At 35.5% G+C, this 72089-nt stretch overlaps 1 protein-coding gene across 1 annotated transcript; it reads left to right on the top strand.

The window, feature by feature from the left end:
• Window positions 1–24748: 24748 nt before the first annotated feature.
• On the top strand, window positions 24749–56444 carry LOC149540945 (SNARE associated Golgi protein family). Its single transcript, XM_089802010.1, has 2 exons — window positions 24749–25431; window positions 55669–56444. The coding sequence occupies exons 1-2, from the start codon at window positions 25121–25123 to the stop codon at window positions 56195–56197; spliced, it is 840 nt and encodes a 279-aa protein (XP_089658136.1). The 5' UTR covers window positions 24749–25120; the 3' UTR covers window positions 56198–56444.
• The last annotated feature ends 15645 nt before the right edge of the window (window positions 56445–72089 follow it).

Here is a 72089-nt window from a genome sequence, read left to right as displayed (position 1 = left end):
AATATATACTTGATAATAATAAAATGGATAAATACAAATAAATGCTTGTGTACATATATTATCAAGGAGAGTCAACACAAGAACATGTACCTTGAATTAGTTGAGATCTCACATGTTGATTTATACTAGAAGGACCAATGAAACAATTAACGAAGCTTTATAGGAAATCAATGAAGAACCACAAACTTGGAGGGATTTCCCCTGAACTTAACTTCATGCTACAAGGTCATGAGAACATTATGATAATATGAAGAATGAAATAAGGTGAGTAACACATTTAAGAATTTATTGAGTTTTAGTCAACTTTGAGAACTCTATAGATTTCTTCTTAATGTCACATTACAAAAGCACATATATTCAAGTCATCCAAGGAATCAATAAATTGATCTAACAACTATTATCAATGAATGATCATCTTAAGATACAAAGACCAAGAATGAGAAGTGTAGATATTGATACCTTGACTCTTGTTAAATGAATAAATCATCCATATGTAACATATTTTATTTGGTCATTAATGAATTCAAATCCTTCTAGTTCCCTTTAATCAGTTAGACCCAGATCAATAAGTGTGTGAGGAATACACATTTTTGTTATAGGCCTTCCAAGATCTTGATGTTTGAATATTAAAACATTTTTAAAGAATAGATCTTGTAAGATATCATTTGTTATTACACACAACTTTTGAATGATTAAGGTATATAATGGAACCCCTTTTAGTGCAGGATTAATTCCAACATACATAGATATCTTTTCAATGATGAAATCATAATGGTTTGTTTCCTTAAGTGTGAAATATCTCAAAATTTTGTGATTTAAGGAGTATATAAGAAGAACTAAATTGATGGGTGATAATTTGATCAATATGTTCCTCTAGTTCTTTTAAACAAAAATCACATTCTTTATCCATATCACCAATTTCATGCACATTAATATAATGTAAAGGTGTCATCAAAATATCATCATTCTACACAGTTGGAACCACCTTTTTATATGATTTTTTATTAGGAATTATGAATTCCATTGGTGGATATGTTGGAGTGGATTGTGGATGAAATGAATGGAACAAAGATAATGGACAGGGTTGTATTGGATATAGAGTAGGTGAATATGAGTTAGATGGAAATAATGGAGATGGTAGAATATAAGATGGATAAATGGGTTTTTGTGAGCATGCATGATTACATTTGTTGTGCATGCTAGATGGAAAATTATGTTTTGAAGAAATATATTGTCTTTACAATGCAAAAGAGTGATGATTCACACCTCGATCTTCTTCATTTGCTCTTTGAAATTGTCCATTATTTAAACGATACCCTTTCACTTGCATCATTAGAATGGTGAGTTCAATAGAGATCTTGTCCTTCATTGCCTATGCACTCTTGGTTGATTAGGAATATACATTTATCATTTTTCCTGTTACAAATAAAACAAAAAAGTTTTAAATTTTCATTCTCAACATCATATTGTTCTAAAAATTCATCAATTATATGCTCTTGTTCAGACATTAAAATAACATTTGGACATACCTATGATAATAGAAGATAAAGATCATCTAAGTCACATTCATTAGGTAGAGAGTGTGTCAAAACATCAACTTTGGTTGACACAATTCCTCCACCAATTTTTGTTTTCAATTTTGATATGTTTGGACTACCTTGAAAATGCATCATATTTAACATTGTTTCTTCAATTTTCTTCCTTTTTTTAATTTCTAATTACTCACAACAACTAGTGATAACATAAAAGTGAATCAAACTTCCAAGACCTACTTGAAAACTCTTAAAAAATGCACCTAAATGATTTACTACATGCAAACCTAAGGTACCAGATTGGGCAAGGTCAACACTTGATCAAAAACTCCCAAAGGAACATTGTTCCTAACTTAACGTACTATGATTTCACGCCTTTAATACCTTTCCATGGAAATGATGCCAAAAATGTAGGGACAAACTATGATTCAAATATTAAGGTTAATTGATAAGATTATGAACTAGCTCATCTGGCATCTATATGTCAGTTTGGGGTCATAAACTCATGAAATGTATATTGGTTGTCTACTAAAGGGATAAAGATAGCATGCCAAGTAGGGATGGATACAAGTAGAACACATTGAAGCAAATTTACAACAAACCAAAATAAAATTGGCGACATGAACTATCACTTCCCACCAATAGGAGTTAAGATGAGACTATTAAAGAAAAACTATTCTAAGAATTTGAAAGCATAGAAATTTGATCTACAATTTAATATCGCAAAAATAAACCACACCAATCCAAATTTATAATTAAATATAAAGAAAGCATGAATCAATTAAAATAGTTAAACTAATATACTAATTTTATGTATGAAATCAAAATAGAAACACACGAAGAATAACAATACATATCTATAACAAATCACCAATAGATTACATAAATTAAAGTATATAAGCTATACACTAATTCAATATATAATATTAAATGAAAATAATAACATACATAAAATAAAGACACAAAAACAATCTAAACTAAATCACCAGTCATTCTAAGAAGTGGATCTTGCCTCCCCAGTATGTTTGGTGATGAAAATTAAATGTTCTTCAACACTCTATTGATCATAATGATATTTCTTTATCCATCCAATAATATAGAGTTTACATAAGTTGTTGCTACAGGAAAAATCTGCTTACAAAAATCTATGTTTTTAATCTCTCCTCTAAATTTGCTCTATGATGATGCATTTTATAATATGGTTTGTTTCAAACTGACTCCTATATTTGGTCCATAATAACAAAATAAAATTTCTTGCCATAAATAATATATGGCAAATGTTGCATATGAGTTTGATTACTCATTTTTATGCCAAGAAAAATTCATTTTGAGTCATATGTTAATATGGTTATATTAAGGTGACTAGTAGCTACAAATGTAAAACAATATTTTTTATGGTTATAGAAGAAAGACCAAATTAGGAGTAGATAAATCTGCAACATTAAATATATCCTCCAACAACTAGCAATAGGTTTGTTATAAAATTGACTAAAGATATATTGATTTCTGCCCCACCACAAGATCCATTTCATTTCAATATTCACAATGGAAATGAAGAGTCATGAGATAATAAGCATATGGTTGGATAATATGCAGTTGAATAAGGAATTTATGACGCCTAATCCTTGTATATTCTGATGTGGAAATGGATACAAATTTGATAGAACTAATCTTCCAAAAACCAATCATATACAACAATTTCTGTCCAAAATGCGAGATTCGAGATGTGACAAGAAGTTTTACATAATTCCAGACTGCGATAGGAAGTTCTTTAGAATAAATGACAAGAAGATTTGCACCCACAAATTAGAATGTTGCAAGCTATATATATACACCATGACATAAAGTAATTTTGATTAGTAAAAATAATCAATAAATAATCCCATAATTTAATCCCAAAACTGTATTAGATATTACTTATATATATTAAATCACACACAACATGCAACAGTAAAATAGATTAAAATGTAACATAAATAAATTATGGAAGTGAGTGTGAAGATACATGAAATAGATTAAAATATGGCATAAAAATGGGTCATAAATGGATCTTATCAAAGAGTGTCTTCCTTCAAAGGGGTCCCTTGTGCTGAGGTACCTTCAAAAATGTCCTCTTAGCATTATTTTCATCCTTCCATAACTAGTCCAACTTTTCCTATAGATGAGGTAACACTTTGGCTATTTTCTTCTTGGATCAATTGGGTTCTCCTTTCCCCAGCATAAAAGCTTGAAGCTCTCTCTGAACACCCACTCATAGTATGGCCCATTGATTACAATTATAGCATTTCTCATTAAAAATAGTAGGATTGCTTCCTTAATTCCCAAATATGCCTCTGTTATTGTGCCTTCCCCTAAAACCTACTTTGAATTGTCTTCCTCTGCCACTAGTCTCCTTATTTTGTTCTTGTGGGTATGCATCTATAGATTTGTTTGGATGATGTCCTCTGCTAAAGGTGCCTCTTTCCTTAAATCATCTACAACCTATATTCCTCTGGTTTGTTGCCATATCCTCTTAATTTTTTCTTCCACCCTAAGGGCTAGTTGGAAGCATTTATGGACTAATCCTAGTGCCAAGATACTTATCCCATCTTGTATGTTCTTCCTCATAACATTTAGATACATGGCCAATTTCTTCACTCGTCTTCTTTCTTTTTAGCTATCAGATGTTGTTTGTAGAATTATTATGTATAATTACTCACATCCATCTCCCTTTTTCTTAGATTGTGCAACCTTAATGCACTTGAACTTCATAGTCCATTGGTAAAATTGGGGCCTTGATCTTGATTTGCATTATATCCCATGAAGTAATCTTCTTCTTTCCAGCTTGCACCCTTTCTTGTTGCTTGATGTTCCACCGTATCAAAGCAAAACCTTTTAACTTTGCTTTGATAAAAATAGCCCTTTTTTCTTAAGTCACCTCCTTGTACTCAAAATTTTAATTAAGAGAACCAATCCAATCTAACAACTCTCCCCCATTTAGGCTTGCAGTGTACATTGGAAAACCTTCAAAACTATCTTTACTTAGCAACTTGAAAGCATCCAGGAACACCTTTTGGTCTTCTACTAGTTCTATCTTTTCAATAACCTCTCCTTCTCCCTCATCATCTTCTTCGTCAGTTACATCTCTTTATTCTTTGATCTTATCTTTATCCTTCTTAATTTCCTTCTCATGTGCATCTACTTCATTTCTTGTACCAACTTCCTAATGGTCTCTTTGCTCATTGCCTTTGAAGGCATTGTAATAGCCTTTCATTCCTCCATGTTTGACATACACCACATTATTCAAATTATACCAATATGATGCAAAGAGATTATGATTGTCTCAAACACAAAAGAGTGACTCACTCTCCAAGGTATCACTATAAAGAACCATCCAATAGTTCCCCTATTCAAGTGAACTTCCCAAAGATTCTTTGAAGCACTTATCCCCCTACTTTCCCAAGGTCTTCAATAGGAAAATCCTAACCAAGACAATGGAGTTCTAAACCAACATGTCTTGTTTGACCTTGCACCTTGACCTTACCCTAAGGTCTTTATTCTCCACAACCCCTCTACGAACTATAATGTGTACATAACCATGTCTCTTAGTGGGGATGAATAATTTTCAATGCTATTTTGACTCTAAATATGCAAATGGACCCTTTAAAACCAAGTAACAAAACCCACAATTTGATTTGGCTCAGTTAGGCCTAATTCTGTTATCCCTCCTAACTGATTATTTTTCTTATATCTCCTTATATTCTCAAACAAACCATTACTTAAAGGGAAGATTTGGATACCCTTTTGGGGCTTCTAAACAATATCACAAAACTAGATGTGGGTTTTATTCCCAACCCATTTAACCAAATTTTGGCTTAGTTAGGCCTATTGGAGAGTAATGAATCTAATGTACAAGAATGGTTGAAAAATATTCACTAGTATACCCACCTCTTGAAAATGGCATTCAATTAGGGTCTACTTAGGGAACTCTAATCCACCACTAGCTCTAACCCATTCATCTTTTTTCCTATAAATGTTTATTTCTTCCTTTCTTTCGTGGCTCACCATCACACTTTAATCAACCTAGGGTATCACCTAATAAATTGGTAGCCAACTTCTATAACCCCAAACCTAGAATGGACCCTTACTATACACCCTATCCTCACATCCTAAGAAAGTCTAAGAATTTTCGGTCGTGTAATGTAGGATATGACCATTTGGGATCCGAACCCTAGGTTTTTGAGGGTTTTCCAATGGTTTAACTTCAAAACCAAAAATATTTCTCCACAAATATCTTTAGGTCCCCAAACCACCTTTTTAATCAGGCAACTCACAATACTAGGCCACTATATAAGTTACGAGACTAAACAAGGTCGTACAGAACTGTACAGAGTCAAAGAAGCATATAAAAATAGTAAAAATAATGTACACAGTTAAGATTCTTTCTCAAAATGATATGTTAATGCATCCACAAATATGTAACCTTCTCCAATTGATCTCCCAAGGACTTTAGCATGCCTTGGATTAGTTAAAACCAACTGCAACTAATTTGTCCAAGAATTTGAAAAAGTTGCTCATGGAACTTTTTTACAACTTTTGAGAAAATTTTCTCATCCTATCTCTTGGTCACTTCTAAGTGACTCAACTCACCTCTAGATCCCTAATTACACCTAGTTGGACCAATTTTAACTAATTCTAAGATTTCTCAAACATTTGGCATGCTTGGAAGGCTTTAAGCCATAGTTGGCCATTATCACTTTGAAGGGTCCTCAGAACCCTAAAATGGCTCTCTTTGAGGCTTGAAAAGATAAGATTCAAATCCTTAGGACCTTATTATGAATCATGACACTAAAAAATCAATTATAAAGAAAATTATTAGTGCCACTACACCACTTTGGCTCTAGCTTGGTATTTTTTACTATGCTAATGGAAACATCAGTTACGTTTAACTTGGGAAGATACTAAGATACTTTAGGATCAACTACCATATGATCTCTATCTCCTAGTGACAGAGGAATATAAGGAAATTGAATAGGTTGTAGTGTTGGAATAGGAGTAGGTGATGGAGATGTTGTCAAAGGAGGAACAAACGTGTGTGAAGGAAACCCATTCTTAGGCAAACTAAGTTCACAAATCTTTTGGATCTTAAAAGCTTGATAAGAGAAAAAGAATTTATCAATATGCAATGGTGTTGAGCTATTGAAAAATAGCAAAACCATGATGTATAGAGAGATGAAAAAAGCCATGGTTAATTATTTTGATCTCTTATCATGAATAAATTTAAATATTTATGTATAGGAGAAGCTATAACTTGTATGGAAGAAAGCCAAGGAATACCAAGCTTAACTCAAAATTGATTAAATATAGGAAGAACAATAAATGTAGCATCCACAACTTTACCACTTATAAGCATAGCGAGAAGAGTTATATTATCATGAGGATGATAAAGAAACCCATCATAGGTTTGAAAATTTGTACATTAGATAGATCATAAACGTCCTTGTGTAATTATTTACTAAAAAGAAGATCCTCAATTATAGCATTTACCATAGAATGAGGGTCAACTGAAGCACCACAAGAAGGGATATGAGCTACTCTAGTACAAATTTTAAAATGACCATTAGGTGCATTAATCATTTCATCATGATCAAAGGTAATACATAGTTTTGTATGAGGTTGAGGTTGAGTTTTAGGTAGAGGATGAGGAATAGATTTGGATTAGATATGCTCAACATGGTTAATAGTATGATTAGTTTCTTCAACATTATCATCACAACTTATGTGTATGTCAGGTGAATAAGGTTGGGTATTGGTGTTGGTATAGTGAGATGGTAAAAGGTTGGTGTAAAGTTACAAATTCTAATTAGGAGGTTTTATAAATTTGTCCCCATGAGTAATAGTAGCATCAACAAATATATCTTTAAATTTCTATCATCTTAAATTGGAAGGAATTCAATTTAACGATGGTTTAACACACATTTACTAAGACTTCATCATAAATTTGCATTTTCCCATATCTTCTTATCTCTTTTTATTCATCCTAAATGGAATTGGGGTAGGATCTAATTGACCCTCCTTGGTATTCCAATTCAATGGTGCAAATATTGAGGTAGGACCTATCACTTTGGTGTCCTCTTTTTCCATCTTCCAATCAAAAAATCCCTTTTTCACATTGAAATGAGGTTTTTCTTGAGATCTTTACCTTAATACCCAAAATTAACACCTAGAAAAACCTTGAGGAAATCCTAGAGACTTTTTGGGTTGTAGGTCAGGGATTAGTGCATCCCTACCCCAAGTTAGGGACATAGTGCATCCTTATCTAAGACCTATCTTGGGTCCCCTTCTTGACCCTTGTGTTGGGGTTGATTTGAGGCATTGTTTCATTGCCTAGTCAGCCGATGGGAGAAGTTTTATTTTGAATCCTTTATAATCACATCCAAATCCATTCATTTTTCATCTCCTTGCATCTATAATAACATCAAACATACAAATATTTATCCAAAATAGATAGCATTCAAGCCTTATTTAGGTGCATTATAGGAGATCCTTTTGCAAGTCATTGGAGAGGATATCTCTTGCATTCAAGATGATTTGAAGGAGCTTCTAAGGAGTTAATTTGGGGGCTTCATTATTTATCTTCCATGCTCATGCCAAAACCTTTAATGATCTAGCTTCCTCCTTTGGTGATAGTGGAACTTATCATCAAGAGAGGGTTCCAACATTCATCCTTCTTTTGCATTCACATCTTCTTAATCCAAATCAATATGGTAACGTGATTATTGTATTTGATTGATTAATACTACCATTGTACAAGGTGAATTTGTTCATTTACTTTACATTTCCAACATTGCAATTATTTCTATTTCAAGGTTAATTTCTAAATTGGTGTTTGACCAAGGAAAACCCCCATAAAAAAAAAAACACAACCTTTTTCTTGCAAGTTACATATTTTGAAAGGTAGAATGGGGCACAGATTCAGATACCCTTTGCACAGAACTTCAAAGATTCAAAATTAGTTCCATAATCAAACATATAAGGTTAGAGATGCACTACATCCCCCACCCCTATAGATTAAGCTTGTCTTAGGTTGGTACCACCTCTGTAGGTCAACTATGTCTTGGAGCCAAATAATTTCTAAGTTTTGTAGATCTCACAAGGAGTAGTACTAGTTGTACCTGTAATCACCTAAAAATGGTTACCTAGACCATAAACCCCTTTCTAGCATTTATTGCTAATGTTACCAAGTGTTTGATCACAAAAATAAAGTAAAATCAATTTATTTGATTTTAACCTATAATTTGACCATCATATTCTAAAAACATATTTGATTAAAAGATTTTGCTCCCTTTTATTTCAAATATAATTCTCAAAAATCCATCCACACATTTCTTATTTCATAAATAAAAGAAATGCATTTTTGTCTACAAATGAGCCCCCTATTTTGACAAAATATTTTGTCTACACATGAAGGTGTAATTTTCCATGTGTAGAGCCTTCTATTTTGACAAAATATTTTGTCTACACATGAAGGTGTAATTTTCCATGTGTAGAGCCTTCTATTTTGACAAAATATTTTGTCTACACATGAAAGTATAATTTTCCATGTGTTGAGAAGCCTCCCATTTTGACAAAACAAAATCATTTTCTACAAAAATGCATAATTTTCTATGAGTGAAGCCTTTTATTTTGACTAAGGACATTTTAATGTCAAAAATTAGGCAAGGATTATTCCCCACCCTTGATTAACCATTTCCTGTCTTTTGATCTCAACCATCCAATTTTCTTTAAAAAGAGGGCTCTCCCCTCATATGAAGACACTCTTGAATATTGTTTTGCTGCAGGTTTTCTTAGAGCTTTTGGAGAACTTCTCATTTCTTGTCTCATTCTTTCATCCACTTCATATTAGTCTTAAGATCATATTGCATATTAGTGTAGTTTCTTTGCAAATAGTTAGATCACATAGCTTAATAGTTGGATTTGTAACATTCCCATCTCATTTTAGCATGGCTTGCATTGTGCATTTCATCCTAATATAGTTTCATTTTTGCATTGCATGATCCAAGAGTTCTTCAACACTAGCACTCTTGCTCTTGTCTAAAGAATCTCCCATTTTGTGGTTTACTAGCAAGGGCTATGTTTCTAAGGCTTAGCTGAGAGCTCTTATATGCTCATTTGTATGCCCCTTGCACTCCATGACTAGGAAGCTCTAAGCCGGCATCTAAGCATTCCAATCTCATGGAATACCTTGGATAGAAGGGTTTAGAGTGTTATACAAATACAATGTACATTTTTGGCACCCACCGTGGGGCTAGAACAATTTTCTAGCTCCATTTTCTTGCTTGTATTTTGAATAAATTATCATTTTTGTTTTTTTTTAACAGAAACTTCTTGGACCTAAGTGGTTTTGCAGGTTTCTTACTTTGTCCTTAAGGCTAACCTTTGTGCAGAATCATCTGAAGGCTAAAAAGCTTGTTTTGAAAGATTCAAGCATATCTCCCAAACTACTTTGAGTTCAAACCCTAAAAAATTTTGCAGGTCGAGGTGCCTCACACAGGTCTCAGCCCAATTTTTGGATCATTTTGACTCGATTTGCGTTAGTTATGACATTTTCTTTATTTTTCATAAAAATGCATTTCTAATCGCAAATCAGTGCTTTTTTTGGAAAAACTTATAGTTTTGAAAAGCTCTTTGAATTTTAAGTAGAGTTGATTCTTTGTGTTTTGACTTTAGAGGTCATATTAGGGGTTAATAATTCGATTTGCAAAAACTAGTCTGTTTTGACAAAATGACTCCCTAGGGCACAAATTAAAAGATCTTTTCAAAAATTTTGCATTTTTGGAAAGCTCTCTGATTTTTGATAGGGGTTACTTTTCGTATTTTGAGTTTTGGATCCGAATTCATATCATGTAGATCCAATCTTTATGACCAAGTCAAAAATCAATTGAAAAAAAAGGCATTTAATGAATAGTTTGCATTTCATTTTTACAATGAATCAATGCATAATGTGGGCTTTCATTTGGATTACTTGTTGATTATCATCACTCTTAAAAATTAGATTTTCATATCTAACCTTGGTTTTGCATGAGTTGACATATATTGCATTCATGAGTTTGTTGCTTTGTTCGTTGCGAGCGAGCAATCAAGTGTAAACGAAAGGTACAACAAAGAAAAGACACGTTGCAAAGATTATCAAGTATTTTTTTTTAACTCTAAAACATTTAGATTTGGGATTAAAATTAAACCTTATGTGTTTGGCTTGAGTGTTTTACATGCTTTCATAGAACACATTTCAATTGATGCTTTTAATGGGAAATGAATGAACATAGATTTGCTTTCATACAAGTTTGTGTAAGAGAATGTTTGTGTTTAAACCTTAAGTAATTCTTGGTCCCAATATCAAATATCTCATTAAGGGCCCATTTGGTTGCTGGAATACAATCGGAATAGGAATAGGAAATTAGAATATGATTTGTATTCTTTGTTTGGTGCATGGAATAGGAATAGGGAATAGGAATACGTATTCTCATTTTACCCCCAAAATGAGCTTTTGTCCATTCCAAAAAATACCTGTAATTGGAATTGCTATTCTTGCATTCATTTTCGCTTTCTCAAATTTGATTAAATTTTCAAATCCACTTTGACCTGGGGTGAGCGCGAGAACTTTGTTTTCAATATTTTCAAATATTTCAACGATTTTCCAATGGCGCCGATTGCATCTTCAGAAATATTTTCAAATGGCGTCGATTGCAAGTTAACCCTATTCCAATTTAAGCTTGCATAACCAAACAAGGGATAAACAAGATTGGATTGCATTTTTCCATTCCTATTCTTCATTTTCCATTCTCATTCAAATTTTCTATTCTAATTCTCAATTCCTACGCTTGCAACCAAACGGGCCCTAAGTGATTGAGGGCATGGATTCATTCCTTGTTTACATAGGGAGTTAAATGCACCGCTTTGTGGACTCACTCTATGTTTCCTTGGAAAGTTAAATATTCCATTGTTCGACCCTTTTTCATTTGTGAGTAGTATTGATTAGCAGTCTTAGATTACTTGTGATTGATCTAGATTGCTATCTTGGGTTATTGGACTCGCTAATCTGTCGGCCCCTCATTTCCACCCCATGGTTGCAAGATCAGCCCCACATTAAGGGGGAGGGGTCTACAGGAAAGAAGCGTTAATTGCTCCACTAGGCAACCCTTTTGTTCTTTTTGGAACTCACTTGTTTTCTAAGGTGTGGACTCACTTTGAGTTGATGTGAGGAGTTAAATGTTCCACTTTTGGACTCACTTTGAGTTGGTGTGAAGAGTTAAATGTTCCACTTTTGGACTCACTTTGAGTTTGTGTGAAGGGTTAAATGTTCCACTTTTGGACTCGCTTCACATTCTCTTGAAGGGTTAAATGTTCCACTTTTGGACTCGCTTCACATTATCTTAAAGGGTTAAATGTTCCACTTTTGGACTCACTTCACATTTAATTCAAGAGTTAAGTGTTCCACCTTTAGTGCTCTAAATACTTTTGATAGTGAATTACTTAGTTTTTATTTCTAGGAGGCTTGCTTGGGGATTTCATCACCCCTTGGGATGACCTCAATGCCTGTGTTTCAACGGAGTATAAATATCAGGAGGTGAATCCAAAGACACCTCTCTTGGGAATTGAGTTTGATATCACTCTTGGCTAAGCCTCAAAGAACTTTATACCTTTGAGAAGTGAAGGAGGAGATTTGGGTTACTGTCTCCCCCCAGCTGTGTGATTTTGGATTCTTCTCATCCACAGATTTGGGCCTCACGTACCTTGCATATATCAAGGACTCCTTTTAGAAAGCCACGTATATCCTTGTAGACAACTTGATAAGGTGTTGTTCATGCGCAAGGTTGCTTTGCCCCTTGCTCATTGTTTGAAGACTATTTTCTTGAAATCCCTAATTGCTATCTTGTGTGCTTGGTTCATGATAAAGAATCTATCAATGCTATGTTTGGTCTTGATATAAAAACAAAACAACTTGCTGAAAAAGAAAGAAAGATCATTCACAATATCATCCTACAAACTATTGCTTGGCTACTAAGTGTAGCCCTTCTGTCGAGAAAAGTATCACACCTTGTGCAAAGTTCTATCACACGATGCTTTGTGCTGAACTTTTGCCGCACGACCTCTAGGAAAGTATCGCCTAGGGTATTTTGGGTAAACACAAAGTCTGCAGTTAGATTTTTCTTTGGTCTAAGGAGTGTCAAATCGGTCACCCTTGATCCTAGCTATGTATCAGTGTGTGAAGAATTTGTCCTAGGTTGAAAAGATGGGTTTAGTCTGTCAAATGTAAGTCTTGAAACATCCTTGATGAATCACTTGTCAAAATTCAGTTATTATTCTACTCTAGCTATTCGCCATTGAGCTTCTTGCTTGCCTACTTGGCTTGAGTCACCAGTGCTGTAAGATCTTGAGCACTATTTGACAAGCCATCTATCACACTTTGACAAGTGACTGGTCATGGTTGTAAAAGCTTCAAATTCGGCTCACTTTTCTTGTCCTACTAAACAAAGACAACTCTTTACATGCCGGTCACAACTAGACATCAAGTTGGTAACGATAACCACACACCTTTCATTTTCCATCAATTGGAAACACCACCCAAACGACCTCGCAAGCAACCTTGTGATCAAAAATTTCCTTGAAAAAATAAAAAAAATTCAAAATTTGCCTGAAAATATCAAAAAAATTCAAAGATTTCCTACAAATGTCAAAAAAAATTTAAAATTTCCTTAAAAAAATCAAAAAAATTCAAAAATTTCCTAAAAATGTCAAAAGAATTCAAAAATTTCCTAAAAATATCAAAAAAATTCAAAAATTGCCTAAAAATGTCAAAAAAATTCAAAAATTACCTTAAAATGCCAAAAAAATTCAAAAATTGCCCAAAAATATCCAAAAATTCCACAAAAAGCCCAATACATTCAAAAGGGGTAAAAAATTGAACAACATGGTTGTAAAAGCTCGAAACATTTACCACCCCAAAATTCCTCTCAATTTTTATTAAGAAATTGATATTAAGAAGAAGCGTGGTAATGTCTTGAAACATAATTCTGGGCTTAGGAAAATCTAGCACAACTCGGATAGCGAAAGAGATGTCGCAAAGCCGACTGTCGCCTTCCTTCCATGTAGCCATTATTAATGTGAATCAAGAAGGATTTTTAGTATTTTTTAAGTTGCAGTGGCCACGATTAGTCTAACCACCTTCAGCAAATATATCAATGCTATCTTGAAAGCCTTGATATCCATCAGATTCTTTCATCTTCATACAACTGGGGGCATAGAATAAGTAGGCGTAAGCGTAAGAGCTTGGCTCCCCTTTTAGTGCCTTTTTCAAGGCCCATCAAGTGCCTTTTTAGGCCCAGGCACCTTTTTCAAGGCCCATCAATTGCCCTTTTAGGCCCAAGCACCTTTTTCAAGGCCCATCAAGCGTCTTTTTAGGCCCAAGCACCTTTTTCAAGGCCCATCAATTGCCTTTTTGGGTCAAAGCACCTTTTTCAAGGTCCTATTTTGTCCTTCTCGAGGCCTAGGTGTCCTTTTGGGCCCCCAAAATGCCTTTTCATAGACCTTGAGAATGTTCGTCTCGATGCACACTTAGAGAAACATCCCAATGTTGGCCCTATAATCATTTGTAAGGGCTATTAGTACATACAAAATTACGCTTTACACACTACAGCTCTCCAAATGTTATGCAAATTTGTAGACATTCAGTTCCCCGCATCCAAGTAAAGGTTTTTCCTACTCTACGGATTGTATTATTCACACTTTTACGGAAAAAAAATTCACATACTCTTCAAAAATTCCAAAAACATTCATATATTCTTCAAAAATTCCAAAAAATTCACATATTCTTCAAAAGTTCCAAAAACATCCATATATTCATAAAAAAAGCTTACAAAACATTTAAAACATTTTTAATAAAATCACAAGAACATCCACCTACGGCATGAGATCGCCACAATCAACTTGAAAAAATACTTCCTACCACACGATACACAAGGTCACAACATTAGTACAATGCTTGTCAATGTCCTCCTTGTGGAGGTGGGGCATTTGGGTTTCCAGTTGGGGGTACTCTTGTTTGTGCAGTCCCAGATGATGAAGCTCCTAGTGTTAGTCTTACACCTTCCCAGATTGTATCCATCGGAATCAGGATATGGCCGAGTCTCAACAAAGTATTCATCTGACTAATAAACATCCTATCTGAGAAGGATATTCCTCTCTTGTGCTCTGGAGGGACTGCCTGATGGTACAAACCCATGTAGTACGCTGCCTCTCATGCTAGCTTCTCTGACTTCTCCCTCACTTCATTCATGTCTGCTCGCAATTTTGTTGCCCCAACTACTATCATTGCCTGTTGAGCAATGTCTCGTTCAGTCTTATATGTATTCGTAGTCATCTTCCATGATTCCCTCTCATGCTTTACTTCATGCATCTTGTTCATGAAGTGGGTGATCCTTGCGTTGGCAGCATTTAATTGATCCTGTGATCGGTATGCTATGGCATTAGTATTTGTCATAGTTTCTCTGAATGCTTCCACCTGAGCTTGTAGCAACACCATCTCATTGCAAATTTGTTCTAGTGCTGCTTGCTCTGCTGCCAAAGATGTCTCTACAGTTTCTGCCTGCGCTCGTTCTACTGACAATGCTACTTCTGCATGCTTCGCTTCCTCCCGTGCTCCATCTTCTCGAGCTCTTTCAATCAAACCTTGAAAGAACTCTGCATCTTTTTCTGCATTATTAGCCTGCTCCATCTCCATCGCTAGTGCTTTCTTTAGCTCTACTTCCATTGCCTTGGCAGCATCATGAACTAGTGGCAACACCACGCTAGGTTGTGCTTCCTTAAATGGATGAAAGGCAGACCTTAGAGCACCACTTGTGTTCTCCTCAAGGATGTTGCTTGTACCCCCTAAGATGTTTCTTGCCTGCCTCCATGGTGATGCAATAGGCTTTAACACTGGTCCTTGCTCCATATCTTGGGAAGGCTCCTCCATTGGCATTTGTTCCTCTGCTTGGCCATTTGTGAAACTAATGTGCACATTCGCAGTATCACTAAGCCTCTCCAGGCTTGGTGATCTTATTTCCTCTATTGGTTTCTCTTCTTCCACGAGTCGTGTTGCACTCTCTGCTAACAACTGAAGTAGGGTAGGGTCCTTTGCGTTGTCCTCCATTGGACCCTGGACTAGTAGCTCCACTTGGCTTGCTCCAACCACTTTTGGGTTGGATCTACCAACCCTTTGATGAGACGATGCTCCTCTTGGTTCTGACCGCTTGCGCTTTTCTCTTCTTTGTCCGCTTTGCCCCATTCCATCCACCAAGCTATCGCTTCCCTCATCAATCCATCCCCCCTTTCCAGTATCTACCATCTCTAGTTCTTGTTGCATTTTATCTTGAGCGCTGGCCATGACTCCAATAATTCACAAACTTTTTTTCCTTCACTCCAATTTTTCAAGACTACTACTAATCTTGTAGACTTGTGAATTGGTTCACTCAATGTAGCTGCTCATTTATAGAAAAACTTTCACATACATTGTTGCCTCTACATGTCATTTCACTTGTCTTGTCATTACAAAGTGTCAAAGTAATAATGGGAGTTGGTGAAGTTGTCTATTGATTTGTCAATATTAACTTGGGTAGTTGTAGATAGGTGTCTCACATATCCTTTGTTATTATACTTTTTGCTCGATTTGTCCATTGGATACTGCACTTTTCATGATACGACATGATTTTTTTTCAATTTCCACTATCCTTTGATGGTCTAAACTGACTCTCACTTTTGCTTTATTCAATAGGATAAGAACAAATTGCACGTTATTAAATACTATCACACACTGTTTTGCAATAAACAAAGACTATGTGATGTTTTCTTTTCTTCAGTCCCATGTCTCTTGCCACTCAATGATGTTCAAAACTAAAGGAGGCACGACTGTGGGATATGATCTTTTATTTGTTTTTTTCTTGATGGTTTAGTTCCAATGATCTAACGAATCCATATAAAAGGAGTGTCTACTATAAGAGCCTCTATCTCGTGTTGGATGGCTGTGTATACCTCGACTCCTTCTGTATGGATGCTTTAGTGAGGTTGGTTCTTCTCCTTGCTTGTTGGAGTGAAATCTTTATGCTATATTAAATACTGCTACTCGTCTTGTTAAGTGAACGTATGGGTCACTGCAAGTATCCTTTGCAAACTTCTGTCTCAGGTTATGAACACAAGGGTCATTGTGAACAGAAAATTTCTTGATTACTCAGCATAAGACAGATCTCTTGCGTGTCTGGTGTGCTTGTTTGCAAGAAACATTCTAGTGATCCTAGCCTTTATACTTTTGATGCTTATGTTCCCTTGCTAAATTAAAAGGGATAGGTGTTCTGGTCATTCCGGCTTCTTGTGCCTTAATGCTTACACCTCATCTTGACATCCAGATAAGGTCATATTCATATCTTCATAGCTCATGCTAGTACTGATTGTATGATCTTATAAAAGCTCAATGATGAAATTAGAGTCTAAATGTTTTGTACTCCTTTCTAGTAAACCAATTTGCATATTCATTTGCATAGTCTTGCATTCCTTCATATGGGGAGAGCTCTCTCTTTATCTTTTTTTTAGACATCTTAGCTAACTGCTTTCATCTCATCTTTTCTTGATCATGTCTTTTCACCCTCTTGATCTTTCACTTCGCCTCTTGGATATTCTATCATCAAAAGGGTTAACACTATCATCATATCTATCTACCCTTTTGTATCTCTTATTATTTTTGACCCTGGCTAATTTTTCCATTCTGGATACATTGTCAGGATCGAAATCAAAATTTGAGTTTATCTTTCGGGTGAAAATCACATTTTCACATTCTACCTTCTTCTTTGCAGTTAGCTGACTGTTGGAGGTCTAGTCCTTGAATCTCCACTAGGGCATCTTCATTCCTCCATGAATTCACCATTATCATGCTTCATGTCTACTTCACTTCACAACTTTCACCTCTACATCATTCTTTTCGACTGATTTGACCTCATTTTCATATTTCATGATTCAGGTCAACTCTTGTTAACTTGAAGCATTCCATCACTTCTTTATGGTCAATCTTTGGTTCTAATCACCTATCTGTCATCATAGACTTTGATTTTCTCATATCTTGCTAGTTTATGCACTTCCTCTCTACCATTTCAATTTCGATCTTGAGGGGGCAGACATAATCTATCATCGCTATGCTTGACAACATGATCATATTCAGAGGCATATGCTTGACCATCTCCATTTGTTCTTGATCTATCTACTAGTGTTCTAGACTATCACTATTAGTCTGATCACTTAATGCTTGCTGCATCCATTGCTATTATAGTCTCTTTATTCTTTGACTACATGTGTTTCCATATCGATCACACATTAGTTAGAGAATGGCTTCAATCTTTGAAGTTAGAGCTATCTATTTATTTGCTGTCATGACTTCTTCATTTGATGTGTTCCCATATCGATCACATATTAGATGGATAATTTTAAGCTTTTTCTATTCTTTGACCACATGTGTTCCCATATCGATCACACATTAGTCAAAGAGGGGCAAATGTAATCACCTAAAAATGGTTACCTAGACCATAAACCCCCTTCTAGCATTTATTGCTAATGTTACCAAGTGTTTGATCACAAAAATAAAGTAAAATCAATTTATTTGATTTTAACCTATAATTTGACCATCATATTCTAAAACCATATTTGATTAAAAGAATTTGCTCCCTTTTATTTCAAATATAATTCTCAAAAATCCATCCACACATTTCTTATTTCATAAATAAAAGGAATGCATTTTTGTCTACAAATGAGCCCCCTATTTTGACAAAATATTTTGTCTACACATGAAGGTGTAATTTTCCATGTGTAGAGCCTTCTATTTTGACAAAATATATTGTCTACACATGAAAGTGTAATTTTCCATGTGTAGAGCCTTCTATTTTGACAAAATATTTTGTCTACACATGAAAGTATAATTTTCCATGTGTTGAGAAGCCTCCCATTTTTTTGACAAAACAAAATCATTTTCTACAAAAATGCATAATTTTCTATGAGTGGAGCCTTTTATTTTGACTAAGGACATTTTAATGTCAAAAATTAGGCAAGGATTATTCCCCACCCTTGATTAACCATTTCTTGTCTTTTGATCTCAACCATCCAATTTTCTTTAAAAAGAGGGCTCTCCCCTCATATGAAGACACTCTTGAATATTGTTATGCTGTAGGTTTTCTTAGAGCTTTTGGAGAACTTCTCATTTCTTGTCTCATTCTTTCATCCACTTCATATTAGTCTTAAGATCATATTGCATATTAGTGTAGTTTCTTTGCAAATAGTTAGATCACATAACTTAATAGTTGGATTTGTAACATTCCTATCTCATTTTAGCATGGCTTGCATTGTGCGTCTCATCCTAATATAGTTTCATTTTTGCATTGCATGATCCAAGAGTTCTTTGACACTAGCACTCTTGCTCTTGTCTAAAGAATCTCCCATTTTGTGGTTTACTAGCAAGGGCTGTGTTTCTAAGGCTCAGCTGAGAGCTCTTATATGCTCATTTGTATGCCCCTTGCACTCCATGACTAGGGAGCTCTAAGCCGACATCTAAGCATTCCAATCTCATGGAATACCTTGGATAGAAGGGTTTAGAGTGTTACACAAATACAGTGTACAATACTAGATTTGTTCATTGTCTAGAGTAGTACATAAGGTAGAAATTCAGATCCAACATTTCATCTAATTTTCAAGGTTAGTCCTTAATTTCATTATTCATTTCAACAAATTTTCTTTCCATATCCATAGTCTTAACTACGTTTTATACCTTCTTTCTATATTAAGGTTTTAAGGATCTTATATTCTTTCTTTAGTTCTATAATCATTAGATATGTGTTTGCATTAGTGCTCCTCCATCATTTAGATTACATTAATCTACTTAGATCTAATAGGCTTAGAGTTAGAATTGAAAGGATCAATCTCCTTAACTTCACTATGAGGTATAAAGTCAACCCCCTAAAAACAAAATGTGAAGTAATAGAGAGCTCTTTCTATTACTTTACATTTCACCTTATGCAAGAATCAATACAATCTTGGATATAATTCTTTAAAGAATAACATCTTTCAATATCATGAAGGGGTTAGCAGTGATAGTGGCAATAAGCATTAACATAATAGGACTTAGGAAGGGGTTTACTAGTATCCAATGATCTAATGGTGGGAAGATTAATAATGTTAGCATTCAGTAATGTTGACATCACATTATGCAAATAATTAGATAAAGGAGTATAAGCATTGTAGGATAAAACTGCGGTCTATTTTGTTGGATTTGTTTATGACATAAAATGGATGAAAATACCCTAAAAGTGTCAATCTGGGACTCATAAGTTGATGAGAAGTATAGTGGCTATCTACTTAAGGGATGAAGATAGTACATCAAGTGGCTATGGATGCATTCTAATTCATACTAAAGAATCAAATTGAAAGCTTTTAACTAATGAGTTGAAACTTCCATTTAAGATAATCAAACTCTCTTTCATAAAATAACTCACACTTAATGAAATCAAACCTACAATCCAAACTCACTCTATCAATCACTAGAATATTAAGCTTCTATATAGATTACACAATATAATCATGCTTAATTAACCAATTACAAAATAAATATCAAAATTAAAGATCACACTAAAAATTAATGCTCTGAAGTGTGTGTGTGTGTGTGTAGATATTAACAACAAGGATTAGGATGAGCTCAGTCTATGACATGAAGTTTATTTGTGACAATAAGTTTGTGATAACAGTTGATAGCTAGAGTAATGAAAAGTGACAAGAAGTTTTTAGTATAGGAAATGAAGAATGGTAAAGTGCAATAGCAAGTTCAAAGTACTATGAAAGAAAATTGAAGGTGACTATCGGGTGAAAAGGTATATTGTGACAATAATATTATAGAATGATTAAACTTGGATGAAACTAAGTATTTAGAATTCAATTAAACTTATATGATGATAATTATATGAATGCTATCTTTCCTATCACAAACATTGTACAAATTATATATTTAATTTCTACACATCTATAATCCTTCTTGTGTTGAGATTGAACTATTGCTTAAAAAAAAAATAGAAACAAAATATAAATAAAACTATTTAATTGAAATCGTAAAAGATATGAGAAAAAAATTCAAATGAAACCACACAAAGAAAACAATATAAACAATAAATAGGAACAATCTCACCAAGATTCCCAAGATGGGGCCCTGTCTTCGGTTCATGTGGTGAGAGAAGAATTAACACACTTGCTACTACAAATATAATTCCAATCAATGTAATAACACACAAAAGAATGATTTATAACAGACTCTCTCTCTCTCTCTCTCTCTCTATATATATATATATATATATATATATATAGTCTTAAAACCTTATGAACATACATGCATTTATATACTCTAAAATACACAATAATAAAGTTGGATCAAGTAGTTATGGTTGTAGACCATTGTCCTAAATTATACAAATTTTGTTTTGGTTGCTGGTCAAAAGTTTTAAGCCATATAGAAACCAGGATATTGATTGTCTATAGTTTTGGCCAAAATCCATTCAAGGCCTTAAACTATGAAATCTGAATAATTAGATAACTTGCCTTTTGAGTGATTAGTCCAAGCCAGAGATCCTGTACCCACTTGAGTATCCTACTTCATACATTTGGTTTATTCAGTTCTTGTGGTGGAAACCAATCTAAATTATTGTCATTTTTTGCACTTATTGTTAAATTTCAGAAAATGTTTTCTACCTTAAATCTTTATTAAATATACTATATTTCTTTAATGATTAATAGCATAAGAGGGACTAAGAATGGCTTATAATATGATAAAATACATGCACACCCATCAAGCATGACTAGGTGTAAATATGGAGGACAAGGGAGACATACCTTTAGACGTGGCCACTACTTGATCATCTATTGCGTTAGATGATTTTTTGATCTTAATGCAATTGTTAGGTTTGTGAAACTCACTAGGATGAGATGTGACATCACTCTTATCAATGTAGACAAGAGCCATTGGAGTGGTGCTCTCAAAATAACTCACTTGTAGTTAATAATGATGAAGCACTGCACATAATTATGAAAAGGAAGTATATTTAGAAAGAAGAATCTTATCTATAATGTTATTTTGCTAATTACAAATAAAAATATATTGTATAGCTACATCAAACATATCATAAGAAATTTGAGAATGCAAGTGTTTAAAATCTACCAACGAAATCACCAATTCTTTCTTTAACTCCTTGTTTACAATGCATTAAGCCACTCAAAGAAATTTGAGGACCAATATTATTTTGAAATTATTGGATGAAAGCATTGGCAAGATTTTGGACTAGAATCAATGGAATATGAAGGGAAAAAATAGTACCATTACAAGGCTTTGTCTTGAAAGGTTCTACCAAATAACTTATCCATGAACCTATAGTCATAAGCAAAATCATTACACAAGGTTTGAAAGGTTCTCACATGAGTCACAGGATCACCCTTACCATTATAAGTGTCATGACAGGGAATCTCAATGTTGGGGTTATAGTGGCTTAAATGATGTCTAAAGATAAAGGGCTAGCAATGTCACATGTTAGATGAGTGAAAGAGACAAGTTGTTGTTGCAAGGCAAAAACTATTTGAACAAGGCTATTAATGGTTGGATCAATTGAGAAAGTGATAGGAAGAGACACATTGGAGTTATGCGACATAGAAGGGATGCTAGATGAGGCATTGATCATAGTGGAAGTGGTTGGAGGATTAGAATATGTAAAGGGAACAATGGTGTAAGAAGACATTTATGAAGGTAATGAAACACTTGGGACACTTGTACAGAGAGTGGGATTAGGAATGCTTATAGAGAAAGGATTAGAAGTTTTCAAAGAAGTGGTGACAATAGGTGGCACATAAGTAGGAATACTAGAATTAGAAGTGGGAATAAGGAGGGAAGACTCAACACTTGTATGAGGGAGATAATATCCAATCCCTAGAGCACAATCTGCTAAGGATTTGACATTAAAATTAACAAGGTGGGAGATACTATGCAAAAGATCAATGATATGTTCATCGTTTGAATAAGATTCCTTACGACTTCTAGTAGACACAACCTCAAGATTATGATTCCCTTACACTAGCCAATTTTCCATTTTCTCCAATTCATTGGTAAACTTTTGGTATTGAGTGAAAGAAGCATGTAAGATCTCATCATTGTCATTAGAAGAATGAGAGGAATTATACTATGTGCTAGGATTAGGGTCATTAGGAGGCATGGTGGTCTCATCAAGGGTCCTAGAAAAGAAGGAAGAGCCAAGATCCAAGGAACACATAAGTCTTCGACTTCTAACCATGATGCTATAGGTCTAACTCAAAGTGATAAAGCTCATGCACAATCCATACACAAATAAATACTAGAGTTAAATGAAATAAATGCAAGATCTACCAAATCAAGAAGGCAAGAAATGTAAGATCTAATGATATAGTGTAAAAGCAATGCAACACCAAGAATCAAAATAGAGGGTAAGATGTTGGGTTCACCAAACTTTAACATAAAAAATTAAATGTTAATGTTGATTTGATTTGTGTAAATTCTTATGCCACATAAATGGAACCCTTCCTACAAAATACCCAATCAAAATTAAACTCTCAAACCAATCACAAGTATTTACAAAATCTTGAACATGATAAACAACATTTAGAACAGTCATACCTTATGAAACACTTCAAAACAATCTTATAAGGGTGTTTGTTCACAAACTCTAGACCAACATCAACTATTTAACCAAAATTAACCAGAACCACATTAAAGACTATAATTCCATAATAAACCTAGTATAAAAATAAAGACTCAAAGATTGAAACGAACAATATAACAAACAATAAACCTTAACAAAAGTCATTCTAAGATGATTGGCGCTTCCATGACAGAGATGAACCACCACCTTCGGCTGGCACTGGTTTGGTTGCTTGAGGTTGCCTTATACATATACATATACATATACATATACATATACATAATGAATAGTGTCTGATTCTGGCTGCGGTCGTGTGTTTTTGCTCCGGCTATGGCCGTGTGAACTCATTCATGGGGTGATCTTGTATCCTTCGACTTTTTTTTTGTGAATTGTATTCTTAGTAAATTTTTATTAATAGAAAAGGACTATTCATCAAAAAGATAATGTTTGATTTGAAGCCATAGCATAACTCTATAAATGACCAATTAAAAACATTAATTTACATAAACCCCAGAAGTTAGGGCCCGTTTGGTTCATGGATATCAACAAGAATTAGAATTGCGAATTCTAAAAAAATCGTAATCCACTGTTTGGGTCAACGAAATGAGAATTGGAATACGAAAAAATTAGAATTCCGTATCCTCATTTATCCCCCAATTCGAGGATTCAGTCTTCCTTCCAAATAGTTGGTATTGCTCAAATACCCGTTTTAATTAGAAATTTTGGGAAAAATGAGCATTGCAAATTAATACAAAAGGAACTTTTTAAAAATCCGACAAACCTAATTTTTTTTGGCACTCGAACTTTTTGTCTGCCAGATTATATTCGTTTGCACTCCATTTTATCTCTGCAAATGTTTTGCTTCATTTTCTCTGGTTTCTCACGTTGTTGTTTGTAGATCCATTTTTTCTTTGCCAAACATTCTGCTCTCCATTTTCTTTGGTTTCTCAACGTCTCTACAAAGGTATGGTTGCATTTTGCTCTCCATTTTGCTAGGGTTTAATAGATTTCGCTCTAAATACGAGGCCCTTCTTTTTTTGTTCATTACGGTGCCGCTATTTTTACTTGTGAGGAGCTGTGCAAAGGCATATGTGCTCCTTACCCAACCCATTATTTCTTCTTTGGTCGACCAAACTCTTATAAAACGGTGGTACTTTTGTGTTGAATGCAGATTCGTCGATTTTTTACGACTTCTTTCTTGCGCTAACCTTGCCTTTGTGCATTTCGCCGAGGTTCTACTCGTGAGTTCAAACCCTAGCTGTCACAATGGCCATTTGCTTCACTAACAGAGTAGTTTGTAGATTGTTTTCCTTTGATTTTTTTCGTTTTCTTTTGGTTTAATTTGTCTGTCATTGTGAGTTTTGGCATGGCCATGCTTCATATCCAATTCCAGAAATGTGCAACCACACGGTTAAAATGTGTAATCTCATAATAAATTCTTCGTGAACCAAACGGTCCCAAATCAAATCTTTAAAACAGTAATCTGAATTTCAAGTTCTAGAATCCCAAACACAGTTTCCGAATGCCAGTTCTCGAATCCTATTCCAGCCACCAAAGAGGCCCTTATAGTGCGCACGTTTGAATCGGCCGGCTATTCCTTTGCGGCTGCTCATTTTAGACAAACAAAACCTATTTTTAATCGACCAAATTAGCTTTCTCCGTTCAGATCTGGGTGCTCAAATATATAGTAAACAAATTTCAAAAGTAAATAGTGATCTGCTTCTGCAAGCAATTCGTTATTCTCATTTGCGAACAGAGCCCCCCACAATTCGCTCACCCGGCGTCTCCACTTCCCCATTACGCTCTCTCACTTCTTCCTGCTGAGAAAAGAACTTGATGGGGAATGGAAGCAAATTTGGGATTGTAGTGTTAATTGTGGTGATCGCAGCTGTGATAATTGTTTTGAACAATGCCTATGGAGGAAACAAGGAAGCCTTGATGGAGGGATTTCGTGACATGTCCGAGAAACTGGGGAGTTGGGCAATGCCTGTCTATGTTCTAGTTCACACGGTCACGCTCTCTTTTTGTTTGCCTTATGCAGTGTTTTTTGAAGCAGGAGCTGCCATTTTATTTGGATTTTTCAGAGGGGTGGTCTGTGTTTTCACAGCTAAGATACTGGGGGCCTCCTTGTCCTTTTGGATCGGAAGGTTAGCTCATGACTCTCATGATTCTCAAATTTTCAGTTTTTTTTTTCTTTCTAAGTTTCACGGATTTCCATAAAATTATTTAGTATTATTCTTTCTACATTAGTAGTCTTTGGTGGTAGCTTTAGAAAATCAAATCTATCAGAACTTAATTATGAACACATAAAAACTCGGCCAAGATTACTCAAAATGACCATTTGATCCTGCAAATGCCGTCTTTTGTCTTATGGGTGCCGCGAATAGAAAATCTAGACGATACAATAAGAGAGATTGCAGCAGCTCACGAGGAAGGCTGCCTTCGATTTTGACTTTTTAATGGTTGAATGACAAGTCTCCCGTCTCTTCTCAGCTGGCTCAACCAGCTTGGGTTTTGTCAAGGTTGCCTGAGATTCAAGTAATGATAAAATTAGTCATTAGGATATTAGTTACTAGGAGATGTGATATGGATAGTTCCTTATCTAGAAACCTCGGTAATCTGGTAACTGCCTAATTTGTAGTATTTTTATTTTTATTTTTTGCATAAAAATGTGTCTTTTTGGCGACCCATTTTAGAAAATTCTGATTGAATGTGACCGGCAAGTATCCATAAGTATTCAATCTGAATAATGGTTCAGGAGATTGTATGGATTAACCTTGCTACGCCGATCATAGTTCAGTGGTATGGGAAAAGTGACTGCCAATGTGACGAGTTTGCTTGCTCCCCTTGTGTCTAGGTGATTGACTGAGCCGCAAATACAAGAATTGTGGATACAAGTTTTGGGTGAATTTTGATGATATACACATTCCATGGACCCCAGCTTTGGTGGTTCACTATATGTGCAGAGTATCTCTTATTTATTAAAAAAAGATGGTCTCACTTAGTGTGATCAGAGGTGTTCGATGAAAAACATTTCTCCAATGCATTTTTTCTGTGCTCATCTAGGTCTGTCTTTTGTGGAACGTGTGTCCCAAAAACAGTTCATATTGTGTAAAGTTTTTGGATTGAAGTTTGGGAAATATTGAAGAGGGCTTTTATTATGTCAGTTTTCATTCATCATCGTGCATGTTAACAAATTTCCCCGTAAGGCCGCTTTAGGTGGTGTGCTCATTTTAGGAGGGGCTGTCAGAGGCCATTTTCTAGCAAAAAAGCTCCCTTATCTAGCTGTCTTATACAGAGATTGGCACCAAAATTTTTTCCTGTTAACCACCATTTTTAATTAAATTTCAAAAAGTGAGGTGAAAAATGTAGGGAGCAGTGTTTGAATTATCATTTTTCGAAGATCCATGTGCACATATACATTAGATTCAGAGGCAGCATATACAAGCGATTTGGTTTCGCAAAGTTACATCTCTTGTGGATGAGCTTTCCTAAGAGCGTCGATTTAGCTTAATACTTATGGCCTGTTTGCATGGTTTTAAAATCTTGGTATTGATTTCCCTCCTAAGAAGTTATATACTCTTGCGAAAATGCATGTATAGGTATGCCTTGTTGTATTAGCTCATAATTGTGAGCAGCAGGCTACAGCTAGTTTTCTGATAATATCTGGTTCAAAAGTGAAGTATGGTGCTCTTATCTAAGATGCGCTAACTTTTCCTCTTGTCATCTTATCCACCTCTCTCATATTGTTTTAAACATTCCTGGGTGTTCTGCAATGCTAATCTAGTAATCTGTCTTAATAAATCCTTGTATATACGACTTCTCCTGCTCTGTATTATTTCCACCATATTTATTTTAGAGCACACAACTTATGGAAGATTGTGAAAAACTACAGTCAAACACCTTCACCTCCCTGGTTGCGCAGAGAATAGTCTGCATCAATATTGTCTTACTAAAGAAGATTACTCAGACAGTAGTCCATCTCAGAGAGGTTACACAGATGGAGAACCTTCACTCTTATGTTCAAAGTGAATTTTGATGTTAAACAATATGTACAATAATAGCACATAGAATGTTGCTTTAGCAGGAGCATAAGAAGATTATACTGTTTAAGTGAGAAAAAAAGAGGAAAAACCTATTAATGTCCATTCACAACCAATAATCTATGTTACACTAAGCTTCTAGGGTGTACTTTCCATGAGGACATTCTTCAGGAGAAAGCTTACAAAAATACAAGACAATTTCATATCCAAAATTTGATAAATCATTCACCATATATATTACGGAGCTATAATTCATATCATTAGAGGTGAATTGAGATTTACATAAGAGTCAACAAACAAGATAACAATTTTTTTTGCTTTCATTATTGTCGTGCATATATATTATATAAAAATTGCAACAAAATGCTCAAAGGCTGCAACTTTGAACTATAAAATGTCAAAATCATAAATAACACCTACTGCCCTTATTGGCATCTGCTAACACCTAGATAAGATAAGGTAAGATAAATTTCCATCATCGAAGTATAAGGAATGGGCGAGCAAAGGTCCTAGAATGTCTCCGAGTACTGTTGGATGAAGAGTGCCACTGTCTGTTGAGTCTAGAATAGGGTCTCATTGATTTGATGTGGTTGGGAGCACAAGTGCAAAACTGCCGCTTCATGCCCTTGGTGGGAGACATGGGCACATAAAAGTCGGTGATACACTGATCCAAAGCTTGGTGTCGAGGAAACATTAACTGTAAAGTACAGCCTCGAAGCTGAGTGGCCTCTCAAAGATAGAGTGCTAGGCAATGTTGGTCAATGTAACTGGAACAAGCCAATAAGGACTTGAGAGCACTGGGCAATGTTGGTCAATGTAACTGGAAAAGGTCAATAAGGACCTGAAATCTCGGAAAAGACAGTAAAACCTCCTTATGATCTCATAGTAGATGGGACAACAAAAGATGAAGTTAATCTCTGTTTCGTCTTTGCCAAAGTACATAAATGGCATATACCCTCTCTGTCGATGTGATGGCCAGTTTGGTATCTAAGCTGATGGGATTCAACTCTAAAAGAACCAAGAGAGATATGAAGGGCATGGCACCAACGCCGGATCAAATATGTAGAACATATGATAATCCCATCACGAATTTCTAGAAGTGCTCGACATAATAGGCCATCGGCGGATGCAACCCTCCCGAAAGGTTGATCCAAGTCGTCCTAATGTACTACCTGTAAATATTGAGTTTCACATGCTCATTCAACTCTTGACAAGAGGGGAGGAGGTGAGCGGGAGCATCCAAAGAGAACTAATATAGAGGGAGACGATTAATTTCAATCTTGATCGAACCCAGTAGAATAGTGTCCTGAGCATACCAACAATGGGCTCTAGTGGAGGAATCAGAACTAATGACAGTAACTGAAGAGTTGTAAGCTAGGTAAGAGTATCTGTGTCGACTATGAGTTGAATCCACAAAACCCCGAAGACAGTGAAGAAACCGAACTAGATTGAAGATGACATATTCTGCCAAAATAAGACTATAGAGAGTGGAACAGTGACATTTGATGATACGCTTGAGGAAAAGTGTCTGAACTCACTCGACTAAGGACCAATTGCAGTCTAGGAGGGATGAGCCCCAAACCACTGAACCGTATAAGACTATGGGTTTGACCAAAGAGTCCGACAATTTGGAGGAAGTGTTCTGACTGTTTCTCTAACATGGCAAGGGAGCCCAGCCCTTTATTAATCCTAGGCTGAATAGTGGGTCTCAAGTTGAAACATGGGCTAGAGAACTTCACCTCGAGGTAAGTGTACAAAAATGATCTCTATCTCTAGGCCTTGTAAACAAAAATGGAGGTGTGAAGTCTTCAAAAAGTTGAAAACCATAACCTAAGTCTTACTCAGGTTCACAATGAGCTGACATTGATCGCATAAAGAGGCCAGCCTATCAAGAAGCCTCTGAATCCCTCAAGAGAAGATGCTAGTAGAATCACATCATCGACAAAGAGGAGAATAAAGATCATGACCTGGTGTAAGTAGCAGCCGTCATTCGGGAGCAAGGATTTTTGGAGGTAAGCCTCAAGCTCATCAATATTACTGCCAAACAAAGTGGGGGAGAGAGGGCAGCCCTGCTTCACCCCAATGGTGCTTTGGATTGGGTCCAAAAAGCCCTTGGGAGTCCTGGATTTGCCTACAACAGTCTTGTAGAGCCTCATGATCGCCGTTAGTAGAGTCTCTGAAACCCCAATATCTCTAAGTCAACTAACCCTCAAGGAAAAGCATTTGGTGTTTAATAATCTGTTGGAGTAGCTGCTAAGGTTATTGTCTATCATATTTAGAGTACCAAGGCTCACAGTTTGATAGTGTTTTCTGGGGGAAGTTTAAGGTTAATGGGTTTGGATAGCTTAGACAATCCTATGAGGTAACCGATTTTGCATGGGATCTCTCCTAACACTTGAGGCCAAAGAATAATAATTAGTATGAAAGAAACTATTGATGTGATCTTGCCTTCTAGTAGGGCTGTTAGGTTTTTCTAGGGTTTATTGTTTTCTTAAGCAGGGTAAGGTTTCCTGAAAAACTGAAAGTTATGAGAAATTTCAAGTGTAATCCCTAAATTCACTTTTCCTTTACGAGCTCTATGTTATTTTATGGGGTTGACTGGTTCTTATTGATCACTGGTCACTGTAGTTACAGCTTATGTCTTTTTATCCATGTTGCTGACCAGCCCCTTTGTCCTAGGTTCCTGTGGTTCCCTGGTTATGTTTTATTTCGAAGTTGCTGAATTGTGGGACTTTTCTGGGAGTTACTGGGTATGAAACAAAATCGAATCTGATTCTGAAACGAATCTCCTGTGGGTACACATCTGGGGTTTGTGTTTTTAAATGCCGATATGTTAAGTGATTCTAGTTCGATCTTTTAGATATTTTTAAGACCTAGACAGCTGATTAGTGAACTCTGAACTTATCTATTATGAGATTCTGGCTTTGTTTTTTGATATGGAAACCTGAATTTAAATTAGAATGATATGTTTCAAAATTTGAAATTTGTAATGCTTTTGTTAACTATATTTGGGTTTATGACATTCTAAACTTAACTCTATTTTTAAGTTGTATACATGTGTGTGTATATATAAATACACACACACACACAAATATGTATGTATGTATGTATATGCATATGTGTATATATAGTTATACATACATACATATTTCTATGAACGTACCAAAAACCTACCCAACCCGCTACAAAAATTTCTGCTGTACCAGGGTTTCGTACCCACGTATTGGTACCCTTTCCCATTCCTGATTTGACAACTTAGTTTTATTTCTTACTCTTAAGTCTCGAGCTTTGTGTTCTATTTTCCTAAGTCTCCACATAGCCTTACAACCCTAAATAAGTTATTTGTGTGTCAGGTGGCAGGCCCATTATCCATGTCAACATATTCTGCTGGGGCTTTTTTGTTTGCTGAAACTCTTGTCAAGTCCCAGTGGTTGAGTGGAATCCACGCGGCAGGTGACATGTCATTTGGTTTCATTCCACTGATGCTCTGTTATTTTGTTGGAACTTCTTTCGAGTTTCAGCAGGCCAGCAGAACTAGTAGTATGTCTTCTGTGGACATCCACATTAGCAAAGCAAGGGTTTTCAATGGAACTTGTCATTGCGTTGGAAACATTTTAAGGCTCCATTGCCCAAGCAAAAAATGAAGAAAGGTCTTGTGGCTTCTGATGTGGCAAATGTCTTCATTCTGCTAGAGCTTCATTGCTTGTTGGAACTATCGCAGAGCTCCAGCCTTTGGGCTGAAAGGTTTTAGATGGTGAAGTGGATACCTACATGGCCAAAGGGGTGGTTTCTACTGGAAATATTGCTTTCACTGGGGCTCCCAAATAGTTCCAGCACAGTTATCAATGCCAAATGTATTGCCAAATCAGATCAAAGATAGATGGTAGCTCAGATGCTAGCTAGGATAAACAAGACAACTCAAGTGATGTGTAGATCTCTGCCGAAGCTTGTGTATGGGCTGGAGCATTATTGAAGCTCCAACAGTGGCAAAAAATTCCACGTGGCATGTTGCCACATAAAAAGTTGCCTAGAAGGAGACTCTTCAAACTTTGCCAGGAATTGTTGATCAGATCAAATCTATGGTCAGAATTCAAATCTAGATTAGCAATTCTCTGTCAGGTAGTTAATGCATGTGAACAAGCATCAATGATGCCTACTTATTGCAGTTTTGGAAAGTGGGAAGTCTTCTTCAAGGCTCGAGCCTTCTCCTAACTAGTTGCATCAGTTATTAGTTTGTGGGAGGGGTGGTTTTGTCCAAGGTGCCTTTTTTGCATCATCTCATGTATATGAGAGGAAGATGTGACAATTGTACATGGCTCAATGCTTATTTCTCCCTTGTTCTATAAAAGGGATTTCAAGGCCATTCAAGGCATTCTGAAATTTTATTTCCCGTGAGGTGGGGGTGTGTGTAGCTTGTACCTTTTGTCAGGTCTAAAGGTTGTGGATGATAAATCAGCCTGTAGTTGTCAAAGTTTATAGAGTGAATGTCATAACAGTTTTTGAACATCAATTAAAAGAGTTACAAATTGTCTTCATGATTGTACATCCAAAGTTACAAGAAATCAATACATCAAGGATATTTTGATTTTGTCATTACAATTTTCTTGTAATTGTGTAAATATTTTTCTGTGTACTTTCAAGGAAATAATTCAATGCTCGAAAGTATTCACTGTAACTCTGAATGTATGGTTTGGATAACTTAGGGTTTGAGATTCAATGAGATTCAATTAATATAAGGCATTAATGAACACGGCCAATGTTATGAGTAATTTTGTTGTTTAAACAGTCACTCCTTGAAATTTGACTCCATTTACCCTAGAATATGCATTGTTTAAGTGTGATTCACTCTGCAAAGTTTCAGAACAATCCTAAAATCTAAATCAGATTGACTTTCATGTTTACAAGTAGTGTGGTTTAGGTTTCAGCTCTCCACACTACATGAATGCTGTAGTACCAATGAATAAGGCCAAACCTGATGAAATTTGACATTTCCATGGTATATTTTAATTGGGAGCTATCTGTTTTAAACATTAATTAAAAGTAAATTGTTAAATTTAAAGATACCGTTATGAAACATCTCTTAGGGCTTGCAGAGCCTAAAAAGTTGAAGATTGCAATCATCTGTTTGTATCTTGTCAGTTGCCCACTGATCCAAGGGCTTGAGTATTAAATGTGGCCAATTCATAAGGTTTTCTTGGATAATCAGTTGGAACAACCAATCAACACCAAGAAGAGATAGAGCCACAACCATTAGAGTGAGAATTGAGGTGTTGTTAAGTATCTATAGTAGATCGCTAGGAAGAGTAATGCCTTATTGATCTATTCCTAATCACATATGTGTCAATAGCATCAAAAAGGTGCTTAATGCCTCCAACATCAGGGTTGGATAGTAAGAAGGAATCAATATGGTAAATTTGGGCCTAAAGTTGGTGACCTTGTGAAGAAAAACGCTTAAACACCTTTGATCTAGGACCTTTGATCCAGGTAACAAATGATAGTGAAACAGAGTCATCAAAATGCTTGTGTAAACAATAGTACCACCCACATATTTCATAAGAGATTGGAAATAAAAAAAATAAAGTGCTTCTCAGGCTCCAACTATGAATGAAACAAAAGTGGCATAATCTTTCATTTTGAAGCTGAAGGTGATCTATCTCAAGATTAAGTTGAAAAGGACACGCTCAAAATTGACAAAGGGGAATTCCCGACCATGAGAACAAAGATACTAAAAATAGGTGGGTCAAACAACAGTCCTATCAGCAACTTGTAAAAAATGTCCACTGTAGAAAGCTAGTTTGGGGTTGAGAGGAGTAGAGGGAAGGTCCACATAACAATGATAACTGTCCTCATTGAACGATCTATCAAGCACCTAGTTTTTTGAAGGTGGTGAAGAGGAGATGAGTATCTAACGTGGGAAGGCCAGAGGTTGCGTTGCCTAAAATCTCAACACTCCACATACCTGTGATTTATATCATATGAAAGACTAGAGAATGCAGATTTCATTTATATGCATATATTTTGGTATATTTGCTTGGGTACTGCCCTCAGGTACTTCCTGGGTGCCTGGGTTCATGATGGGTTCCTCACAGAAAAACCCACTTAGAGCTCAAGCACCCAGGAAGAATCCAAGAAAAACAAGGACCAGAACTGTACCAGTACCAGGACCCAGGCCTAATTAGCATAACCCAGTAACTGAGTGTAAAACAGTAGGAGCCTTGAAGGGAATGGGGAGTATCTGTGAAAGTTTGCTTTAATGGGGGAGGATAATGGAATTTCTTCGACACTTTAATATGTTCTAGGAAACAGCCTTGGGGAGTATCTGTGATAGTTTGCTTCAATGGGGAGGATAATGGGATGTCTTCAATGGGGAGGATAATGGGATGTCTTCAATGCCCAAAGAAATCACTATCGCCTTGGGGAGTATCTGTGATAGTTTGCTTCAATGGGGAGGATAATGGGATGTCTTCAATGCCCATAGAAATCACTATCTTGTAGCAAACCTATTAAGATTGTCTATGTTATAAACCCTTTAGGAAAGGATGCTTGGTGTACAAGAATAACAGGCTTATTATCAAGAATATTCATGTTGGATAAAGAGTTTTTAAAACTTATGTCACTAGTGTAAGTTGACTTCATGACAGAAATTAGGCAAGTAAATTCTTTGGGGAATCAAAGTTCTAGGCATATTGGTGCTTGTGGAACCTACACAAGAAACAACTACATTTTTTCGGAAAAAAATGAAATAATGTAGTGATGAAAAGAGAAGGGTTAGCAGATCAATGTCCTGATAATCAAATACAAAGAGTCTGTTGTTTTTCCCATTTGCTACAATTTTAGCTTTCAGTAAAATGAGATTTACAGTGTATTACATCCATCTTCAGAACCCGTATATAGAGAACATTTACATTGCATATCTGACCTACTGACTATTTCTTCATTGTGTATTACTGGAATTTAAAATATATTGATTGATATTGTTTATTGCTGCATTATGAGTTAAAACACTTCTTCTCAAGCTACATATGAATGAAAAAAACACATTTTGAAGGCTCTGTCCGGAATCCAAAACTTGTTCATGCTACATTCTGTTAATTTAACAAGGAGGTTTTAGAGGGAGTTGTATCTGTTTTCCCCCGAGTCCTCAGAAGAGGAGATGTTTCTTGCATTGATTCTTGGAGGAATGGAGCCAAATTACCTCTTATATATTAAGCAATATCGAGGAGGTTTCAAAGAGAGCTGTGATTCTAGAATAGTAGAATTGTTTTATCTTGTTGGTGCTGGAAATAATGTACCACATGATTAATCTTGAAAAGGGCGACTTGTTGATGTGAGTTTTGTTCCACTACAACATGCATAATTAAATACAATGTTTCGATGAGAAACATTAGGCACTCATTCCTTCCTTGATATAAGGTCATCTCTCATGCTAAGTTTGCAAAGTAAGATTATGAAATGACTTCAAGGTTCCATTTACTGTGGATACTGGCTCAATTGAAATAATGTGATTTGTTGGTTATCACTTTGGGGACTTAACTCGAATGGTTTCAAATCAATATCCCTCTCCAATCCCATCAACTGGATTCAAACCAAGAACTGAATAGTTGTTGAGGTTAAGTGCCTATTGCTAGCAAGAGGTTAGTGGCCTGAATTTGTTCAAGTAAGTCAAGCAAGCAACATCCATAATTACTTTCATCCAACTAAACTACTTCATCATGAAAAGAAATCTACTCCAAGTGAAAGATTGAGGGAACCATGCAACACGTAAAAGTAATATTAAGTAATTCACCACAAAGAAACAAAAACGAACTATTCATTACTTTGATAAGCACTATAGCAACAATTTGATCAAGTCTCACCCTTAGCTAGCTTACTCTACTTCTAGCTCTCTAATGCTTCTAATCTAAACTAATGAACCTAACCTTCTAACCTCTTACAAACGACAACACCTTGGCCTTTTAGAGATGTTCATTTACAATGAAGGGCCAAGATTGAGGGCTGAGATTCATCCCACAAACCCTAATTAGGGTTTTCAAATTAATCATGTGTCACTAAGAAAATTACAATGTTTTTTCCAACCAATGAGAAAAATAGAACACTTGGAATGCTGTGATTGCTTGTCATTGAAATTAGAATTTTCTAATCGGAGAAGACAACCAATTACCACATGATTGTCCTTATCATGAAGATCTATTTAAGAGCATGTGCTTTGAATCTTGGCTTCTGGAATATGTCTGTTAAAATTGCAAATATTTCTTGTTAGATTGTTAGAAGGTAACTATCAACATGTCAAACTTTGATTAACTCTTCCAAAACTATTAGCATTTTCCTGAACGACTCACTTTTCAAATCTTTTCTAACCTTTGAATGTTTTCCTCATGCCCTGACTTGAATTCTAAACTCGAATTTGTAAGCTTGATATAATCTTTGATTGCATTGGAATTCATGAAATTGTCCTCATGTAGTTGGATCTTTCTTGCCCTTGGACTCGTGACCTTGATGTTGGATCCTCTCCTTCTCATATGAAAGCCACAAGCTCGAAGCCTTTCTCTTGTAGCATCCACCGGCCTAGAGTTCTTGAGGTCTCAAACATCTCCTTGTCCACAATGGTTTTCCCTGCAAAACAAGAGAAAAAGGATGCATGAAACTCCCTTTAAAGAGATAAGAAATTTGCAATGACATTCAAACAAAGCAACTGAAATGACTTCAGTTAGAATTAGGATCAACTTAAATCATCATTCCATAAATTTCTCCAAGTTCTTAATTCTTATTAGCAAAATAATTTTGATCTTATGATATGATATTAATTTCACAAGGTTGCATGGGGACTTGGGTACTTAGGGAACAAGTATGGGTATGGGTATGACTATTTTTCAATTAGGGGATGGGGGTACTTGGGTACATCATTTTTATTAAAATATGGTTTAATATTTATAGAAAATCTGCTGGGAAGTTAGGTTCGGACCTTGGAGCTCAGTTCCGGGTCCGGATTCATCCATGTCTGCTGTGGGTCTGAGCAAGGTCCTTGTTGGGGACTGTGGGTCCACAGCAAGGACGCTGCCTGGACCCACCATGGACCTGGGTAAATCCAGGCAGACCTGCGGCTGTGGGGCCAAAAAAGCGACAATAAAAACACTGAATGAGTTTTTAATATTTTTTTGCAACCCTAAAAGAAGCCTAATAAGAAACTTTTCAATTATGAACATAGATTAATGAGCGAGTGTTTAATGTTTATCTTTGACATTTGGCATTGATCAATGATCAAGCAACACATATTCATACTATGAAATGACTTAGTTTTACAATTATGCATGTTTCTCTTATTTTTTTGTACACACTACACACACACTCATGAACCCAAACCTTGAACCCAAATCCGTCCCTGAACCCAAATCGGCAACTTAGAAAATCTGAAAATATGAGTCATAACAAAGGTTTTTCAAAACAAGAACAGTGATAAATCAGATGTAATGCATTGATATCAATTTCAGATTTACAAATTGTTTGTAATTATAATATATCTTAATTGTTTAGATGCATAACAGAGAAGACAGATTTTAAAGTTTAAACATGGAAGATCATAAATCATATAACAGTGACATATTGCAAATGATAAGCTTCTGACTTGAACAGTGATAAAGTCTCAAACTGATTACGTATTGTTTCAAGCTTGATAAACAACAAGCTGATACGCAAAACAAAAATAAGAAATCTTAATTAAGGTCCTTAGCTATAATGCTCTTCACTAAGTACCTGGTACTTGGGTACGTGGGTATGCGTTCCCATGCAACCTTGGAATTTCACTAAAATCTGGGAAGATAGATTCAGCATATTGTAAACCCAGATTTTACCAAATATTGCCATCTTTAAAAAGATCTTGATCTTTCTCTTAGCTTGAGCTTAGACTATTCAACCACTTTGTCACCTTGTGAGATAGTTCATTGTAGGGCCTAATAATACATTGTTGTAATTAAAGATGTGTTGGTTAATAGTTTGTCTTCCTTATTTTTTGGTTTATACCTTGACGCTCAGCTTGCCCAATGGCCTATGGAGGACAAGGAAGTTAACAACAGAATGGGTTATCTATCAAAAACCCCTGAATTGAAAGGTAAAACTCCCTTTTACATGCAAGATTTGCAATGAATTTTGTTTTTTGGGTTTTGGGGGTGTGCTCTTAACCAGAGAGCAGGAGAGGCAAATACCAAGTTGCTCAACACTTTAAACAACCTAGGCAATTGAAAGGGGGACTAGCTCACAACATGCAATCTATTCTGACCTAAATGCAAGAAATGGAAACATGCATAACCAACTATGATAGGAGGAGAGAAGGAAGAGATGGCGAAATAGGTAATTTCTGGATTACACAGTTAGCTTGTGTTTTGACAATACCCGGATTGTCCATCTCTCAGCTACTCCATCCACCAATTTTCGGCCTCCTTATGCAACAAACTACACTAAACACATAAACTACAACATACAACAGAGAGAACAAAAGAGATGGTTATGCTGAAGAAAGTAAGACATACAATCTATTGAACGAAGGAAACAAAACCAAGTTCATTTACATTCATTGAATTCTCAACAATAACACATCCATTCCATACACTATACTGAAACTAAATGAACAACAAAACTAGAAATGGACTCCTAGTCACACACAGTAGTCCCAACTACAAGGGTTTCCCCAAAAGTAATTTTTGTTGATCTTATTAACTTCTCAAAAGGTTACATTTATAAGCCTTCTTAAAATGGCCGGTTACACTGGATGATTGCTTCGTAGAGCATCTCTGAATAGAATAAACTAAAAATAGGACAAGCTTGAATCATTGTCTGTTATAGAGATTGACAAAATGCCATGAATGGCTACAAAAAAGGAGAAGAGGGAGAGTGATAGATGTTTGGAAGAACATCGGAATATCATGCCTTCTTAGGAGTAATTGCTTTGGCTCTATAAGCTTTCATGGCGTTAGTTACTTTGTCCAGTTCTTCGACATCTGGAATGATGATGTTGTCAGCTTGAATCATCTAGTAGTCATACATCTCAACCAATTCATCTATTTGGGCAACCTTCGACTGAAATTTCTCCGATTCCCTCCTTATGATTGCGTCTACTGCTGAGAGTTCTTGGATCTTCAACACTTGGAAATTGAGTGGATCTACAACTTCGTCAACAAACGCCAAGAAATTCGACTTCATCCTCTCAATATCCACAAGCTTGCCATTAGTGGACACAAAGGACTCTGTATGCAATATTTTCAAATATTGAAATAACTTCTCAATGACCTTCTACACTAGGTCATGTACATCCTTGAGCTCATTTGCGGACCTCAGAGAGCTTTCTATAACAAACTCCAAGGATTGTTTCCAGTGAAACAATGACTCCTTGCCCGTCTTGAGGATCCCATGGGTAATGGTAAAATTAGTCTTCATGTCAATAACTTCTTGTAGAAGGGCCAACCGCTTTGTTAGTTTGTTTGCTACATTTTGTATGGTGGTTTGATGATTTGAAGCTGCCTCCCTAAGTTGGTGAGCATCTAATACTAGGCTTACCAAGTTTTCAACCAATGGGGGACCTTGAGCCTTCATTTGATCTACCCATGCTCGGCTAATCTGCCTGAATTGTCTTTCTTGCTGCAGCTTTAGGAGTAGATTTATGTTCTTTGCATTCGGGTCAAATTGACTTGACAAAGTGCTCCCTACTGCAGACCTTATGTACTCCACCAATTATCTAGTTAGAGGCCTTCAAGATTTCCTTTTCTGCTCTAGGCTCGTCCAGCTTATCATTAATTTTCTCATCGGTGGACTTCCACATTTTCACCATGGAGTCATGAACAGGGATACCAAGATCGACTATCCTAATTCGGAAGTCATCTTTGGAAAGCTCATGAAATTTGCCTTCCTTTTGTGGCTCAGCAATCTCCACTAGCATATGACCAATTGTTAAATCAGTAGCTAGTGTAACAATTGTCTTCTGCTTCTTCGTCTTCTTGGATGGCTGAGAAGAGGTGACTTGTGTGATCAAGTCCTTTGATGGAGCTGCTTCTTCATATCTCCTCTTCTTCATATCACCTCTTCTTCATATCAATGGTCTCTTTGAGTTATGACTTTGTAGAGAGCACATTGGTAGCCGATTGCAAGGCAGTGGGATCGAATAGCTTCCTTGGAATTAAGGGAGTTTTCTTGCTCTATGAAGCAACAGGGAAGGCGGCGACCTTAGTCATCGAAAGGGCTAAGGTATCCCCTTGTTGAGATGCACCTTGTTCCTAGCCATCCATGGGGTTGGTGTCACCATCCAAATTGATTACTTGGATAGGGGAAGATGGCTTGGTCACTGATTTCTCTTGTTCTTTCCCTTTGTCCTTGTCTCCCTCCTTCTCCCCAACTTTCCTGGTGTCTGGAAGAGAGCCATCTTTGCAGGTAGGAGTGATTGGCACAATCTTCTCCGAGGGTTGGTCTCCACCTTGACTAATGGATTGTAATGGGCCTGCAAATGTTGACGTAGTAACCGTGGTGGTTGTTGCTGCGGTTGATTGGGCGGCTCCAGTAGATACTCCACCCATAGAACCAGTGCTTCCGGTCCTCTTCTTCCTTGCTCGGCTCCACTCCACCCATTTATCTATTCTTTTGATTATCCCCTACATAAGAACCTCCATAGTGTCTATGACAGGACTTGCAGGTGGGATAGACAAAATTGGGGCACCTTTGATCTTCTCGTAGGATGTGGGATGCATGTAGGCTCCATCATCAGCAAGGTCATAGACATCAATAGAATTGTTATAGAATTTAATCTCACTAATTGTTAGCCACGAGCAAAACTTCTCCTGTGTTTGGTACTTGTTGAGACACTCGAATGAGAAGTCTTCAATATCTGGAACATGCTTGTAGGCATATTCCAACTTCAAGTGCTCCCTTACAAAGTTGATTGAACCATATTGAAGCCTGAGTACCTCATAGCCTACCAATTTGATTTTTCTGTCAAAGTTCTTCACCAGATTCCGAGCATTGGATCTGGAAGCACATGAATACGGTCCAACCACTATAAGGAAAGGAATCCTGACTATCTTCTTTACATTAGAACACAAGGTGTTCACCCCAAGGATCTGTTGATACAGTTTGACTAGAACCACCTTGTCTTTTGGATATCTTGGAATCCTCTTAAGAAAGCTGTCGTAAACTCCTATCCACAAATAAGAGAAACTCGAAAACTGGATGAATGAGCATCCAAATTGGTTGATAGCCGAAATTGCCTTTAGTGAAAATCTCCTTTACGACATCCTTGCAATTCCCAACATAGCCTCATTGTGAAGGCATCATTTACAGCCACATACTCAAAACTTCTTTGCAACTGCAGATGTGGATAGAACTCGTACATTAGTATGCTCATCATAGTTCTGAATGCTAGGGAGGTCAGGCCACAAGTGCTGAGTAGCCAAGGCATATATTAGATAGGATGGCATGTAAAATTGCTTAAATCCTTTGGCCAAATTCAACCACGAGGCGAGCTCGTCACAGATAATCTATGCCTAGTCAATTTGCATATACTCAGCTCATATAGCTTGCACTAGGAAGAAATGGTGCTTGATGAACTCCAAGATCTCCTCTTTACCTTTTAGTTTGAGGAGAAGAGCAAGGACATCCACTATTCCTCTTTTCATATTTGAGCCGAACAGGGTCTTTGGCATTTTCCTCTTCTTTGAGCAAGTAGTTTGGAACCATGTCCTCTGCATGTCTTCCTGTTTGAGAGTCTTCTTCTCATTGAACACAGACGCGGAAGAGCTGAAATCGACATCACAATACTACTCCTTCACGGGAATGCCGAACACGAACTGCATCAATGCATTGTTGATCGAGATGAGGATAGATTGTTCAGGAAACAAAATCTGCCTCGTTTTCGAGTCGTATCTCTTGATACATTCCCTCACAAGCTCAAGGGCATGTACTACCATTGGAAAACCATCTTCAACTAGTTTGCTCTCTTTAAGCTTTTGGGTGATTGGGTGAATAGGTTGAGAATTGAGTCTTGTATGAAGATCACCCAAATTGTAGAATTTGAAAGATGTGTTTGTTAGCTCTTTTAATTCACTCTCCAGGCCTATTAACTTATCATAACCAGTAGCTTTGATTGCCATTCGCTATGATTGCACAAGATACAGTTTCCGATAAATAGCCATTTTAATACACTTGAAGAAATCAATTGCAGGCAATTTCGATGAAATAGGTATAGGAATTAGAACGTTGGCGCCACACAAACGAAATTAAGTTCGGCCAACGATTATAACGACAAGATTTGCATTTAATTCAATGAATAATGACTATTTAAACGTTTTGTGAATTTGCACATAAAAACTTGTATTTACGAAAGCTCTATTACTTTACTTAAAGTACTATTACCAAAAATCACTTAACAAAACAAGTCTTTAAGTTGTGCAGGGAAGAAAGAGGAACTTAGCTTTTCTGCAAACCAACTTTCCTTCTATTCAGAATCCTAGCACTGGGAGTAATCCTTTGTTAGCTTGCGCACTTCATTCTTTCACTTTCTGCCTCAAGCATTTAACATTGCTTTTCCTTTGTATCGGGGTTGCATTCTCACTACTGACTTTTCTGGAAGTATCTTTCAAGCATCTCCAAAGAATAATCATACTTTAAAGTCGCTTGTGTTTCTACTCCCAAAGCCTTCGGCTAAGTAACCTTTTTCATTACCTTAGGACGGAAAACCCCTTTCTCAGCAACATTTCTCGGACTGGAGTACAACTAACAACACTTTACCCATAACCTCAATCTGATGTCCTCAAAGCTAGATCTTGAGCATGCCTCACTGATGAAGAGCTCGGAATAGTTCTTTCAACGTCATGTCTTTACTACTTGTATGTAAAGGCTTGGATATCTCACAAATCACTATGTCTTGGAAGCATAACAAAACACCTTCGCTTCCACTAGTGTGCAACAGAGAACTCATAGATCTGCTCTTTTCCTTCTGAAGGTAGAATCTACCTGTGTAACATGAACGAGCTTCTTCCTAGCATTGGTTCTCACCCTCATGGGTCTTTCCATCATGACATATTCGTATACACAACTTGTTAATCACTATCATGGCTTCATTCTTTGGATACACACTTGATTTTGTTCGCTGAAGGGAAGAGTAGCTCGATTGCTCGGAATCCGTAAGAAAAAGAATGATGGGGCAAGATAGCAAATGGTAGAACACAGATAACTTACTTTTCATTGGGAGGATGCCAGAACATATCCCAACCATACCTAGATCACCTAGACTCCATGCACATTGAAAAAATAGAAACCCCGCATAGAAGAAATAAGTATAGGTAATGGAAGGGAAATCCGGAAAGCAAAGAAAGTGAGGGACTTGGGGAAGATGAGAAGTAAGTAACCTAAAGGATACTTAGACATCACACTAAACACAAACTCATTTAAAAATCAATAACTTCAAGCTTTTAAGGGGTAAGACTAAAGCTTAGCAACAAGATGTTAGTTTGGGGTTGGGTAGTTGTTAGTGAGGGGATGTGTCTGTTGGCCTTCTTAACCAACCAACCTCTATTTAACAACTATGGAATATGAATGATGTACTTGTTGTTTGGCAATCAATAAAAATATATGGTTTCCCTTGCCAACTTTTGTACGCATGGTAATTGTGTTAAATGTTTTTTTGATTCATGTACATTTGAAATTGTGTTCAGTTATTCTAGTTGATGTCCATTCTACATTTGGCGCCATTGCTGGGGAACAAAATTGGGTCACTCGTGTGACAAGTGATAGATGTTGGGCCTAATAAGACATTGTTGTAATTAAGGATAGTTAGTTTGGGATTGGGTAGTTGTTAGCGAGGTTTTGTGGGTTGGCCTTCCTAACCAACCGACCTCTATTTAATAACTTTGGAATTTGAATGATGTACTTGCTGTTTGGCGATCAATAAAATATATGGTTTTCCTCGCCAACTTTGGTATGTATGGTAATTGCATTAAATGTTCTTTTGATTCTTGTACATTTGAGTGTGTGTTCTGTTATTCTGGTTAATGTCCTTTCTATTTTCTATATTCACCATTTCACGAGGGCAAGTTCTTTGCTAAAACTCGGATGGAATTTTGCTCATGATGGGAATTATATCCCAAAGAGGGTTGGAATCCGACCAAGTTTGGGAAATCTGTTTGCACGTTAACTTTGCAATTCAACACTTGTGCTTTTCATCTCAGGAGGCGGGAGGATTTAGACAAATATAAAATTTAAGTTATTAAGTTATATTTGTATAAATAGTGTCAAGATGTTTGAGATAGGTTTCAGCTTCCTAGGAGTTATAATAAAGTTCTAGATTTTGGGGGCTTTCAGAAAATTCTAGACTACCAAATTTTAGGATTCAGCATGCCTGCAGCAATGTTACTTCAGCAAACCTTTCTTGGCTTTCTAATGTCAAATTGAAGTTGGAACAAGGATTTTCTAAAGGTTTTAACTCATTTCGTCCCAAATCACTTGGTTTCATTTCTATATTATTGACAAGCATTACTTTCTGAAGGTTTTAACTTTTTACTCTTGTTCACACTCCAAACAGACAATACTTCTTAGTAGGCCACCTAAGACCACAACTACTGCTGCAAAAAACCACGAGACTTGAAATGCTAAAACCATATAAGACAGTTAAGACCACAACTACTACTGCAAAATGGGGGTTCCCATTTGCAATGGGGCAATGGCGTGAAAACTGAAAAATTGTGTCACTTCTACTGATTATTTTCTTGAAAATTTTCATTTTTCTACAATCAAGTTAGATGTGCTAGAAGAAGAAAAAAAAAGGTTAAGTAGATGAATGCTCATGTTGAGAAGTGGTATCAGAAAATAATCAAGGTCTTGTGAGTGATGATGGCAATAGAATTGTTAAAAAAAGGGATTGAAAAGTAACAAAATGCTCAATGTGTGCTTAGGCAATAGTTGATCACTGAAATAAAGAATATGACATTGGTGGAGAAGTCCAAGTACAAGATACACAATCTTAGCTTGGTGTTGCATTTTGAGTTGAGCCATGATCATGATCATCTCTAGATAAGGTTTACTAAAAATGACCTTAGGGATGATAAATGCAGACTGTGAAAGGTCCAATTATATCTCACCTGGCAGTATATGATATATGCCACAGTTTCTTGGGACAATTGGCATGATATGGAGTCATGATGGTCTCTTTTGAAGTTGCAAATATTGTACTTGTATTAACCAAGAAAGTTATAGCATGCTTCCATGAAGAAGAGAGGTTTGGTAAGCTATCTGAATTGAAAGTTGGACTGCTTGGTGAGTTGATACCCCCGGAAGCCAAAAAAACTTCAAGTCTGTCTAATTGAGTTCATTTTATTATTGTCGTTCATATAGTAGAGCTAAAAACTGCTATTTTACACACAGATATGCCCCTGCCCCTGACATGTTTTTGGGACTGAAAATGTTCTGGAAATGACGAGGATGCAGAAAGGGATATTTGCAACATCCAATGGCATCCCCAACAGTTCTGGGGACAGACTGACCTCCCTTGATGGCCAGACCTCTATGGGCAAAAAAGATTATAAATATTTGACTTTGATGACATTTATATTTGATGAGAGAGTTCCTACTAAACAGCAAACAAAAAGTTGTAGTGAATGCAATTTTAATTCCTAGAAGATGTTGAGAATAAACTTCCTACCATATCTAGTTGCTGGGTACATATCAAGCTTAAATATCCATGCATTCTACATGCAGCTTTGGGAACCAAAAACCAAATTGAGGCCAGAAAGTTTTGAAACCATTGTAGCCACAATCTATTTTGAGAAAATCATTAATTGATGCGAATGACAATACTTTAAAGGAAGTTCTTGATACATTCATCAAAATGTGTTAGGACGAGCTGAGTTCTTGATCCAAGTGGCTGCTAGAATAAAAGGCTAAGTTGCTGGTTTGGATTCAGTTTCGAAATTCGTTCATTTTTTTTTTTTTTGTGGGTTGGGTTCAGATTCATTTTGGATTTGTGTACACGAATATATGTTTTCATATATATATCTGTGTGTATGTACAAGAATACACACAAACACACACACACGTGTGTGTGTATGTGTATGTGTATGTGTATGTATTTGTAATGTCCCCGTTTTTGGCAAGTCCATGCAGTTGATGGAGTTAGCTCATCATAGCGACCCTCATGAGCTGACAGGGCCTTTTGGGAGTCTCAGTTGTGGATTTACTATTTTTAGTAAGTCTATTATTGGCAGTGTAGTGGGTGGCTTCAACAGTTGGTCGTCACCTGCAGTTAATAAAGTTAATAATTGTGTGAGCTCTTTTTTATTTATTAATCATTGAGTTGCATTATTATAATAATGTTTATATTATGAAATTAAGAGATATTTTTATAAAGCGTGTTGGAAAGTTTTTAGTGTGGAGCTCTTTTGGGAAACTTCCACAATTTTTTAGGTGGAGTTATTTAGGAAACTTTGGCCAATGAAGGATTATAAATGAGAGCTCATTGCATTGGGAAAGGTATGCTTGAATATATATTTGTTTTTATTGCCTTTGTGGCTTTTTCCCAAGTTCTGATTTGTGAGCCCTTGCTGAAGTATAAGGGTATCGTCTGGGAAGTTTGGCAATTGTGCTGAAGTATACAATTGGCCAACGTTCTCCTATTGTATTTTTGTGGCTAAGGGGAAAGATTTTGAAAATTATATATTGCCTTCCGAATTTCTGTGAAGTTATTGAGCATTGTTTTGTGTATTGCTTTTAATTTGTTGCTGTGGTATAACAAATTACTCATTCTCCTACTGTTGCATACTGTATCGTGGACAATTGAATTTATTGTGGAAGCTGGATTGGGGAATTGAATTCGATTGGGTTTTTATAATTTGGAGATTGCAAACGGTGATCGAATTGGATTGTGGAACTGCCGTAGACTGTGATTTACTGCCTAGGAAAATCGTGGGTCAATTGGTGCTGCGTTGGAGAGTTTTGGGGTGGCTGCATGCTGCCTGGGTACACCCGTAACAAACAGCTGGGCATCTTCTACTAGCCGTGGATCATACTAGTGTTGGCGGCATGCATTCATGTGGGGTAACCAACCATTAGCAGCGACTTGCACATTGTTATTGAGTTGGCACATGGCAAATCACGTTGAGAGCCGGCCAAAGTTAAGTAGTTATAAACCAGGTTCTTAGTACATTCAAGTTGATTGGTTATAAACTCATTATGCATTATATATGCCTCTTTGTAAGAAGTGGATTTGAGTGTTAATTTCTATGCTTCTTTCGGTTTTGATATCATTTATATATGTTCCACAAAATATTAAATTTTTTTTAGAAAAACAATAAAACAAAAAGAATACCAAGATTGTTCTCATTTACAATATTCAATTTTAGCTGGCTAAGGGTTTTTACAGTATCTGTATATGTGTGTGTGTGTGTGTGTGTAGCAGCAAATAAGTCCATACACCATTGTGCTAATTTTAAAGCAACATAGCAAAATACATCACCATATCAATGTTTCAGTTAAAAAACAATAAAGTCAACATAAATAATCAGCCATCACGATCATATATCATGAAAAACCATCGAACAAATAATCATCATTCTGCTGTTGCAAATTAGAAGCACAAAAAGTAATGCTATAGGCTTGTTTAAGGCCAATGTCGTGATTGTGCCATATTGTATGCTTCACACATTAACTGACATACTCGATGATTCAAAGAAAGCAACTTTGGATCAGATTAGATGAAGCCAAGAGAGCAAGCTTTGGATCCAGATATAACCACAGCAAAGATCTCTTTAGATTTTGTTCAATCCATAGTTTTTTGTACATGTTAGCCTATATTGACAAATTATGGTGTATTACAAACCTTCTATAATATATGTGTGACACTTTTATACATCCTGACTCTTCTCATGTAGCATTTAATTCAAATTAAATATGATAAATAATTTGAGTCTAATCATGTGCTTGAGTTTAATTTGGCATTAAAAACATTCTAAAAAAGTGAACAAAAAGGTGTATTTTTACTAAATTCTCCGAAATTCTGTCTGGGTTTCTATGCTCGAATCCAAAGTTGCTCCTAAGTCGTCTGAATTAGAATGGGTCCTATCACATCTTGTTCATATTCCACAGTAGCATCTGAAATAACCTGTAGCCTTTTGAAAATTTTATGCACAAGATGAACTTTTTGAGAAACCATAGATGACATTTGAGTAAGTGCAGTGTTGGTATGATGAAGTGGGCCAAGTGACACCATTTGTGGAATATATGCGCTCTGCTTCAACTGGACCAATAAATTGGGGACTTTGTAAATGGAAACATTTTGAAATGTTAGTTTGTTAACCAAATCCTGGTTATGGAAGGAAGCTTAAACCACTCTTTTGCCATGGGATTTTTGCCTAAACAAACAAAATGTAAACTTTGGTGAGTTTTTTACAACACCCAAATGGCTCAATGGACTATATAAGATAGTCAAAATGTTTGAGGAAACTCAATGGCATTCTTGGAGGAAACAACAGTGCAGTGACGATTAGTCTTGGTAATGAAGAAAGTGATGCGTCAAAGCATGCATGTGAGACAAATGCACAAGTGACTAGACCAAATACTTCCCTTAATGATTATCAAGATGGATCTAGAATTTGTCAAGCACCTCAATTTTTAAGGAGGAGACAAGACATTAATCGAGCCATCGAGCAAATTGTGGGGACATTAGCCGCTAACAAGGATCCATCATCTTGCTAATTACGAAAAGTAGCTTTTCTAGGGTGATGTGGGCATATAATTATTAAGTGTTAAGAAGAGAATCAATGGGGCCCACATCATCCTAAGGAAAAGGAAAAATAGGGAGATTGAGATTTAGAGGGAGATTGACATTTCATTAGAGGCAACCTTGAAAGAGGGAGCAGATAGAGGATATGATTTAGTCAACCTTTGAGGATCTCAATCATATTGATTCAGAGGGAGCAAACCACGTTGAGATCGATTCTCTAGTGATGATGATCACTTAAACCTTGAACTCAACCATCTCCGCCAGGTCTTTAGGTTTAATGGCTATTCTTCCAGGCAAATTTCCAGGGCCCTCAAACAAGCCAGGTCCCTCCACCTTGCCTCCTCGAATCCTAATCCTTCTCTTCTCCCCCCTCATGTTGTGCATGCCTCCCTCCCTTTTGTGGAAGGCATCTCCCAAAAAATTGCTAAGATCTTATCAAAAAATGGTTTGCGTGTTGCTTTCAAACCCCTCTCCAAGCTCAAGAATCATGTCCCACCTATCAAAGACCCCAGAGATATGTATTCCAACTCAGGGGTCTACAAAGTGGTCTGCTCCTGTGGCACACCCTATATTGGTGAAATAGGTTGCTCCTTCCACACTCGTATCAAAGAGCATGTGGCGGACATTAGGCACGATAGGGTTTACAAATCGACATTAGGCAAACATTCTTTTTCTACCAAACATCACATATGTTTGGAGAATATGCAAATCATTTCCAATGAGGACAACTATTTCAAAAAAAAGCTTAAAGAAGCCATCGAAATCAATAACCACCCCATCAACCTCAATCGTGATGATGGTTGGATTCTCAACCCCTCTTGGCATCCTATGTTGATCTCAAGGGATAGACACCCTCGCTGTACTAGTTAATCTCTTTCTCCCCTTTCCTTCCTGCTTGGTTGCTCTCCCTCTCCCTATTTCTTGTCCTCTCTCCCCTCCTCCTATCCTTAAGTTCCCCCCCCAAGGGTGGCAACATCGTTAGTGTCGCCGTGGTTCTCCCTCTCTTCTCCTTGTTTCTTTCTTGTCTGGTTTGTGTTTGTCTCGTCTTGGGTGGTGTGGGGTTTTTCCCTCCTTTTTCTTTTGCTCTTCATTTAGGTTCTTGTTGGTGCTCTTGTACTCCTCCGGCTCTTGGGTCATCTTAGTTAGGTGTGTTGCGCCCTCCACCTCACTTTTTCGCCTTTTTCGTTGCTTTTTCATCCTAGGTACTTCTGTTAGTGTTCTTCTTTTCCTTTTGTTTCTATCCCATTTTTGTTCCTTTTTATATTTTTATTGTTCTCTTAATTATATGCACACACACACACACACATATACATACATACATATGTGTGAATATATATATACATACGTACATAAATGTATATTTGGGGACATATGTGTACTCAAATATGTACACACACACATATATGCATATGTTAACACAACAATTTGTTGTTGTTGTTGTTATATACTCATATTTTTGTGCAGAGGTTTATAACGCATATATAGATAGGCTCTTGTATTTTTATTTTTATTTTTTCTTTTCATTTTGACTTGTGTGCAATGTTGGGCGCATATATTCTCATATACATAGATATGTATATATATCTATATGTATACATATCTATATATACTTATATAGATATATCATATATATATAATAAATATATACATGTTACATACATATGTAAGATATATATGCAAAAAATATTTATATATATATATATTTAATATATACTTATATATATAAGTATATATTATATATAATATATATAAGTATATATTATACATATTATATATATTTAATATATACTTATATATATAATATATAAGTATATATTATATTATATTTATAATATATACTTATCTATATATGTAATATACATGTTACATATATATATACGTATATATATTATATATATGTAATATTTATATACATATTACGTATATATATAAGTATATAATATATATAGGTAATTTATATATATATACACCTTATTAATCTATATGCTTGCTTCATTTGGATTTAGATCGGTTATTGCTTTTTTCTCTCCTTTACTATTAACCTTATTACTTACAATTGTGAGATGCCTTCTTGTTTAGTCTTTCACACCATTTGTTTTATTATTATTTTTTCTAGCTTTGGGGTGTGTGCAATCCCTTTCTCTTGATCTCCTTTATTTGGTGAATCTATGCTAAATTTGCAACTTACATTGTTTTACATCTCTTGCTTTCTCATCTTGATGATGGATCACATAGTGTGATTCGAAACGTTGATGACAAAAATCTTTACACAATCTAATCTAGAAACTAAGTATCATAACTATTATGGATTGTGGAAATTTGATCGCATTAATAAATAACTTGCATTTCAACATTCTTGAAGGCCATTACTCAAAGAGTACTTGGTGAATATTCAATGGCGGTACTCTGGGAGACCAATACTCATGATATGGGATGTGATATCAAAACTTTTTGAGCACTTGGTGAATATCGAATGTTGATATTCTGGGAGACCAATACTCATGATGTCAGATGTGATATCAAAACTTTTAAAGTACTTGGTGAATATCGAATGGCAATATTTTGGGAGACCAATACTCATGATATCTGATGTGATATCAAACCTTATTTGAGTACTTGGTGAATATCATGTATTGATATTTTGGAAGACCAATACTCGTGATTTCAAATGTGATATAAAAATGTTACTTAGAGTAATTGGTGAATATTAGTGTTCCTCGAGGAAACTCAACTCTTAATATCTTACAAATTATAAATATCATCATTGCAAATTTGTAGTGAAGATTTTGGTGTCCCAACATCGTATTTTTAAAAGCTTGTCATCAACATTCTTAGCCTTCTAATGCTTCATGTTGTGAGTGCAATTGGAGTGTTCTTCATTTCATTGACACAAACAGGTGCAACAATTACACTCAAAAGTGTTTGAATGACCTTGTGTTTTTGTAGTACAACTTTCTATTGCATGAAAAGAAGGAATAGCACTAGGATACACATCACGTGTTTGACCTTGATAACATTGATCCATATTTAGATTGGGTTACCAAGCCTTATGATGTTAATCTACTAACATTGCTGATTTGGAGAGGGATGAAGCCAAATGCAAGCATATGTGGCATCATACAAGGCTTTGGAAGGTGAGTTTGGTATGTCATTAGGTGTGGGTTAACCATAAACATAGCTTGGTCCAATGCTGGGGACTCCTGTTAAAGATACCATAACTTCATGCACGTCTATGATGCCAACACAATGACAACATAATTTTTTGGGCTTTAGTTGTAGATTGTTTAAATAATTTTTGTTAATTCTGAAACCCAAACTTTGTATTTATTGAATTTTGAGCTCATTTCTTGTTTATTAAGTGGATTGAAGATTTTAAACTTTGATCTATATATGAAGGAAATCAGTAATCTCATTTATAAATTCAGTAATTTTGCATGTTTTTAAAGCACATTAAAAATTATTTTTTTAATGTTGAATGAATTTGCTTTGTTCTTGTCAAGTATCCTTTGTCATTTTGCCAAGTCCCAAATTTTTAAATTTTCTGGGGTGGCCAATTTATTGCCGAGTTTGGGTTTTTAAACTACGATTCATATAGCATCAATATTATTGTTTAATATTCCCAGTTCAATGTTCATAAGGAAAGCCTTACACAAGCAATAACATTTTGAACAGAGGCAAAAAAAGCTGTCAGTCGTGCCTTCAAGGAGTATCTCTATCATTTTCATCCTTTGTCTCTCTTTCCTCAGAATATCAGCAACCGTTTATTTCGAGCCCCCAGCTCTTGTAATCTCAATGTTGAGGACCAAATCAGGCAACATGTGCTGGTAAACTGCAATGAAAACGTGTAGAATTGAAGTGTCAGAATCTCTGCACATATCTAATCTGGACATTTGGATTTCGCTGCCTTTTGTTGGTATTCTTTTATTTGACTTGTGTTTGACACATATGATATGAAGGCTCTTGGAGATGATGAGTTGACAGAGATTGATTGAAAGGTTTGGGGTGTTGGTGAAGTGCTGAAATTTGAAAAAGTGTGTACAGGGTTTAAATGTAACAAACGGATTTTCATAACAAGATAAAAGCAAACTAGAAAGAGTTTTCCTCAACAAATTATTGAACAAATATACTGAATTCCTTTTCATGTGACATTAACTGCTTCTAACTACCAACGATTAACTGAAATAACAAAGCTCAACTGAAATAACTATATCAATGATCAACTATAATAACTATAATGACGATTAACTGAAATAATTGTAACAATGATCAACTGTAATAACTGAAATAATAGTTAACTGAAATAACTGTAACAATGATCAACTATAATAACTGAAATAACGATTTACTCAAATAACTATAACAATGATCAATTGTAATAACTGAAATAACGGTTAACTGAAATAATTGTAACAATGATCAACTATAAGAACTGAAATAACGGTTAACTGAAATAACTGTAACAATGATCAACTGTAATAACTAAAATAACGATTTACTGAAATAACTATAACAATGATCAACTGTAATAACTGAAATGATGATTTACTACTTTCCATACATATAAGTAAATGCTTAACATGAAAAAGAAAAAAGAACATACAAGAAATATCCGGTGAGTCTTTAGTTGGTTGTGCAAGCCTTGACTTTTGGTAAGAGGAGAAACATTGATTTAGGCTTAACCTCCCAACCTCAGACCATATTTATCCCCACACAATCCATTGATTAAAAAGACCCTCCTTACCTCGGGATCGGGATCGGGATACTTTTAGTCCAGCCACTTGAGCATTCCATTGTTTAGAATGTCTGCATAGTTGTGGACGGACAAGTCTAAATAACTGGCTCTACTAACATCAAGTGATTTTAGATGACAAACATGCCTTAAAATGACCTTGGCCAAGGTTTTCTGATGGGTTCATTGACCCGATCACCACTGCTCGACTTGACAACAGGAGAACAATAATATGGATGAGCATGAGCTATTAAATGACATTAATTTAAATTTATTGTATCATATCTGACTTTTATTTCTATGCCATTGCAGATTCCATCTCACCTCTTCACCTTTTCCATGGCTATATAGCGAGTGAGTCCTAGGTGCTCGGATCTCAGAGCAATCAACTCTGTCCGTTGATTCTCAACTGATTCATGAGTATTAGATGTTTCTAGCTTATCACAATTTGAGATAAGATAAATGTGTTCTTATAGACTTACAAAAAGAAAATATCATTTGATTCTGACTGTCAATGGCATAAATAAATTATATTCCATGTCATGGATACTTTGCTTTTATTTATCATAAGCAACACCTTCTTAAAGGGTCTAACTGATGATACTTAAGTATGCTGAATATAAATTGTAGCTCATTGCTATGGAAATCAAAATGCAGTAACAATTGGTAATGAAATTTATAGCGATACTTGGAATATGATTGACCACATAACCTGGTGTAATCTGGAAAAAATGGGAGTCTTGCTAGACGTTAATGTTTCAACTCTTCCTCGAAATGACCTTTAGGCGCAAGCTTTGTGTGAATTATAATCACGTCTTCTGCAAAGAAAAGAGTAATTCAAGGCAGAACATGAAAGAGGTTGGCAATGTTCATAAACGCAGAAGTATTAGATGGAAATCTATAGAGGTACCGGGTGGTAAAAGAATGGAGATCGTGTGATAAAAAAGAAGTTGGGAATGATAAGGAAGTTGGGTGTGGAAATTTTTTATATCTACTACCTCTCTCGACTTCATAATATAAAGAGATTATATGTCTCTTTGGCTCTTGGACACCAAATAAATATGCCAAGTGTTCAATGTGTTTCTAGCAAGAAAATGAATAAAAAGATGGAAAAATATTTTAAGGTTACAAATCGAAAATAATTATGGTTTATATCTATCTATATGTACATAGATATACTTATGAGGTGGCATCGTTTTATTATAAAGAAAATAATATAATGGTGTCACTTTATTTTTATATCTATGTGTACATACATAGGTATATATTATAATGATGTGGAGAAAAGATCAATAAAAAACCTTTGAGGTACATATTATTTTTAATTAAATTAATTTATGTTTTAAATTGTTTATTTAATAGCTCATGTGGGTCTTTCAATTGTATCCTGAAGTTCAAGTCGTTAGGACCTTACCAAGGCAATTTAAGGTCATACCTGTCAACTTGATATTTGAACTAAGCTAGTATCCCATTCCATTGATCCCGTTTAGCAATGTTTCCCCCCTTCATCTTCTCCTGCAATCACTCATGCAATATTTCCATGATGATAACAAGTTCCATAATAATTTTAATAATAACATTTAATATAGATAAATAATTTAATTATTAACCATAATTCCAAAATCAAACAACTGCTAAACATCACATGATAAATAATGGATAACGACCATCTTTATTAAACAATTAACATAATGAATACAACGGATATAAATAACTACCTACTTCACATGATTATGAAAGGTTCAATCTAATGGTTATGAATAAAATTAAAATTAGGTCAAAATTTGGGATGTAACATTAAAACTATTTGGATCTCTCCAAAATTAAGGATGAATCAAATGGCTTATGATTAGCAATTGAATAAAATGCTACACAAAAACTTAGAAAAAGCTTTTTCCTGTATGGTGAATCTCAGGAGGATGCTTGTTTCAATCTTGAGAAAGAGGAAGAGGCCAAAGTGTGGCTTTACCGAATGCTACTTTTGCAAGGGACCATAGAAATGATGAGACAGGTTGTCAACAGTAGTATGAAAGTTTTTCCAAAAGAAAATAACACGACAGGGGAATCAGGGAATGAAAATATTTTCTTTAGTTTGATCAATCACAACAAAGAGATGTTATATTAATTCACGAAGGAATATGGGTGTACAGGATTGAAGTCTATACCTTGTCTATTTATCAACACTCAAGATGGTAGGTTTTGTTCTCTTATAGGATAATTCTACGATCTCTAAAATATTCAGATGGAATGAGTGACAATGTCCTTTATATTACCCTTTGACAACCGTACTCTGTACAACTTTCGTTTGCGATCTCAACTCTTTGACAGTATTACTATTCACCAGTTGTGAAGTAGCAGTGAAGCATTTATTGATTGTTCATATTTTCATCATGATTGTTTTTAATGTATTGTTTATGGCAAAACAAATACAGTTTTTCTTTCTCTTGGAGTACTGTTATGCTTGTGTAGATACAAATTAACAGTTGGGTGAGATCAGAAGTTATAACGATAATCAATAATCTGACTGATTCAATTCTGGATAACATTTTAAGCAAGAAGAGCAAGTAAGGAAAAACAGAAGCTATGAAATAATATGGTGTATGCTTATTCATCTGTGCCATGTTTTCCTAATGCTAGTATTGATATTTATTATTTTCTCATCATTACCATCTACAAGAAGTCACTTTTGGATCTTAATTTTAAGAAATCGAGTACACATGAGAACATGATTTGTGCTTTTTGGAAAATTATCAAGGCAATTCATAAGTCAATTGTTTCTTTTGGGGTGGTTATTTAATAAGACAAGAATTCCTGGAAATTCTAACAAAATATTCATGGCCCTCGTGTTTGGTTTTTATGATTGCAGGGCATTATTTACGAGTTCAAGCTCAGCAATGGGTTGGGTGCAGAGGAACAAGTATTTCCACATTCTTAATAAGGGAGTTGCTCGAGATGGGTGGAAATTTGTTTTTCTGGCACGATTTTCTCCTGCCCCCTCGTACGTGATCAATTATGCATTAGCTGCGATGGATGTTAGATTTTTTGTGGATTTCCTCATTCCAACAATTATTGGATGCGTTCCAATGATTTTACAAAATGCCTCTATTGGTAGTCTGACTAGTGCAGCCGTAGTGTCAGACAGTGAGTCGAAGAGACATATTTCTTCTTTTCTGTTTCCTCTCCTTGGTATTGCATCTAGTGTAATGATATCTTTGCGGATCAAAAAATATTCTTCAGAACATGCCATCCTTGACGATTCATCTCATGCTGGTAATTCCACAAATGTTGAGACGTTAAACGTAAATACAATTGATTCAGTCGAAACTTATTCTTTGGAATCTGAGGATGTGAAAAGTGGACTCAGAAGAAGAGTTCCATTATGCTCATCCAGTTAGGATTCACTGTTTTAGCTTGAGTTTCCTGCTGGAATGCAAGGATCAACTCAGCTGTTTTACAATTTGCTAGAGATGAGAATGCAAGAGGTATGAAACTCAGTTTCTTGCTGAACATATTACTTTAAACAGTCACACGGATGATAGTTAACAATTTCATACTAATTGGAAAGAGAGGAAAAGAAATGTGATGGAGCTTGACTATCGGACAGTTTCCTAGTTACTTATAAATTATAGGATATTTAACTCAGATTCTTCTTAAAGTTGGAGCCCATTAGATTATTCGAGTTTCCTCAACTTCAAAATTTTTTAAATTTTAATTTTATATTTATCTCCATTCACATATTTCAATTAAAAAGTCCAAATATCCTGACCGCACATGCTACACCATGTTACAATCATAAACAATCTGGTACATATTATTGGGTTTAGTTACCCCAAAAACATTTGATACTGAGTTAGATTTGCTGTTTTACAAACCCTAAAATTGATCTCTTGTCATAGACTTAATGATCCTGACAAAAGAATGATTTTAAGTGTTTGAAATCTTAGTGGTTTTGAAGATTTCTCGTAACTCAACAAGGTTGTTACAACCATGTAGGAACCTGACAAGGTTTTGACAACATATAGTAATTTGACAAGGCTGTCACAAACACCCAAAATCTCAAAATAAAGTCTTTGCAAAAAATAAAAGGGTCAAAGCAGAGTTTAAGTAGTTTTGGATTTGTTTTTTAATGATCATAACGAGGCTTGATAAGATATAAAGGAAGGCGGAGATGATTTTCTTGTAATGGTTGGCAACATGTGTAAATGACTGATTTTGAAACCATTTGGTATAATTAGTGAAGTGCTTGTTGTGGTCAATCTTATTCTTGCAAAACTATTGAACAAGGTTTTGAATATCAATATAACACATGGGATGACAAGTCAATTTTAACTTATTTTTCTTGATTCTTCATGTTATGACATAAATGATAATGGAGGAGCTACAATTAAAGCCTTTGTTGAAGATCCATAAGCCAATTGTTACCATAAAAAACATTTGAGACAACTTCTTGACGAAGAAGTCTTCTTAAATATCAAACATCAGTTTTAATATTTTAACTCATTAGTGCATTTTGGTTAAAATGTGAAAAACTTCTTGATAGTATCATTATTTGTAACTAAAACTTTTTAATAAGGCAGTAATGGGAATTTAAAGGTCTATTAAGAGGTTCTTTATTGTAAAACCTTTGACGAAAAAAGGTGTTTAATTATAGGCAAGGAGGCTACAATAATGCATTTTTCTTTTCAAGCAAACAAGTAAGCACTTTTTTTTCATTAAAGAAATAAAGATGTGCTGGTGTAATCAAGTGTTCACTAATTACACATAGTTAGTTTGCTTAGGATAATGCATGTTGATACTAGTCTTCATGTAGACACACTAGTTTGCATTCTATTTGAGCACATATTGTCTCACACTTCTCTGTGTGATACACCTATACATTTTTATCCTCTCATTGTTGCACATACTTTGATATAATCCACTTTTGGTGGACATGTGCTTAGTTGTAATGCTTATCACTTGCATGACTCTATGCCATCTTGCATTGCCTATATATTTAGGAACTTCTACATACATTGTATATGAATATTTGAACTGAATATCTGAATGGGCATTCTATATTGAATTGTTGATCATTATTGACTCAAGCAATTGATCATCATTTTGTCTATCTCTTGAGCTTCTAGATCTTGGCATTTCATTCTTGCCTTAGGCAAATTATTACAAGATGTTTTGTATCTTTGTGTTTAGCTATATTTACTTTTGACTGTAGTGTTTTTTTTTTCAACCACTCTTCTATGTATTTTGTTTTACATCAAATTATAAATAAGATCATTATGTGATCTATGAGTCTTGATATGCCAAATTTATTAAAAGGAATCACTATTTGTTCTTCCAATTATCACTTATAAATTCGAAGTAAATAATTTGTGTCATTTTCTTCTTTATCTTTGTCCTAAATTTTCAATCACATTTGCATCATGACTTTGCACAAATGTTAGTTCTACCTTTCCGCTTTCTAGTAAAAAAAAATCATGCTATATAAGGGTGTTGTCCCTTTAGAACTTAGAGGAAGGTAACATTTTACTTCGATAATTGGGTAAATATAGTTAAAAATAAACTAATATTTATAAGGAAAATCTATTTACTAATATATTTTTGGCAACTTTATTAGGAAAGCTTTCTTTTACTTCAAAATCTAAAGGTACCTTACTAGGATTGAAGGTTGGCTACTTTGTATTTGGGAACTCACAAAATATTTTTGGTAGAAGAATTTCAGTTTTAATTATGCGCTAACCATGGGGAAATAATTTGGGGCCTATGGCTTTGCCTAAACACAAAACCTTACTTGCACAATCAAGAAAACAAAATCCTAAGTTTTCTAGAGACAACACACAAGATCTAGGCAATCACTACTATATCCCAATTTTTGACCCAATTTAAAATGTTCATAGCCTTTGAGGTTCAAATGAAGTCAGTTGACAATTAAATTTGTTATAATCCTACGAAATGGTAAGATGGTTAGTCATTATAATTTCATATGAAAATAATGTGCTAGTGGTGAGCAATTACGATTATTTATAATTAATAATTTGTTATGGTAATATGATTTAATTGCAGAGAATTTCCTTGTAGGGAGCACGTCAAAGGGGTGGAAGCATTGTTAGAAAAGAATTGGGCACAAGGGCATCACCATCACTGGGCAAATGGGTATGAATCATGAAACACTATGATCGAGGACCTAGCAATTGCATAATAGGATACACACAGTAGACACGCATGAGTTATTAAATTAACATTTGAAATATTAACTTACTTAATGCATAACTCAAATGGCTTTTGGTTGACTTTTCCACCACATCATTATAATACATATTTATGTACGTAGGCATAAATATAAATTAAAGGTGATAAGATTTTATCTATTTAATACGTACATTTAAATGCATGTACAAGAAGATAAAATAAATCTCTCAAGATGAAACATGTATTTATATATACATATTTAAAAAGGTACGACCTTGGATGACCATTTACTACATACCATCTTAATAAGATATATTTATGTGCAAGTAAATAAATATGTTTATAATATTCTTTTGACTTATAATCTTTCAAATTCTTTTTCTTATTTATTCAATTCTTGCTAGAAATCGAAATGCACATTTGGCATATTGGTGTTCAAGAAGCCGAGTCCTTTCTTTATAAGTTACAACTTCTTGGCAGTCAAAAGGTTTATCGGACACCTCTTTAAATTATGAAAGCCGTGAGAGACCATGAAGTCTCATTTGCTCATGATAAACCTCTGCAATATTTCTTACGATGGATTCCTCTAAAATCTTCTTTCTATTCTTTCCCTGCATAACAATTTTACCACAATAACATTCATTTATATTTTCCTTGCTATAGTACGTGACAACGTCCAGAGTTCCTTCTGTGAAAGAGTTGATTGATAGCGTCTAGCCAGGACTCAATTACTTTCCAAATTTTACCAAGTTATGTGGTTGCCTCCATATCCCAACGATTATAATATGTTTATTTTTAGATACTACTGCATTTTGAAAATTACAGCAGTAAGATACAGTTCTAGAATATGTCGTAAATAATCTTTGATTAAACATCATCGGTTAGTTCCTCTTTAGGACAAAAATTATTATGCTGAGCCGAGACCAAGTATCCATGACATGATATTATATCTTTATTTTGCCGTTGAATGTCGGAATCAAATGATATTTATTATGCAAGTCTTAAAGTTATATTTCTCAAGTCATAGAAATGTGATATGTTGGAAACATATAATATTCTTATATCAGTTGAGGATCAACAGAAAGACTGGTTGCTCTAAGATTCAATCACCTGGGACTCACCCAATTGTATAGCCAAGGAAAAGGGTGAAGAGGTGAGAGGGAGGAATCTACAGGAGCATGAAAATAGAATTAGATGTGACATAATGATTATTTATTATTTTAAAGGGAATCATTTGATAGCTCATGCATGTCCAAATCTATTCTCTGTTGTCAAGTGGAGTGATGTGATTAAATACCAGGATGCTCAGTGACTGACAAGGTGTTCCATGTCTATTTTGGGTAGGGAGGGCCTTTCTAGTTAAAGAAAGTGTGGGGATAAGTTTAAGGTCCGTGGTTGGGTGGTTAAGCCCCTGACAATGTTTCCTCTTTCCACAAGAAGTTAGGACATGCATCAGAGAGAGATAAGTTGAGCATTAAAACCATGTATTTTTATTTTTATGATATTTATATAAGTAGAAGATATGATAGATTAATTTATATCGTTGACTTCGGTTATTTTCTTTAATGAAAGTTAATTGGTAACCATTTAGATCGGTTGACCTTCCAATTGAATATGAAATATATCTATAGGATTGATGTTTCAGTCTTTCATTTATAAGAATAATGATTATGAGCATATCTTCTAATCTTATCTTATTGCCACAATTAGAAATAGGAAGAAAATGAATGACATAGAGGTATCTGATGCCCCAAATGATACAATGGCATCTGATGCCCTAAATGATACAATGGCATCTGATGCCCTAAATGATATAGTGGTATTGATGCCCTAAATGATACAATGGTATCTGATGCCCTAAATGATCTAATGGTAATTGATGCCCTCTGATGTCCTAAATGATCCAATGGTAATTGATACTCTAATTAACACGGTGGTATGTGATGCCCTAAATGATACAATGATAATAGATGCGCTAATTGATATAACAATATGTGATGCCCTAATTGATATAGTAAAATTTGATGGTAATCACCATTGATATTGATATAGTGGTATTTGATGGTAATTGTCATTTGATTTTGATATAGTAGTATTGGATGGTAATCGTCATTTGATCCTAAGTGGTAAATGTGAACTAACTTGGGTGTTTGCAGAAGCATCCCTAGATTGATTTTGGTTTCAAATTTCATGGTATGTAGATTTTTAATTTCCATAGTAAATTCATTGATGATGTTTTCAATAGTTATGAAATTTCCATTTAACTGATTGTAACCATTAATTTCATTCACTTGAATGTAACTGGGATAACTGTCTTCCTATAAAAATGAAGTAATAGCTACATTTCTTTAATATGTTAGGTTTTAGTTAAGACCCGAAAAAAGAGGTTATTACAATCACATTCAAGTTTTCACCATTGCCTATGGGATTCTTGGGTTCCCCAATTTTTTTTTGATTGTGTGTTTGGAATCCCTCATTGGAGCTGTTGTAGTTTGGTTCTAACATTTGGAAGACATGCGCATCACAAACTAGAGTATTTTGAGAGACATGCTTTTATTGAGATTCAAGCTAAGTTATTGTATCTATTCTTCTATGCCACTAATTCAAAATTCAAAATAGATAAGATGAATGCATGAGCAATTTTGTGGTTGAATTCAACCAATGTATGAGATGAATTTCAGATGCCAATCAACTTAGTCAACCAGATCTATTGTCTATTTTTATTAATAGCACTAAACAAAAGCAAGGTATGTGGTATTGAATAAAAGCCATTAAAATAGAAGATGATTTGTTGTCATATCACATATGAATGAGTAATACAATTTGAATTATGAATAATATGAAGGAGATTCTAACAATTTGAGTTATGAAAAATACTATTATCCTTAGATGCAATTGGCTTCACTTCAAAATATAGGGATTAGAAACAACTATTGGGTGTTTTGGTGCATAATGAAGAAGATAGAAACAATAATGCATGCTTATTATTATAGGCGTTAGAAATATTCACATTCGAGGTTACATATGAGCAAGTAAAAAATATTTTAGCAATAACCAAAGTTAAAGGACAACTAACTAAGTATGAAAATGAGAATAAAATGAATGAGTCAATTAGACTCAACATATTAACAAGTTTATGTCAATCTTTGAAAGTCAAATACGATCCTATTTTGAACTTTTTGATACCTCTAAGTTAGATGATAGAAATTTTATTTCTTCCTCCTTGTAATGACAATGAAAAAATGAACTTTCCCTTGAAAGTTGTTTTTAAGAGACATAAGATAATGACAAATCTAAGATATAAAGTAATAAGTAAAGAACATAAGAATCAAATGAACATCAAACCAGATGACTTAGGCTTCCTTGAATAAGATGATCACTATCCTCATGCTCTTCATATTCCAAGTTGGTGCTTAGAAGCCTTTGACAAGGATAATTTTTCCCTATTGCAAACAACAAAAGAAGTTGAGATGGGAGGGTTTATTAAGTAGTAAAGTCTTGATGAAGGGTAATCCCCTCAATACCATAAACAATAATAGAAATAGAGAAACAACAATTTACAAGAATAGAAGATGGGCTTCTTATTATCTCCAAAATTACGGGATTACTGATTTTAGAAATACAATATGCGAATCTACATGGGTGTTTCCTTACAATATTCTATAAGACATAGCCACCAACAACCACTCAGAACTACCCTAGACAAACCTGTAGGCCTTCATTATATAGGCAAATTTCTACCACCCAAGAAGGTTCTAGAAATTTAGCCCTAACCCTTGAGGCCAAGAAACTTAAATTATTTTATTTTTCACATTTTATTACATTAGAGTCGGCTCAAAATAATTTCAAATTATAATTTCAGGTAGCCCAATTTTTGGAGGCCATAACTTTTTAACCAGAACTCCAATTGGCTATTATAACCACTTTTCAGAAATGACAACTCCTAAACTACAACGCCGTGAGAACATAAGCGTTGTTAGTTGGAGTTCGACCACATTTCAGAGCCTCTAAGGCCTTCAAAATTGAGTTTAAATATTTTGTACCAAAAATTCTCAATAACTTCACAATACATATGGTATTGCAATCAAGCTCAACTAGTAGGCTAATATATCTAAGATGAACCTCCACATATGAAATTAGAGCATTTTGAGTCATATGGCTAACTTACAAAAAATAGTAAGTTTCCACAAATAACAACTCCACAGTAAAATGACCCTTATTGAAAAAGACAAAAATATTAATCTTTTTTGGTGATGCAAGATTTCCCTTGCACTCAAATGCCCTTGCATTAGAAACTCAGGTATTTTGAGAAGTGACCCTATCATGTCTTAGGTGTTTAGAGGAAAACCAAAGCAATCAACCTCTACCCTTGTGAGCCATGATGAATCTTCTATAGGTCATCCTTTTCATTTGACCATATATTCTTCATATGTCATGTTCCTTGTGCTTCTCCCAACTCAACTATCCAGTATATCTTCAATCTCTTTTTATAGTTGAAGTAGTTGCCAAAATACTCCATTGTGCTTCAGTGACCTCATCTTCAACACCCCCTTTATGATACTCTAGTAGATCTAAAATGTTAAATACTGGTAATATTCATTTCAATGAGAAACAATTCATAGATAATTCCTAAATCACGTTTCTTAGTATCTTAAATGATCCAATTTTCTTCATTTTCAACTTATTATATGTTCCTACTAAAAAATGCTCCTTCCTCAAATGAACCATGACTTCATCTACAACCTAAAATTCCTTATCCTACTTTTCTCATTCACGTTGTCCTTGTGCTATATATTTATCTTCGTAATGTGCTTCCTCACCTCCTTGTGGATGTTCTTCAAGTGCTCTACAAAATCCTAAGCTTCAACACTACTTATCTCCCCTTTGTCCAACTTCTTCAATTAAGAGGAATTTATAGGACTACTTCTATACACTATCTGGAATGGTGATTTACTAGTACTAATATTGACATCATTATTATATGCAATTTTTTCTTGTGGTAAAATAAAATCCCATCTTGTTGGCTCATCTCCAACCAAACATCTTAGTAAATTCCCCAAAATCCTACTCACTACCTTTGTCTATCCATCAATTTTTGGATGATGTGATGAGATGAACTTCAAATATATCTTTAACTTCTTCCATAGTGCGCACCAAAAATACCCAACAAACTTGGTGTCCCGATCTGAAACTATGCTCTTTGGTAGACCATGTAGTGTCACCACTTCTCTGTAATTTTTTTTTCCACATGAACAACACCATGAGTCTTCTTGTAGGAAATGAAATGTGCCATCTTTGAAAACTTGTTAACCACCACAAAACATGAATCATACCCTCATCAAGTCCTTCACAAACCAAGAAAAATGTCCATAATGATATCCTCCTGTGGCTTCTCTAGTATAGGTAATGGTTGATATAACCATGTAATCTGTATTGCTCCTTTTGCCATCTAACATACTCCAAATCTGTACAAACTTCTTGACATCTTGCTACAACTACGACTAGTAATGATCCTCATTAACCAAAAAAATGATCTTATCTTGACCAAAATGTCTAACCAATCCTCCACTATGCTTCTCCTTGATGAGTTTCACCCTCATATAACTCCTTGGAATGCACAAAAGTTGTCTCATGCTAAGAGCATTTGTAATCATGCTAGACTTACTGCTCTGCAAAAACTCAACATATTTCAAATGCCTCTGATTTAAATTTCCTTGACTGTGTACTATCTTAAAATGGACATAGTTGCCTTTTAAGACCTTTTAGCACTCGTTCCATAATGACTTCTCGAGACCATGGATAGACCTGTGCACAATGCTCCCTTTTCCATGTTTCCTTTCACCTTCTTCCCAAGATCTTCTGCCCTCCACCTGAGTTGTCTAAGGTTCCCCTGCCCCCTTCTTTGGGACCAGGTCAACCTAGGTCAACTTGGATGGTCGACCTTGACCCTAGAGATTGCAGGGCTCAAAGCCTGAAAAGCCTCAAAGGTTCAATTAGTTGAACTCCCACTCTCTAGTCAGCTTGCATTATTTTTCTGCCCAAAAATTCACATATAAGGAGACTTAGAGGCTTCATTTTCATATCCATCCATAAACCATCTCATATATACTTTCACAAGAGCCAAAATTATGCTTTTATACTTTGTACTCAAGGAGTTGAAGCATTCATAGCCTTTTCAAGAATTTAAGAAAGGGAAGTTTTAACAAGCATTGAAGGATCCTTTGTGGGCATTTTCTCTTCAAGATCTATCACATTGTTGGCCATCAAGGGAGGAGATCTACATTGAAGTATTTGCATCATCTACATTGATGTACACTTACGTTTATGCCACCACGATGAGATTGTGATAGATCCATTACAAATTGTGGAGATACCCTACATTCACATATCAAATTCAAGGTCTTTTACACTCTTCAAGGAAAAATCCTTATTGACAAGGGTTTTTAAGAAAGGTGATGTTAGAAAGTATAGTCCACCAAGATAATTGAGAGGGGGGAGGGGTGTGGGGGGTGGGGATGGGGGTAGGGTGCTGAATATGTTATCTAATCAATACAAATTTTATCGACCTTATTAAACTTCAAGCATGAGATCAATATTAACAACAACCATAATAAGATACACATTGTAGTGCCTCTAATGTTTGTAGTCTGTACCTTGTTTATTTTGATCCGAGGGATACTTGTTACTCATGTTATGTTTATATTTGAGATGACCCGAGGGTCAAAAGTTATACTGATTTCCAATATCATAGATGTCATATTACTATGTTGTTCAGTTGATCATATTTTCTTGATGATGCCATTTTGAGATGAGAATACGTTTTATGATGATATTTGGCTATCCAAAATTTGGACATATCTCTGATTATGTTATATGTTGGATTTAATGTTATGGTTATTTACTTCATTCTTGCTTTGTGATTCTTTATGCGAACATGAGTGATGCAAATGGATTATTTCAGTGTAATAGAATAAATGGTTAAATTAGGTTATTTAATGCATTTATTGCTTCAACTATGTTATTATATGCAATTGTACTTGATCATGTGTTTTAGTGTACATGATTTATATCCTTGGTAGTGGCACATGGAGTTAGTGATTCAACTGTTCATATTTTACCAATGTCATCCCTGTATGGTCGACATATCTTATTTTGAAGTGTTTAAATTAAACCTTCTGATGATTTAATAAATTGGGACTCATTTGCATTATGTGATCAGAACTGTGAGCATGTTTGTGCATTTAGAGTTCACATTGTCACGAAGGTTGTTAAAGAAGTTATGTGATTTTGGGTTTTTGGGCTTTATTTTAATTGATTTAATTTTTGGCAGCTTTGCCATAGATGAATTCTAAATACTTAGAACAACTTGTTTTTGTTCAAATTGATTTGGGGTTTAATTGGGTTTCTTGGTTATTTACCTTAATTGATTACTCACTTGTAAAGTGAATAAGTATCCAAAGAGGAAATTAATTTCTCACTTCTCACTTTTGGAAATTACAAATGTGAGAGCTTTTTTCAAAATCCTCTTTTGGAAGATTGTGTTTCTATTTGTTGCGAGAGCTATGGGCGTGGGATCTTCGCGAGATCAGTCTCGCTGGATCCAACGAGAGACCTTGCTTTGCCGCAACTTTTGGCAACTTCTACGAGATATTTGGCTGATTCTTGTTTTAGCCCTTCTGGCCATCAAGTAGGGCTCTCCCATTTTTGTGTTTCACCTCTATTTTTGCTTTCATTTTTGGTAGCTTTTTGTTAAGAGGATGAGAACAAGTGTTCCCCTCTGCTTCTTATTGCTGGTTTTTCCCAGTTGGTTGGGTATGAATGTTTTCCTAGTTTTCGGGATGAGGGTTTGGGGTTTCACATCGTTATCATGTCCATTTTTGCATATAGTGTTAGAACCTAAATTTTATTGGATTTTTGTGGCTTTTGTTCCCTAAGACCAAATGGTTTATTTTGAAGTTTTTTTTGAGTTTAGAGTTTTTTACCTCAATTTTTGTGGTGCTTAATTTTCTCAAGTTTTCTTGACATGATGTTGGTCATGGACTTTGATTATCTATAGGATGTTAGCCAGATCACTATTACACTTTTATGTTGCGTTAGGATACCTACCACATTCATACTCTTGACTTTGTGTTCGATTGAGTGATTTTGTATCTAATGTTTGTTTTGATTGCATCATTGGAATTCATGTAGAATTTATACGCCTAGATTGAGGCCGGTTGAGTGAGTTCATGATGTTTGGTTTTATTGTTCATTGGGATTAATGTAGAATCTGTTCTCTCAGGCTGGTATTCGGTTGAGGGTTATTTTGCTTATGTTCTCATCTAGCCCTTGTTTTATGATCTTTATGATTGTGGTGAGCTACACACGAGCACGTGCATGTGCATTTGTCAGGGACTTGCAAGGCCCAAACTCTTGGTTGTATTTCAATGGAATTATGTTCATTGAGGTTGGGTTGAGAACTTGCATTGCTTTTGGGCACTCATCGTGTGATGAGCATGGGTATGTAGGGTAGATGTATGGAGTGGCTTCTCTCGTGTACCCTAGCCTAGAAATGGCTGACAAGGTAATGTGAAGAGGTTCTAACAAGTGATAACTTAATTAACAAATGGGTACTAAAACTTAATGAAAAGATAAGATTTTGAACACTTGGTTTCCCCGAGGGAGTTGATTGAAGATACTTTTTGAATCTAGCCTCTCGAGGGAGTTGATCAAAGGCTTGAAGTACTTGCACTACCTGATGGAAAGTAATGACACCACTAAAGTCCTTGCATAGTTATCCATAGATGGTCTGACTAGTGACCTGTTGTACTTGCATTGTCTCATGATCTTGTTTTTAGTCATCTTACTTTATTGTTTGGCATGAGTGTTAGCCATTGAGGTTTGTTTTATGTGTGTTTGTGGTTGGATCATTATCTCCATTAGCATGGCAAGAGTGAACCTATGGGTTCCACATGGTTGGGAGGCATAGCTACCTATACCACAACTAGGGACTAGTGTACAGAGATGGTCTATTATTTTAGTGCGACCGGTGCTCGATGTTTCACTTGGTATATTTGGGATTCTGGAGTATGCTTCCTTGTGATTTATGCTTTCATTGGAATGCTTGGATATCATGTTTAGATGATGTTAGTTATTTTATGCATTCCCTTACTATGATGTTTAGCATATGATTAGATGATATGTTTTAATTAGTTGGAGTATCTATTGCTTTACTTGTTAGCATGTTATATTTCCTTGTCCTTATGATGTTATTATGCTTTAGTAGTGACATCCTCATAAGACAAATTTGACTATCTAGTTGGTAGTTTGGGATGTTACACGTGGGGGATGGCTAGGACCTTCGAGGACTGATGATGCTATTATGGTTGGAAGGAACTGTGCATGAGTTTTGTTATGTCCATTCATTGTGATGTTGCTTTCAGTGCATTTCCTTTAATATTATGTTTTTGATGGGTAGATGTGGTTTTCATCTTCAATTCAAGTGTGTTAGTTTGGTAGTGGTGTTTGGAGATTCGTTGATTTCTAGGATTGTTGGTTAAGGCTTTCGTTGCGATCTTATTTATCCTCGTATGTTGCTTTTCATGTGCATCCTGTTAGGATAAACTACGGACAGAAATAAAAAACTACATGAAAATATAACCAATAAAAAAAAAAAATGGATCACACAAAAAATGAACACAAGGCACCAAGATTTAACGTGGTTCACCCAATCGCTGGGCTACGTCCACCAAACAACAAGTCCGATCTTATTACAATCCAGTGATTACAACCTGATTACAATCCGTAATCCCTTACAGCTCAATACCGCCGCAAGAACCAATTTCGTATCACAACATAATGAAAAATACCCAACCCTAAGCCCTTTTATACAAGTATTAAACTGCTTTAGGGTTATAACATGTCGGCCATATGTCAGACATAATATGTCGGCTACCATGTCGGCTACTGCCCAAATTTTTTTTAACCCCACTATTTATGAAGTATGTACAGTACTTTCCTGATCAGTCACCACAATCTAACAATCTCCCACTTGGGGACTGATCAGGCTCCACACTAAACAACAATCTCCCACTTGGAGATAGATCTTGTAGCAATACCACTACCACATGGGGCTCCCACTAGATACAACCATCCTGGACTCTACTGTTCTTTTATTCATGTTCAGTCTAAAAGACCAACCAAAGCTGAAGAGGAGTTCAGCTTCTCCCTTGTTACAACCTTTGTCAACATATCTGCTGGATTTTCATTGGTATGTATCTTCTCCAGCTTTAACTGTCCATCCTCCAAAACTGACCGAATGAAATGGTACCACAACTGTATGTGTTTGGTCTTGGAATGCAAAGCTGAATTCTTAGAAAGATGAATGGCACTCTGACTATTTGTGAACAAATAATTATCCTTCTGAGGATGTCCCAATTCTTCCAAGAAGAACTGAAGCCATATCATCTCCTTGGCTGCCTCTGTAGCAGCAACATACTCTGCCTCTGTAGTGGAGAGAGCATTAATCTTCTGTAACCTAGAAACCTAGCTCACGACTGCCCCACCAACAATAAAGACAACTTGTAGTACTCCGCCTGGTATCAATATCCCCAGCCAAATCTAAGTCAACATAGCCCTGTAAATCAGTAGTAGAGCCCCCAAAGTGTAAACACTTATTGGATGTTCCTCTCAAATATCTAAGAATCCACTTGACAGCATTCCAATGCTCAAATCCTGGATGACTCATATACCTGCTAATGACTCCCACTGCATGTGCAATATCTGGCCTAGTGCATACCATAGCATACATCAAACTTCCTACAGCTGAAGCATAGGGTACCTTGGACATCTTATCCTCCTCTTCCTGTGTCTTGGGACACATTTCCTTAGTCAATTTCAAATGACTGGGTAAAGGTGTGCTAACAGCTTTAACATTCTCCATAGAGAAATGTTGCAACACCTTCTCAACATAATCAACCTGAGATAGCGTCAAGGTTCTATTCTTCCTATCTCTACAAATCTTCATACCAAGGATTTGTTTTGCTACCCCCAAATCCTTCATAGCAAATGCATGTGCTAATTGGCATTTTAGCCCCTTAATATGATGCATGTTAGACCCAGCTATAAGCATATCATCAACATATAGACATAAAATAATGTAGCTATCATCATCCAACCTCTTAAAATAAACACAGTAATCTGAATGACACCTATTATATCCATGCTCATGCATAAAACTGTCAAATTTCAGATACCATTGCCGAGGTGCTTGCTTCAAGCCATATAAACTTTTCTTCAATTTGCACACTAAGTTCTCCTTACCTTTGACCTCAAAACCCTGTGGCTAAGCCATATATATTTCTTCATCCAAATCACCATGAAGAAAGGCTGTTTTAACATCCATCTGCTCTAAATGCAAATCTTCAATAGCCCAAAGACTTAAAACAATACGAATAGAAGTCATTTTAACAACAGAAAAAAATATCTCATCAAAATCAATTCCCTTTTTCTGTGAAAATCCTTTTACAACTAACCTGGCCTTAAATCTTTTCTTACCTCCTTCCTCTTCTTTCAACCTGTAAACCCATTTATTCTGTAAAGCCTTTTTACTTGCAGGCAACTTGCACAAATCCCATGTCTTATTTTTCAGCAAAGAGTCCATTTCATCTTTCATGGCAGACTCCCACTGAATCTTAGTATCCACCTGCACAGCTTCATCATAACTTTTAGGTTCACCAGCATCAGTAAGTAAAATAGAATACAAAGAGGGAGAAAACCTTTGTGGAGGTCTAATTTTCCTTGTTGACCGTCTAACATTCACTGGTGTGTGTGGTATTTGTTGTTGCAGTTGTTGCACATCATGAGGAATGGTTGGAACATCAGCTTTTGGAGTATCATCCAACACTACATAATCATCTTCTTTCTTCTCATGTTGCTGCAACAGATCTTTGTACAACACTTTTTCATTGAATATGACATCCTGACTTCTTATAATTTTATGATTTTCAAAATCCCAAAGCCTATAACCAAAGTCATTAATGCCATATCCAACAAAGACACATTTCTTTGATTTAGCTTCGAGCTTGGTTCTATTTTCAAAGTCTATATGAGCAAAAGCTTCACAATCGAAGGTCTTAAGAAAAGAATAACTCACCTTCTTCCCAGTCCATGCTTCTTCTGGAATACCACAACCCAAAGGAGTAGAGGGACCTCTATTAATCAAATATACTGCAGTATTGATAGCCTCCACCCACATGTGTAAGGGCAACCCAGCATGCAACCTCATGCTCCTTGCGCGCTCCATTATAGTCCTGTTCATGCGTTTAGCCACTCCATTTTCCTGTGGAGTCCTTGGAACAATTTTCTGTCTATGAATACCATTAGTGGAGCAATAATCTTCAAATTCATGACTGCAATACTCACCACCATTATCAAATCTGAGACATTTTAATTTATTACCAGTCTCATTTTCAACCAAGCATTTCCATTTCTTAAAAGTTTGAAATACATCAGATTTCTGTCTAAGAAAATAAACCCATACTTTTCTAGTTGCATCATCAATAAATGTAACATAATAATGAGAGCCACCAAAGGAAGATACCTAAGCCGGTCCCCATACATCTGTATGGACAAGCTCTAATTTCTCCTTTTTGTTTTCCTTCCCTGTCTTTACAAAACTCACTCTCTTTTGTTTTCCATACACACAACTTTCATAGAAATCCATATTCACACATTTTAGACCTGGTAAAACTTTCCTTGAATGAAGTACTTTCATACCTTTCTCACTCGTGTGCCCAAGTCTATTGTGCCACAGCGTTGTATCAAAATTTACAACAGCTATTTTTTCTCCCTGTTCAACTGCAGTAATTGTTCCTGAATATTCATTTTTCTCTGAAACAATCAAAGTAGAAGGAACAATATGACCTGTACAAAGATATAAGGTGCCTACTTTCACACCTTTTGCTACTACAAGGGAACCTTTTGAAACCTTCCAATTTTTATCATTAAAAGTAACTACACAACCCTCATCACCGAGTTGCCCTGCTGAAATTAAATTTCTACTTAGTTTTGGAACATGTCTTACCTCATGTAGTAGCCAATGATTCCCATTCTGCAACTTAATCT

Source organism: Cupressus sempervirens, chromosome 9 (assembly GCF_028749045.1).
Source record: "Cupressus sempervirens isolate cs-2001-9-10 chromosome 9, ASM2874904v1, whole genome shotgun sequence".
NCBI classification, from domain to species: domain Eukaryota; kingdom Viridiplantae; phylum Streptophyta; class Pinopsida; order Cupressales; family Cupressaceae; genus Cupressus; species Cupressus sempervirens.
Note: the sequence above shows the minus strand (reverse complement) of the source record. Positions and strands in the feature narration are given on the sequence as shown.

What these genes read in the sequence shown, in the direction of transcription:
- LOC149540945 (XM_089802010.1), top strand. Translation starts at nt 25,121, where the DNA reads ATGGGGAATGGAAGCAAATTTGGGATTGTAGTGTTAATTGTGGTGATC. An exon ending in TTGTCCTTTTGGATCGGAAG is followed by an intron (nt 25,432 to 55,668) that starts GTTAGCTCATGA and finishes TTATGATTGCAG; the next exon opens with GGCATTATTTACGAGTTCAA.